This window comes from Neovison vison, chromosome 8 (genome assembly GCF_020171115.1).
Source record: "Neovison vison isolate M4711 chromosome 8, ASM_NN_V1, whole genome shotgun sequence".
In the NCBI taxonomy this organism is placed as follows: domain Eukaryota; kingdom Metazoa; phylum Chordata; class Mammalia; order Carnivora; family Mustelidae; genus Neogale; species Neogale vison.
The window spans coordinates 91,963,711-92,025,207 of record NC_058098.1 but is presented as its reverse complement, the minus strand read 5'-3'; the positions used below and the strand labels follow the sequence as shown (position 1 = coordinate 92,025,207).

The following is a 61,497-nucleotide window of genomic DNA, read 5'->3' as shown; positions in this document are numbered from 1 at the left end:
GATGATATGAGAATAACTGTGAGTATAAAGAACAAGTCTGGTACCAGGAGGGTCAGGGGTCACCATAAAGTTACACTTGAACAAGCACGGTAGACTCTGTAAGAGCCCACCGGGTGGAACTTTCTTGTGCAGAAGGGCCCAGGAGGACAGATGGGGGTGGGGCAGTTCTGATGTGTGCATTTGTGTCTGCTTTGTTCCAGGCCTCACCTGGCTCTTTCCTGAGCTTCCTGTCACACATCTTGGGCAGGTGGCTGGAGATTAGATCCTTCAAGACCATGGGGCAACAGTTCTTAACTGTGTTTGCTAACTTAACAAGAGGACAACTGCTGTCTTTAGCCGAACAGGTAAAATATGACAACAAAAATACCGAAAATGTTGGGGAAGTTGGGTCCTCCGAAAGATCAGGAGGACAGGATTTTTCTAGCCTGCTCTTCTGTCCTGTGAGAAGGCCTTCCCTGACTGAGTACTGTTCTCCAGGAAAACAATCACAGAAGAGAGTCAGAGGCTGTTGCTGTCATCTCTAAATCTGGTCACTTTGGACTGTTGGTTTCTGTGGCTCCATTTTGTCGTGTATGTAAAGTTGAAGGAAATGGTCTATGGCCATTAATTCATTGACCTGTCATCACGTGAGATCCTGGTGCTCCTCAGGTCACTGCCCTGGATGTGGTGGACCCGTGTTCAGGACAGTGGCTGGGGGCCATTCAGAAGGGCAAATATGTGGCTTCTGTGCATGAGAATCATCTAAAGTGAGCCTGGAGGATGCCACTGGGAATTTGTGGTGTTTTGAATAGTGGGCCTGTTTCAGCAAAGTAGCATTCCTTGAGGCCAAATGAATGAGCAGAGGAGATGTGATAGATATACAAATAATGAAATTGTGTGATAGAAAGCCATCAGGACCTATAAAGGCTGTTGCCAATGTGGGCTGAGTTCAGAGAGGAGAGGACCTTCTTGCCGTGGTGCTCAGAAAAGGCTTAATGAAGGAAGTGTCATTTTTTGGTGGGTTGTAAAAATGGGGAGGATTTCAATATGGACAGTGTTGTAGCCACCTAGACATTAGGGTCACAGGCTGGGAGAGGACCCTGGAATCTGATGATAAGACATTGTGTGTGTATGTGTGTCTGTGTGTATTTGAGATAGTTATTAACTTAAAAAGCCGCAAAGAGATGAAAGTGTCTGTTTAATTTGGGGCAGAATATTATTTTAATTTTGATTTGGCCTGTCCCTACTCTATTGTTTTTGGGAAAACATCATGTCCTCCCTCACTCTGTGAAAATGACCCATTGAGCTTGGTTAGGTGTCGTTAGGGTACTATTTGGACGGAGAACAGGTCTTGTTGGGGTAACTGGGAAAGTCACTGGGAACTGACTGGCCTCCTGCATTTATTCTCTACTTTTCCTCTTCTACACTCCCAGGGCTGGGGGGTCACCCAAGAGACCACCCATTCCATGGGATCCGAAGTAGAAAAGTGGGGTAAGAGCACACAGGTGTGATTACCTGTGGTTCTGGTGCTCATCTTAGGCTCATCTTCTCCCTTCCATTTATGCTCACATGACTGACAAGGACCAGAGTTTGAACTTCGGTTCTTTCCCTGAACTCACTTTCAGACAGAGTGGTTGGAATTTTGTGGGGAATATGACCTCACAAGCCAAAAAAGCTAGACACCTGAGGAAAACAAGTTTCTCAAAAGAAAGTAACAAAGGAGGTAACATGTATCTTTTGAAGTATTAGAACAGATGGACCAATAATTAAAAATAACCTTAATAAATACACTTAAGGAAGCAGGGAAGATATTAATAATATAAGAATAAGGAATCATAAAGGGGCGCCTGGGTGGCTCAGTGGGTTGAGCCTCTGCCTTCGGCTCGGGTCATGATCTCAGAGTCCTGGGATCGAGCCCCGCGTTGGGCTCTCTGCTCAGCAGGGAGCCTGCTTCCTCCCCTCTCTCTGCCTGCCTCTCTGCCTGCTTGTAATCTCTGTCTGTCACATAAATAAATAAAATCTTAAAAAAAAAGAATAAGGAATCATAAAAAGAAGTGAGAGGAAATATTAAATGAGAGCTATACAATAGTTGAAATAACACAACAGATGGGATAAATAATAGAATGGGCACAATTAATATTGCAAGATCAGATGTCTTACAGAAGGAAGCAGTGAAGAATAAATAATTAGGAAATTTTGAATTAAAGTTAAGAGGTATGGCAGTAGAAGTACAAATGCCAGAGTCCAGATAACAGAAGTCATAGAAAGAGAGAAAATTAAATATGCAGAAGAGGTATTCTGAACAAAAGATTCACAACAGCTGTGTTTTGGTTTCGACAAGGAAAGAAAACTTCATTATTATTATAGAAACCTAATAGGAACGGAAGAGAAAAGGAAGCTACACTTAGATGAAGGTAATAGCAGGCAATGAATGAGAATAAGGCAAAGTTACATCAAATCGGGTACTTATTGAGAGGCTAAGGGATGTTATTTGTGAGTCTCATGCTGTATGAATAACCTTGAAAGCCCAGTTTTTAAAATATATTATGTGGCCTCCAGGTCAAAATTGGCCCTTCTGTTCTGGATGCCAAGAGCTACCATCATGCCTCATGTCCCCTCCTGCTCCAGGCTGGGCTGCCCCCACCCCCACTCCTTGTGGAATCTGGAAGAGGAGGCAAACACACATGGCCCAGGCTCCTTAAAAATATAAAAACATGAAAACATGGAAATGCAGCTTGCTCCAAACTGCACACAGGCAAACAAACGTTTGACTTCAAACCCTGTTGTATGCCCGATAAATCTGGTCCTTATGTGTATGGTCATTTGGAAGTCTCCAGCTCCTCCCAGACCTCTATCCATTTCATTGCCTTGGAAATATGCCTCCTGGACTGGTCAGATGCCCCAGAGAAGTTCCTCCCAGTTCCATGCTAGGAGGGAAAGGCGAAGTTGCCAGCAGGTTGGGAGCCAGTGGGAGAAGAGGGCTGGGTATGAGAGTGCAGGTCTTAGCATTTAGTAAGCGAACCCAACTTTCCCTGGTCCCTCTGATTACCTCTGAAGGGAGTCGGAATTTTCATAAAAGAATTTTACCAAAGATTGAGGGAGAAAAGTAGTAACAATGAAAAGACACAGACACACGCATGCACAAAGAAGGAAAGCAAGTAAGCAAGCATTCTGTAAAAATAGCCAGGTTCTAAGGATCAGATTTCTGACCCTATCTGAACAGACTCACCTTTAAGACCACTGGGTTCTTTCCTGGTTCACAGCCTCTTTGCCAGGATTACCATGCCCCAGCCCAGAGCTGAGCAGCTGCTCCATCATCTCGGCTCTGATTGGTTGACTGTGGCTGCCTGGGGCACTTTGCTAAGAAATTCTCTCTCTCTTTAGCCTTCTATTATGTATTTATTATTTATTATGTATTTTATTATGTATTAAGCAAATACATAAGCAGAGAGACTGGTATAATGACTGCCATATACCAATTACCCAGCTTCAACAACTGACTGATCTTATTTGATCTCCACTCCTATTGTTCTCCCTCAAATTGTCTTAAAGCAAATCCCACATATGATATCATTTTGCTACAAAAACTCCAGCATGTCTTTCTAAGAAGTAAGAACTCTCAAAAAAAAAGGAAGTAAGAACTCTTTAGAATAACCACAATAATGCAATAATGATAGCTATAGATTAGTACTAATTCTTACATTGCCAAATATCTAGTCATTGTCTATATTTTCTATATTATCTCCTGTGTCTTTTTACAAGTAGCTTATTTCAGTCAGTATCCCCCCAAAAAAGAAAAACCCATATATATTGTATATGTCTGAAACACTCTTTTGGGCATTTATTTATTTATTTATTTGACAGAGAGAGAGAGAGAGACAGTGAGAGAGGGAAAACAAACAGGGACAGAGGGAGAGGGAGAAGCAGGCTTCCTGCTGATCAGGGAGCCCAAGGCGAGGCGCTCCATCCCAGGATCCTGGGATCACGACCTGAGCTGAAGGCAGATGCTTAATGACTGAGCCACCCAGAAGCCCCTCTTTTAGGCTTTTAAAATCTATAACTGTTCAACTTTATGTGTGCATGCACACACATGTAAAAACTAGACAATAAATCCTTCAAATTTTTGATGCTGGCTTTTGCCGGCCCTTCTGGTGTCTTTAACCATGTTGCTCTGTTCTCTGGCAGTTTGATTTGGAGGATTTATCAGATTCAGGTTTGATTTTTCTTTCTTTTTTTTTTTTTTTCCAGTTTTGGATAATAGAACCTCATGAGTAGTACTTGGATCATATCAGGAGGCACTTGCTGTCCAGATGTCTTTCTTTTTTGGTGGAGGTCTTCTTGCCCTTGGCAAGAACAGCTTTGGTGGAGCAGGCAAACATGGAGTCCCCCTGCTGCCTGTCTCCCTGTTTGCAGGGGCTCTTCTCGCAACAGGGACCTGGCATTTCTAAATGTTCTAGACTGTTGGGACTGATCCCATCAGGGCTTACTGTATTGAACAATCACAGCTGGTGGGAGAGAGTCCACCTCCACTCTGGCTGGTTTCTGAAGGCCAAGACTGATTGTTCATGTCTGCTCTTTGGGGATAAGACCATTCCATAAAGCCATCACCTGTCATCCCCCTACTTTATGCATTTACAGAAGCCTCATGGGTCCTGGCCTGGGAATGAGGGATAGGGACGGGATTACTAGTATTGCTTGCTACATTTATTAAGGGGGTCTGGAATTCCTGGAAGACCAGGATTCCATTATAACTATCATGCCGTCCTACAAAATTTTAAGGAGGACCAGATTCACACACATTGTAAAAACAGTATTCTAAGTGGTAGCCTTGAGGAATTCTGTGTCCTGGCAAAGGTAATGGCGCCATCTATGGGCCACTGATGGAGAAAGCATGGTGTAATTGTGATCAGGAGAGGCAGAGGCAGGACAGTAGGGAATGGGATTCCACACTCTTCCTACTGATTTTATTTTAGTATTATGTTCAGTTATCACTAGTACTTGATGTAGTGTTCAACATATTGATTAAGGAAGTGTGAGCTCTACAGATCTTTGTTTAATGACCAGACGCGTGGCCAGTACTCTCCCAGACACTCAAGGACAACCTCAGCAGCTCTCTGGCGTTGAGCATCTGTGCAGCTCTCTCCTCTTGGGAGCTCTGTGCTGTGCTCTGGAGTGGCCTCCGTCTTCTTGGACTCTCAGTTCTGTCCCGTCAACTGAGGGAGTATGCTAAGCTCTGCCTGTTCTTTCCTTGTACACTGTGGAAGCTCTCAAGATACAGCAGGGGCAACTGTAGGGCTCCCCTCACTTGTTTCCTACATCTCAGGGTTCCCGTCTTTCATTGCCTATTGTCTATGTCTTTTTTTCTTTTTTTGGATTTTATTTATCTATCGGTGAGGGAGAGAAAGAGTGTGTGCAAGCGCATAAGCAGCGAGAGAAAGAAGCAGGCTCCCCACAGAGCAGGAAGCTCAATGCAGAGCTTGATCCCAGGACCCCGGGATCATGACCTGACTGAGCTACCCAGGCATCCTGATGATGTCCAGTGTCTTAAAGATCATGGTTTCTTGAATGTTGTTTCTTCTTCCACTGTTATTCTTTCTTGGCCAGAAGTAGAAGTCTTCATTCAATCACTTTAGTTTTGAACTAGCTTAACCCAATTTCCTGGATGGCTTTTAAGACACCACTAGCGGAGTCTCAGGGCATCTCCGGAGATTGGGGCCCAACCTCTGCTCTCAGGGTTCACATAGTAAAGGTATCATCCCTCCCCACACTAGGTAGGTGTGGTTGGTGTCCCAGATGTGTGACATGTCTGGTTCTGTGGTACCAGGTTACACACTGAGTGCCAGTCCTGGCAGGAAACAGTCTTTCTGCTTTGTGGGGCATCTTAGTCTTGGTCAGCAGTCCCTGTGACACAGCGTTCTGGATACAGTTGCTTCCTGGTTTGTTTGTTTCTTCTTCTTCTTCTTCTTCTTCTTCTTCTTCTTCTTCTTCTTCTTCTTAAGTAAGCTCTATGCCCATGTGGGGCTCGAATCTATGATCCCAAGATCAAGAGTTATACCCTCTCCCAACCAAGCCAGCCAGGTGTCCCACTTCTTGGTTTCTTTGTCTTCCATTAAGACATGTTTGCCCCAGGGGTTCAGATATTGCTGTCAGAAAACAACAAGTCCTTGGCTCCATGGCCCTTAGCTAAAAAATTCCTCACTATTGTTCCAGCTGAGAAGGACTCAAGACCTGAGCAGCATCAGGACGGTGGATCCCAGGGCACACCTGGAGGCCAGGCTCAGCCACAGTTGGTGCACACCTGCTGGGTCCCCAGCTCAGTCACCACTCAGCACCCTACCTGTGAGGAGCTGTCGAGCTGCACAGTGTTTTAAAAAGAAAATCGTAAGTTGAGTGTAATCATGAAGAAGCAATTAGGCAAAAGCAGAACTGGGGACATTCTACAAGCAACTGGCCTGGACTCTCCAAAATGTCAGTGTCATGAATGATAAAAAGAGGTGTGTGTGTGTGTGTGTGTATGCACACGTGAGAGGATGAGCCTGGTCCAGGTTATAGGAAACTCCAGGACCATGACAATCAAATGCAATGCACAAACTTTAGTTGGATCCTAGAGTCAGGACCTTCTCCCCACCCCCAGGTATAAGGGACTTATTTTTTAGACATTTATATATAGTTTAGATATTGCAGCCACATTAAATTCCTTGAGTGTGGTAATGGTATTATGATTATGGAGGAGAATGTCCTTGTTTTTAGAATAAATGCAGAAATATCAAATAATGCTACCGTGCTGCAATTCACTTTCAAATGATTCAGCAAGAGTAAGTTTGTATATGTACATACATATATATACATACATACATTTGCAAGTGCAAAGGACCTGGGGAAGAAACAAGCTTGGAATATTTCCAAATGTGAAGAAAGTCAGTGAGAAGGAGTGGTGGGAGATAGGAACATGGAGGTAGACAGATACCAGATCCTGAAGTGTTTTGTTGAAGATGATAGATATTTAATTTTCTTTCCAGGGTAATGAGAATCCTTTGAAGCAAGGGACTGCCTAATCCCATTATGCATCTCATTTCTTCCCATACCTGGGAAATGTCCCAAGGTACCTGGAGCTACTATATCCATGGGAAGAGTTTTTGTTCTTTGTAGACAGATAGCTACCCCCCACCCCCACCCCATTTCTGCAGTGGCTAAACACTGGGCATGGTTCTAACTTCAGGGAGAGTACTCAGAAACCAGGGGATTCCCTTGTCAAGTCACACACTCCCAAGAAGGTAATTGGAAGCCACAGCCAGGAAAGGGAGCTGTGCCCTCATCAGGGAGTTGTGGTCATGGGGGACAGCCCAGCCTCCTGTGGCCAGGGAAGAGGAATAGTTCCTTCTGGAATTTACAGACAGAACTTAAAGCAAACAATAGCGCACTTTTGGTGGAAATGGACAAATAAATGCTCAGAATGGAGGACCCCCAAGAGGGCTGGGCACTCATTCCTTCTATTTTATGCTGGGTCTTTGAATCTTTTCCCCTCTCTGGGTCTCCCTGATAGCATTTAACAGTACCCCTGTCCTTCTGTCACTAACCTACAGCTGCATCTCCTCCTCTCCTTCCTGGAGTGCAAGGTGAGAAAAACCACATAACTGGATAGATTGGGGCACAGGAAGAAAACATTACTTATCTCTTAGTGGTATGCTAGAATTAGCCCTTACAGGCTGTGAAGAGCCTATCATATGTATCTTTTCTCAACTCTGCTTTCAGTGACATCGTGTTGGTTACTTAATGGCCGAGGTGGAAATATTTACACAATGACAATTGGCAAATATTACAAATCGGGTTTCTCCTCTAGATCTAGAGAGCCAGTTGTTAAACATCTTTGAGCATACTACTGCATATTTCATTTGTTTAAAATTTTCTTCTACCTCCTCCCACCCCCCATATTAAAGTTTCCCAGGACTTTCCTCCTTGACTAAAGGACTTAATCTTGAGAGTAGGTTTAACCTTAAGCGTGCTTGCTGGTGAAAAAGATCTTAGAAACTATAGCAGAAAGCATTCCCTCCCACGTAACTATAGGGAAACAGACCTATTTATGTATTTATTTATTTACTTATTTATTTATTAGAGATTTTTATTTATTTATTTGACAGACAGAAAGGCAGGAAGAGAGAGAGGAAGGGAAGCAGGCTCCCTGCTGAGCAGAGAGCCTGATGTGGGGCTCAATCCCAGGATAGGACTCGATCCCAGAACCCTGGGATCATAACCTGAGCCGAAGGCAGAGGCTTTAACCCATGAGCCACCCAGATGCCCCGAAACAGACCTATTTAAAGTGAGTTCTGATGAACAGGTGTATTGAGAAAATCTACAAAGAACACCAAATTTACTTTCCTTGCCAGTGAGAAGACTTGTTGAATAGGTATAATCCTGTTCTGTTTTCATATAACAAAGGAATCTTTTAGGATGTCTGGAGTTGGGAGGTTGTTAAGTGCTGTGAATGTAACCTTTAATTCTTGAAAGCCTGTAATTCCGATTGCTTATCACTCAACAAGTCAGTGTCCTGATAACAATATTTACATTGATATATTTTTTCCTGAAGGTATAACTTGCGAGATTTTGAATTAGTCCAGAAAAGGAACGCTGTCATTTCCCTTGCCAACCTCCATGCATGGTAGATTCCTTTTTCAAAGGATCTGAGAGCCTTTGAAATGTACAAGGCCACTGTATGAATACGTCCTCTCAGGGCTGTCTGTCCATTTCCTTACCCCTGGGGAGCTTCCTCTTCCATTCTCCTTTACTGCTATTCTAAATCTGCACTCTTCTTTTCAGTTTCCCAAGTGCAACTCTAGCGGATCATCCCCTCCTGCTTCATCAGACAATCAGGCAAGAGCGAGAGGGAAATAGTCACAGAGAGGCTTACAGGCAGATTTCTGAGAAAAATGGTGGGGTGGGAGCTGACCAGTTAACCAAACCACTTCTGCCTGAATGGAATGAAAAGAACGAGATGAGGAAATGTACCAAAGACCTCACTAGCGGGGCTGAAGCTAGGAAGGCCAAAAATTTTGAAAAGTGTCCTTTAGACATAAAATTTGGACTCTAAAATTGAAATGATATTGTATAATCCAATATGGTTCTTTCTGGAGAGTGATTGTGGGGCAGAAGGGGGCCCACAAATGACACCAATCCCATTACCAGGTCCTGTTAATTCTGCTCCTAAATATATCTGGGATCTCCCCTATATCTCTATATAATTGTAGTTTTAATGGGTTGTTTTGTGTACCCAGGAAAGTTATTCATGTGAGTTGTTTTGTCTGTATGATTATTGAATTCTCTTATCAATTCAAATTACTATTCCAGATGGTTCTTTCAGATTCTTAGAGAAAACATCATTTCACCTACAAATAATAATAGCCTTGTCTTCTTCCCTTGAAAAGAAAAATCCTGGGAACTGCCTGAAGGAAACTCAAAAATGTAGACTGACAGATATAACAGAAGAAGATACCATATGGCTCTAGATGTGAAGCCTATTTTAAGGATGTCAGGTCTTCCTAAATTATTTTACAGCTTTACTAAAATTACTAAATTTACTAAAATTAACCTTTGCATAAAATTGCATTGGACTTTGTTTTTGTAACTCACCAAAAGGTAATTTGAAAGAACAAGAATGGCTAAGAAAATTTTATTTCAAAAATGGTTAACAAGGGGGATCTGCTGTATTTTCAGATTTGGTAAAGCAATTATTAGTCATTCTAAGGTTAATAAAGCTACATAGAGATGCCTTTAACAGACCTGAGAAGAAAATAATTAATGTCAGAGAAAACTATGTGAAATTAAGGGGGAAGGTACATATTATTCAACAGACTGGGGCTGATATTCTATGGGTAGCCTCTTTGGAAGGGGGTGATGACTCTTTGTGTGATTCAGCTGGGGAAGTGGCAAGACCTCATAGAGCAAACAAACTGGAACTTAGAAATTGGAAGGAACTGCAGTCTCTCTCTGAATCTTCCTTTTTTTTGGCTCCAGGACAGTGTTTCTCAGAGTGAGAAGTGTCATCAATTAAATGTAAAAGAAAAATGGCAATGGAAACCCTGTTATAAACAACGTTAAACAGATTTTCTTAACACAGAACTTCTCAGAACCTTTAATATGCTCGCAGCTACCATGACTCTTCAAGAAAGGCATACAGCATGGACTGTTTACCAAACTTATTTAACCTCTGAATCCATTTTGAGCATACTTCTGGACTAGTGTTCCATTTAACACACTGCAGGGAAAACTGGATCAATCTTAATAGGAAGGAGACCTCTCTGTGGGTGTATCAGTTAGGGTTCTTGATCGAAACAACAAGCCCGCGTCTGCATAGTTTAAGCATATAAGAAATTTATTGAGAAGGTAACCACTTGTTCTCAGACTCAGTGTGAAGGCTTGGAAAATGGGGCAGGACCAAGGAAAGGAGGACATTATAGAAGACTCCCTTCAAGAATTCCCTTGAATTCCCTTGAAGGCTCGGGTATCTCTGAGGTAGTGCATTATTGTCTTGGTCATGCAGATGGTGACATCTGATTGCTTGTGCCTGAGTAGTATTCGAGGGAGCTTGAAAGAAGTAATGTCTGATCCTTTTTGTCTTCTGACTCAGAGTTGTGGTGCTATTTACCACTGATTTTGAGATTTTTCATTATTAAGAAGTGTACTGCCATCCTGGACAAAGAGTCAAGTATCTCTACAGCCCAGTACCCGTATACACACTCTCCCTCATCCTGGCACTTCCCCAAGCTGCTCTTGCCTGACCTAGTGCAGTTGTAAGCTGTCCAGACACATCTTCTTTCCAAGAGCAGACAGCCCACTGTCTTCTGAGTTACTGCAGCCAGCTCCAAGTCCAGCATCACTGAGTGATGTGTCGTCCTCTTCAGTTCTGTCATAACCCTATCTGGGTATCCAATGATAAGTGAGAGGAAAAAGAAAGAAAAATGAAATTAAATAAAAAAGATACATGACACAGCAAGAAGGAAATACAGGTATAGAGGCTTTAGACCTTGTTTCTGCTAAGTTCACAAGGCCATGTGACCACCCTCCATAACCATTTATTCTGTCTTCCTTTGCTTTTCAGTCAGGAGGTCGACTACCTGTGTTCTTGACTTGGAGGGATGAGTCTGACCTTTGTTTCTGAGCTGTCTTATTCCTCTGTTGGTCAGCCCATTTGTTAGGGATGCCAAACTTGACAGGTTGACCTAGAAGATGCCCCAGGGTATCTACTGCTTGAGTTCCAGTCAAAATCCTCCCTGCCCCCTATATTAGACATCTATGGCTGACTAACAAATTACCCCCAAACTCAGTGGTTTTAACAATAGACAGTCTTTACCTCAGTGTGTGTGGGTTAGGAATCTAGGTGTGGCTTAGCTGGGCACCTCTGCCTCAGTGTCTCTCATGAGATTACGTTCAGGCTGTTGGGCAACAGCGACTGTGGTCTCATCTGAAGACATGACGAGTGGGGGAGGGTCATTCTTTCAAGATCCCCAGGGCATGACTACCAGGAGGCAGAGATCATTGGGGACCATCTTAGAGGATGCCACCACATCCCATTTGTGTGTCAGCGAACCTTCTTCCCTTAATTGTCAGACCAACCATTCTACGTGGTAGACATGGAGATATATTTCCCAGATCCCCCTTCAAAGAAGAGCTTGTTGCCTGAACTGGTTGTTGGGGCTGTGAGCAGATGGTCTCCAGCTGTCAGCTGATTGATGCTCTGGAGCTCCTCATGGAGCTGACTCGGGTTTGTTGGTCCTGTACTGAAGTTCCACAGTTTTGCTTCTCTCTCTGCCTAATTTTGCCTTTGCCCACTCCCTTCTGCAGATGTTGCTCCTTCATAGAAAATCCTATACACCAAATGCCATCTCAGTGTCTGCTTTTGGGAAATCAAGTCTGAGACATTGCCAAACCTATGATTTTTTTTCTTAAACCTGTTTTTCCAGTGGCATGAGGTGTTTGAAATAGCCTGATAGCAGTCCCAGCTCCTAAGTCAGGGGAACCATTGTTGTGTTCTCTGGTAGAAATATCTCTCCTCTGGGTACCCCCAGTCAGCAGATCTAGACTTTCAGAAAGGAAGTAAGACAATTGATGATGGGTCATTTTATGTCAATGTGAGAGATACTACCTAATTATACTCCCTAGTTTAAATACTCTAGATCCATGTACTTTGGGGGAAGAAACAGCCCTATTTTATTATTATTTTTTAAAGATTTTATTTATTTATTTGACACAGAGGGAGAGAGAGAGAGACTGTGAGAGAGGGAACACAAGCAGGGAGAGTGGGAGAGGGGAAAACAGGCTTCCCGCCGAGCAGAGAGCCCGATGTGGGGCTCAATCTCAGGACCCTGGGATCATGACCTGAGCCAAAGGCAGACATCTAATAACTGAGCTATCCAGGCACCCTGAAATAGCCCTATTTTATTTTTATTTTGAAGATTTTATTTATTTATTTGATGTAGAGCAAGATTGAGAGAGACAGAGGGAGCACAAGCAGGGGGAGTAGCATGCAGGAGAAGCAGGTTATCCACTGAGCAGGGAGCCCAACACGGGGCTCAAGCCCAAGACTCTGGGATCATGACCTGAGCCGAAGGCAGATGTTCAACCAACTGAGCCACCCAGGCACCCCCAAACAGCCCTATTTTAAAGCAGATCCTAGATGCTGTTGAGCACCTCCCAGTGTTTCAAGGCATTGTCTCCTAGCTGGGACTGCAACAGACTCTTCAGGGCCCAGCTATTTCGCTATTGCTCAGACTTTCAACGACATAAAAACATTCACACCAAGGAGAAAGCCTATCAGTGCGATGAATGTCAGAAGGTTTTTAACAATAATTCAAATCTTAATAAACACAAGAAAATCCATACCGGAGAGAAACCTTTTGTATGTGATCAATGTGGAAAGGCTTTTAGCTTAAACTCAAAACTTACTCGACATCAGAAAACTCATGATAAAAAGAAACCTTAAAAATCCAGAAGATGGGGGCGCCTGGGTGGCTCGGTGGGTTAAGCCGCTGCCTTCGGCTCAGGTCATGATCTCAGGGTCCTGGGATCGAGCCCCGCATCGGACTCTCTGCTCAGCGGGGAGCCTGCTTCCTCCTCTCTCGCTGCCTGCCTCTCTGCCTGCTTGTGATCTCTCTCTGTCAAATAAATAAATAAAATCTTTAAAAAAAAATCCAGAAGATGCAGAAAGGTGTTCAGAAAGCACTTACCTTGGGTTCAATTTCTAATTCTAACCAAAGAGATTAATGTGGAAAGGTTTTTAGTCAAAGCCCAATTCTGTGTAAAATATTTGCGAAACAGAGATACCTATATGGCAAGGAAACAAGGAGATGTGATTAGAAATGTCTTTCATATGTTGCATTGACTGGATTCTTTGAGCAAAAATGACTAAATGCGTTCAACTGGAACTTGAAATTGGATAAGGCTGTTCCTATCGTGAGAAGTAGGCTAAGAGATGGACGGAAAGGAACAATTGTGTTGTCGACTACAACACCAGCTCTGACAAGGTCTTCTGTTCACATGCTCTGAGTGCTCCTTGTCCTTTTCTTGCATGTCACTTAACACAGCACGTGATATACTTATTTGGGCTATATTTATTGTATGCTCCTGTGTTTATTGCTGACCACCCCGTGCAGTCTGGCACCCAGAAGGTGACTTTGCTGAATGCCTTTGGTGAGAGGTTTGGGGCATGTTCTTGATTCTCTGTGAATATGTTTGTGTTTTATGTGAGTGATTGCCAGGGCTGTGGATTACTGTTTTCAAGGCCCAGAGCATTGAAGCTGTAGAGTCTTGAGGTTTGGGTTTCTTGGCCACAACATGGCTTTCTCCTTTTTCCCTTGCCGGTTCAAGATCATTAACTCTGGACAAGTGCTGCCAGACATTTTCATTCACCAGTCATCTAGACAGAGCAAATCTTGTTATGCAGCACTAAGGTGTTTCCATAGAAAGTTGTCTCACTGCTCTTGAACTTACACAGGTGACATATGCTCCCCTAAATAACTCATCCACGTAGCACTGTATGGAAGAGCCAAGATCCCATGCCAGAACTCAGGTTTTCCCACTAAACTGATGGTTTTCAACCTTGACTGCATGTAGGACTCACTCAAGGGTTATTAAAGATGTTGATGCCTGAGCCCCAACCCACACCAAGTAAGTCAGAATTTGGGGGGCGTGGCCTTGGCTTTTTTTTTTTTTTTTTTAAACAAACGTATTCCAGGAGTTGAGGACCCCTGTGCTGGGTCCTAGACACGTAACTCTCATGCTCTACCACCCCACCCAGGGAAGGGAGCTCTGTGAGCATATAGTTTTCATGTGGTTGAAAGTCAAATATATTAGGAGAAAAGTTTACTTGCGGGAAATGAAAGCATGGACCTGTATTTCTTTCTTCTTTCTTTCTTTTAAAGATTTTTTATTTATTTAATTGACAGAGATCAGAAGTAGGCAGAGAGGCAGGCAGAGAAGAGAGAGGAAGAGAAGCAAGCTCCCTGCTGAGCAGAGAGCCCGATTTGGGGCTCGATCTCAGGAGCCTGGGATCATGACCTGAGCCGAAGGCAGACACTTTAACCCACTGAGCCACCCAGGTGCACCTGGACCTATATTTCTGTACTGTGTTTGATTTGATTTTATTTTTTAAAAAGATTGTTTATTTGAGAGAGAGAGAGAGAGAGTGGGAGTGGAGGGGCGGAGGGAGAGAATCTTCAAACAGACTCCCCACTCAGCACAGAGCCTGACATGGGGCTCGATCCCAGGACCCATGAGATCATGACCTGAGCAAGAGTCAGATGCTCAACCGACTGAGACACTCAGGTCCCACTCCCTGTATACTGTGTTTTAAATAGGAGCCGTCTGGGAGAATGTCATATTTTACACCATTTAAAACTGCAGGCTTTTTGGTTGTTGCTTTAGGCTTAATCATGGATACACTTTCTTTTCCTTGCAAGAACACAGGTGGAATGCCAAGAATTATTCAGAGAGAACTGCATTCTGCTGCAGGACAGGAACCATGACTGTTTTGTTCAAGGTGGAGTTCCCAACAGCTAGGCGTCGAGACCGGCACCCAGCAAGTACTTGATAAATTTCACTGGGTGGGTAAACAGATGCTGGGGTGACTGGATGCAAGGCAATACCATGAATTCCTGTGGGGATGTTCCCTGTAGAGGAACATCCTGGAGACAGGATGGGAGACACTCATCCTAAGGGTCCTGGATGAAAGCCGCAGCCGGTAGGAAACAGGAACGAAACAGGAACGGGAACATCTCTAGGGAGCAGCAGGAGGCAAAGGAAGTTTAAGGTTCCAGGTAGGAAGACTGAACCAGTTAAAGGGCCAGCTGGAGATCTTAAGTTGGGGAAAGAAGTTCGTACATGGTAAGCTGGGAGAATAACCTAAAAGCATAAAATGGTGGCTGAGAGCAGTTATCTCCTCACTTGTTACAAAGGAGCAAAATTGAAATACTTGGAAAGAGAAACCTATTGCTAAAGTTGAAGAAGAAAGTTGGAGGGAACCATACACAGCATCAGGGCATGAAGTGAACGGTGTTACGATTTGTTAGAGCATAGGTATATATTGGGATTTTAAAACTTATTGGCTTAGTGGCTTTCGTTTGCAGAGGTCAGAAAGCCCTGTTGTGACACTGGAGATGTTGTTGTGGGATTTGGGGTTTCCGGAGGTCCTGTTCTTTTTTGTGGGTTTAGGTACAGATTTGCGTAGCACGTGCGTCACGGAAGTCGCATCAAGACAGAACTGGACAGTGGCTGGGTTTCACTCACTCTGGGCATTGGGAACCTGACTCCAGTTGCCAAGCAGGATCCCTGTGCTCAAGGACGAAGTGATGATTATACAAGAACTCTTTGGCTTGGATGGTTCAGAGCAGCTTCCTCTGCCTGAAACACAACGATCCTTCCACAGAGCCAGGCTACTCGCTCATATCCACACCACCCTGCACATGGTGTCGCCAGACGTAATGGTATATTCACTGACGTCTGGCCTGTGGTCATTGTTTCAGAGAAACCTGCCCCTACCTAATGTTCCAAAAAAGGGAACCTCTTCCAAAAAAGGGGAACCTCTTCCCAAGGTCAAGGAAGGCCTGGAGAGGCCCCCTGCAGGGTCCTTGGTCCTTTTCAATCTTGGGAGAGTCTTGGGAGATGTACATGTTTTCAACAAGAAGAACACTATTTCTGTGGGCAGGGTCTCTGGCTGTCTTTCTCCTCACACCTGGTGCACAGTGGGAGTCCCAGAGGAATGTAAGGATGAGTGGTCCCACCTAGCACCGCTTTCCTATTGGTTTCTCTGCCCTTGCCCCTGTTGCCAGAGCACATACCCAAAGGGTAGCCTAGGAGCCTTTGATTATCTGGGGTCTGCTGGTCAAACCTGGCATCCCCTGATACACAAGGGTCCCCTCTGATGCTGAAACAAGACTGACTAGCTGTCACAGTGTCTTCTTTCTCACATCATAGCCATTTCCCCCTCTCTGTGCTCCTCTTCTTTTCCCCACCCCTCTCTAATGTATTGTCCGCTCTAGTTTCTTCCATGCCTTGACTGGAGGGAACTGGATTCCTCTCCTTGGAGATGACTCTTGGTCCTGCTGGGGCATTTCAAGCAACCCATGTCTCTTCTCCACTCCTACTGATTGTGTCCATGGTCCACCCCAAGCAGAAAGAGAGTTCTGACCAGAGAAGGGGAAAAGTGGACAAACAGTTTCCTTCCACCACCGTTCTACAAAGAAGGTCTTAGAGCCTCAGGGGCACGGCAAGTGGGAAAACAGAGAGATGACCATGAACTTCCCTTCCTGTCGTCATAGCAGTGATCTCTGGTCACTCTAAGTCTGGCCTAAAGTTCCTCCTCTGTTTGGAAGAGCTGGGCTTGCCTGAGTGTCCAGGAGAATCTCCCATTTTCCTGGCAGGAAAGTATGGTTGAGGCACCTGCCTCCTTCTCTTTTTCCTTCCCAGGCTCTCAGCTTAGGGGCCAGAAAGGCCCCCAGAGGGATGCACGGGAGATGACCTCAGTCAGCGCCTGCGGACAGATGAGCATGGCCATAGGAAAAGAGCTCGTGACTCACTCCTTCCCTGCCAAGTGGGAAATGAAACTCCTCATGGCTGGGGCTTTTACATCCACCATCTCTAAAACCCCAGTGGACCCACAGCCCGGGATTTCGGTTGCTTCTTGCTTAGCTTCCTCATGCTTTATCAGCTGAATATCTATGTGAGGCACCTGTCTCCATTACTCAGAGGAGGTGCCGCCCAAGCCCAGGACTTCTTATGCAGTAGGCTCCATACTGGTGAGGCTTCTGGATCCTCTTCTGGGACCAGTGAGAGGGCATAGAGGCATTTCATCAGTACCTCATGCTACAAACCAGCAGAGGTCTGGGAAAAGTCAGTTCTTTGACAGGGAAGAGGCCACACACTCCAGGTAATATTGTGTGGTGGCTTTTGTCCTTTTGTCCCTCCCATGCCTTAGAAGGGGACCAGGACCCCCAATGCCCCTTCTATCAGAGTCTTGAGTAACTTGGCTTCTTCTCTACCCCAGGCCCTAGACTATGACAGGTTGTGAATGTCAGGCCAGGAGCCAGGAGCAGAAGGTCTGAGATGAATCTGGAGTTTGACTAGGTACCAACCACGAAAGCCCAGAATCAGAACATTCTAATCCTTTCTGAACACTGGTAGAACCAAAGTTCTGCAACCAAATGAGCAGCCTGAAGAGAGTGGGTATAGTCATAAGCGTTAAGAGACAAGCAGTCAGTTAGGGTGAGGCCTTCAGTTTGGGGGATGAACCAACGTCAGAGTTTAGAAGAGGTAGCAGTCCTGGAAGCTACAGACAGAAAGTGGGTAGGGAAGAGATGAGATAGGGCAAAAGGGACACCACCCCTATGGCCCAGTTTCTTTCCCACCATGTGGGAAAAGGATTGTAGCTGGGCGTCCGTCCTCATCCCGTGAGAGGAACAGCTCCAGTGTGAGGCCCATTCTGCCTGGAGAGAGCAGCAAGGGGCCCATAAGTATAGCGGGCTGAGTAGGGAGGTAGGATCCTCTCAGATATCAAAGCAGCAGAAGCCTCTGCAGAGGTGGGTGGCTGTTTCCTTGACCTTCCTCATTTATTTCCAGCCCTTGTCCCTGACACCACCCTGTCATCCAGATCCTTTGGCTCAGATTCATTAAGGCTGGGCCAGCTTTCTTGTCCCGTGGCCAGAAGTGTCATACATTTTGGAGTAAGGTATAAATCACAGTGGTCTCGTGTCTTTGCTGTGGAAACGAATGGGAACTGTTAGAAAGAAGTGGTAGCTTCTAGAAGACAGATCCCAACCCACAGACGAGAGGTTTCAGGGTTGCGAAATGATCAGCTACCAATTCTTCCATCCACTGATCTCCCATTTGTTCAGCCAGCCAGCCAGCCAGCCACCCATCTAATCTGGACCTCGTCCCTTCCTTTTCTCCTTCTCTCCCTCTCTCCCTCTTTCCTCTTCACTCTTTTGTCTTCTCTTTCCTCTCTTTTACGTAATATTGGCTTAGAGTCTGTTATGTGCCAGGCTTCTCAGCTGTGGCAGACTTCTTCAAAGATGAGAAGCTTCCCAGGAGAGATCTTAGTCCCTCCCTGAGCCCCACATCAGCTCCTCTACCCTGAGCTTCTCCCACATATGAAGGAGCAGTTCCTGGCCTGATGGGGCTAAGCCTCCCCACTTTGAGAAGCTCACAAGTGCAGGAAGGCAGGGAGGAGAACCCCCATCTTACACTTACATGTTGCATCTCCAGGCCCCACTTTATAAAGCGATGCTCTGTCATCTGGGTTGCCTTAGTAACAGCAAGTATATGATTCCAGTGGTCTCCCTGTCGGTCTCCTTGCTTCCGGGCTTCCCACATCCTGTTCGATGTTCCGCACCACTATCAGAGTGAACCTTCTTCAGTTGCCCTGTCCTTGTCTCTCTCCTGCCTGAAAGCCTTCACTGGCTCCATGTCATCCATAAGTCAAAATTCAAGCTGCTTATTATGACCCCAGTTGTTTCTCTCGCCCCATGCCCTTCCCACGCCTGTCACACACTTTACATTCCAGCACCAAATGGCCCTCTGTGCTGTCTTATGCCCCCTTACTTTTGAATATGCTAATCCTTCTCCCTGGAACTTTTTACCATTATTCCATCTCTGCACTTGCTTGAATGGTGCATGTGCCCCTCACACTCCATTGTAATTGATTTGCTCTGGTCTGTCTTTCCGACCAGATTGTGAGCTGCTGGAGTACGGACTATGAGTTAGTCATCTTTGTGGCCCAGTCCTTGTACGGTGTCTGGTACCTAGGAGGCACTCGATTTGCATTTATGGTATGAATGCCTGTGTGGATCGATAAGAGTTGAAAGGAGTCTTACAAGAGATCTGGAGTAGTGCTGGGACAGCAGAGTTAAAATGTCTGTGTAACAGGCCCGTGGAGAAGACAAATGGCCTCTTCCTGAGAGCTCGGAACTTTGCAGAGAGGCTGAGGCCAGACAAGGTGTCTAAACCCGGAATGAGGAACTTTGGGATGATAAGACCACCTCCTCTGGTACTCACTTCCCGTTTTTTTCTGGATAAAAGGTTCTCAGGGAGCCAGCCGGCTGGAAGCACCTGTGCTGCAGGGCTGAGCGTGCGGGATGAAGGCTGCTGAGAGTGAGGTCCCGGATGCGCACTTCACCGTGGATAAGCAGAACATCTCCCTCTGGCCCCGAGGCAAGCACCAGCCTCTGCTCAGAATCTGCTTGCTGTGGTGTGTTCTGCTGTTGGCAGGTCCTTCAACAAATGTCCTCTTCTTCTGACAGATCCTCCTCCCAAGACGGACCCGTGCCTGGTTTTGAGGAAGCCTCTCATGGTCCGGGCTGCAGTCATCACCCTGATACTGGGCTTTGTGGCCTCCATCCTGCTGCAGGCCACTCTCTGTAAGTCCTGCATTTTATCATCCCAGCTTGGTTCTTCTCCACCATTAGCTCCCTAAACATCCAGACCCTGTCGTTCCTGCTGTCCAATTGTGTCTCTCACCTCTGGCTTTTCCAGTTGTCTCATTTCTCCTCTTTCTAGGTACAGCCACGGGGTTCCCTGACCCCAGGAAGATGAGATGCTGCTCTCTCCTTCCCGATTCTGGGGAGATTTTCCTGATTGGGATCAGCCCTTGCATGCTTGGGCTCAAGGATGTGCTCTTTTGTTCCCAGGAAACATTCACCCATTTCTTCATCCCCTGTCATCCCCACCCCTGGAGCTGTGTCCCTTTTATTTGGAGCCTTGTGGGCAGCTGTTAGCAGTGAGCAGAATGTTTCCTGACTCCACAAAAGAAGGAATTCCGGCTGTATCCTCAGTCCCAACTGACTAGTTGGAGAAGTTGCCAAAGAGCGGACAGATCTCGTGGTTCACCATCCTGACCAGGATCCCTTCATGCTCTCTTTGTTCTTCTTCCCATCTCTGCCAAGGGCCCATCAAAGGAGACTTCCTCCTTGTTCACCAGATGTGTGACTTATCTCTCCTCGTCTTCTGCTTTGTCCAGCCTCTCCTGTTCTCCGCTAGCAGAGCCTTCTCCCTCCCACCAGGTGTCCAGAAAGCAGGGGGAGGGAACATCCATCTTCTCCCTTCAAGGCTTTGGGACATATTTGGTCTCAGACGTGGAGCTTCTGAGCAGAGTTTCCTCTTGGCTTGTCATCAGTCTCCTACCTGGCACCCAAGCCTGTGATCTGAGCAGAGTGTGACAGTGGATGGGGCGAGGGAAGGGGAGAAATGGTTTCACAATTCCTTCTTGCCATATTCTCTGGAGAAGTCACTTTCAGGTCAGAAGTCTGTATTGTTGGCTCCCATCTTGGCCACAAGGGGCCTGTGGGCAGATGTGGGATGGGTGCTGCCCTAGCTGATGCCACTGCAGGGGCCTCCAAAAGGAGAGAGCTGGGAAGCGAGTGATGGAGCACCTGGGGATGCAGCAAGGGGGTAACTAGGGCATCGTTTGTGCCCTGAACACACAGAGAAAATTTAGGACTGGGTGCTAATCCCTACTTCAGCTTGCCTGTGAGGTCCTCCAGTGGTCTGTATTTTACTAATCTTTGCATTATCTGCATCTGCAAGAGTTCCTGGCCAGCGCTAGTTTCCCATCGCATGTGTGTTGAATGAATATGTCACAAATGAATGGAGGGGTGAGCAACAGGTCTTCGGGAGCTTGAGCCTCTCTCCTCTTTTCCCCTGACAACACTCCCAGGCCCTGGGAATGCCCTCAGCTGACCTCTTGACTTTCTCAAATCCAGATCCCTGGTTTATACGCACGATATCAGATGTAAAGACCAATGCCCAGTTACTGAAAGGCAGTGTGGACAACATCAGCACTCTGGGTTCTGAGATTAAGAGGAACAGAGGCGGTGTGGAGGCAACCAGCCTTCAGGTCCGGATGGTAAATGCCAGCCTGGCTCATGTGCGTTCTCAGATGGGGAAGTTGGAAGCTGGTGTGAGGGATGCCGCTGCCCAGATCCAGATGTTAACAAGAAGATGGGAGGAGGTCAATGACTTAAATGCCCAGATTCCAGCACTAAAAAGAGATCTGGGTAAAGCCAGCTCTTTAAATGCAAAGATCCAGGGACTCCAGAGCCATTTGGAGGACATCAGCAAGTTGCTCAGGCGGCAAAGTAAGTGACTCAGAAAAGGACAATTGCAAGCTGACCAGTGGCCCGTGGGGCCTTGCCAGCCACAGGGAGGAGGCCGTCAGGCTGGTGTGTGCGGAAGGAAGGGGAAGAGGAGCCGGGCAGGCATGGTTGGACAGTTAAGAAGCAAGGGCTCAGCTGTGGGCTTGGAGGACTTAGGGGCTAGAGAGAAGGGACCAGGCACCAGCATGGGCTCTCACACCAAGGCACAGAATATGAAGGCATTAGGGAGTCTCTGTTTTGGCCCAAACCCATCTATTTATCTGTTGAGTTCCTCCCCCAAAGCTGGGGAGCTCAGCCCCTTGTGATGGTCAACAGAGAATTGCTTCCCTCTTCTGGGAGAGACAGATTCTTCATCAATGTCTCTAACTCTCCCCTCTCTGAGCCCGGACACTCTACCACTCTCAGCCAGACCTTCAGCAGGTGGGACAGTGTCCCTGAGCCCTTACACAAGAATCCCCAGACTCCAGAGCCCAGCCTTACCCACTGCTGTCTCTGAGATCCCACTCAGGAGCTACCTACAGGCAGCACCCAAAGGAAACAGGAGCCCCAGTGTTCATCTTTCACCCTTGTTCTCCAGATGACATTCTGCAGATGGTTTCTCAAGGCTGGAAGTACTTCAAGGAGAACTTTTATTACTTTTCTCAAGTCCCAAAGACCTGGTACAGTGCCCAGCAGTTCTGTATGTCCAGAGATTCACAGCTGACCTCAGTGGCCTCAGAGAGTGAACAGGTGAGCGAGTGTTGTTCTTTTGTTCTGATGGGCTTTTGGAAGGGGGTGTATTAACAGCTGTATCAGGCAGGATGGGCAAGAGTATGCTGCAGTGACAAAAGTCCCCGAATATTGGTGACCTAACAGTGGAGGATGACTTCTCTTTTACACTGCCTGTCCAGCAATGGCCTGCAAGGGGTTCTGTCCACTGTGGTTACTAAAGGACCGATGCCAAAAGAGACTTCATTTCAGCACGTGTTTCCACAATTGCTGAAGCAGGGAGAGAGAACGTGGCAAATTTTATGTTGGCCCTTAAGCTTTTGCCTGGAAATAACAGATATCACTTCTGCTCATATTTCATTGGCCAAAGCAAATGAAGATATAGTCCCAGCTTCAGAGAGGGCTGGGAGGTACGATCTTTCCATGGGCCCAGAAAACAAAGGCATTAATAACATTAACGTAACCCAGGAAGTCTCCTACCTGGTCAGCAGAATACTGAATGAGTTCCTTTCATTTGGGAGGTGGGCTGCTAGAGCAGGTAACAGTGTGTGCTCTGGAGTCTGGTCAAGAGCCCCAACCCTGTCCCTAACTAGTTCTAGAGCCCTGGGTAGGTTACTTAACTTCATCAACTCAGCCTGCTTATCCATGAAACGTACATGAGAATAGTCCCTGCTTCAGAGAAGAGCTGAGCAGATGCATGTTAAATCCTTACTACATTTAGTTGTCATGATCTGGGCCCTTCTCCTGGGGGCCCTGCTCTGGGGTTCAGCTGAGTTTTTCTTGTGCTCCAGCATCTGCTTCCTGAGGGGCCAAAAGGCCTAAGTCCTGAGTCTGTAAGTTGTGGGGCAAAGGTAAATCAGAATTTGGAAGATGGACTCTGGATGGGGAAGGGGCTTGAGAGAGGTCAGTGTGTGCTTTCATGGAGGACAGGTGAAGGACACCCAGAGGGACAGATGTTCCAGCTGTGAGTCGTGGTAGTGTCTCACTCCTTTTCCTTCCCTACAGGAGTTTCTATACAAGATGGCAGGTGGACTTTTCTACTGGATTGGCCTGACCAAAACTGGGAGTGAAGGGGACTGGTACTGGGTGGATAATACTCCATTTGACAAGGTCCAGAGTGCACGGTAAGTCCCAGAGCCTCCTTCCTGGCCTGACTTTCCCGGGTCAGGGCCAGGGCACAAAGGATGAGGTGACTACAGGGTTTGTGGTTCTTCCTTGTTCTCCTCCACTCATTGCCTGTGGGCTTGGGGACAAATCCGTGGCCTCTCCATGGCTTCTGGGGTTTGGCAGCATGGCCTTCCACCAGCCTCAGCAGGGCCCCTGTTCTAAGTCTCAGGCTTTGCCATGCAGGTTTGTGTAGGCCCTTGAGGGCTGTGGGCTGGCTTGGCTTTATCCCCTTCCTCTTAGGCACAGGTGCAAAAACGTGATGATCACCCAGGGTCATAGCTGGGGTTGAAGCCACTCATTTCTTCATTGGAAACAAAGTTTTCCTTTTTTCCTTTGGTAGGTTCTGGATTCCAGGTGAGCCCAACAATTATGGGAACAATGAACACTGTGCCAATATAAAGATGTCCTCACTTCAGTCATGGAACGATGCCTCCTGTGACAATAAGCTCCTTTTCATCTGTAAACGGCCCTACATCACATCAGAACCATGACAGGATTGGTCCTAAGCTCACACACTGAGCTCCAATGCTTGTCGAACTCGAGAACATGCCCCTCTTTCTTCCAATTCCAGTGTGACTTTGCACCTTCATTTTTCTGGCTTCAAAATTGTCTCAGAGGCATCCTGGAGTTCATCTGCTTTGGCTGGGAATTCTCTGACCCCATAGAGGCAGCTGGCATGGAAAGGAGACCTTGGATAGGGAGAGGAGAGCAGAGAGGATTTAGAAGTTCCACCTGTCTCAGTAAGGTGATCAGGACCTTGGGGTTCCCTGTCCCTTCAGAGAAGCCTCAATTTTATCACACGGAGGTCGCATTAGACCGCACAAACAACCCTGATACCAATATTTAGGGCTTTTCCAGTTCATCCCACAGAATTCCCAGTTGCCTGCCTAGCGGACTGTGTTCTTCTCAGTGGGAAGAGCTCTGCACTTGGTGACCCTGTCCAGGCCATGACCCCACTGCCCTCTGCCATCCATACTTCCTGTCACTTGAGCCCCTTCTTCTCAGAGATGGGGGCATCTGGTTCCAGTCAGGGGCTGATGTGGAAACAAGTTTCCTTTAGAGCTGGATCAGTATCCATGCTCCTTATCGCTCCACCTCAATCTGCAAACTCTGTGCTCCAGCTCTGTCTCTGCAGTCCTCCGCCCAGCCCCTCTGCTTGTCTCCTGCACATCTCTCTGGGCTGCATTTCCTCCCTGCCCTTTAGATATAGAGGAGGTGGTCCTCTGTCCCTAGAGAGTTCACCTGCAAACTGTATTGGAACGCACTACTGCCGGGTAAAGCGTGTTTTACCTATGCGGGCACATTTTATTCCTGGATGTGCAGGTGAAAGTGCCAGCAAGGCCATATGCTCCACTGGACATGAAGTTCTGGGGTAGCCTCACGAAGCAGCTGGGGGCTCAAAAATAACAAGGGGATAGAGAAGACCTGGCCCTGGAAATGCCACAAAATATAAGCAGTACTTACCCCTGGTTTTTATTGAAATAAAGGAGAGTGAGCTCTGCAGTGTCACAACCCTCTCGGTGGCCTTTCTTCACTGATGTTCACTGGACAATCTTCTGTTGCCTGGCTTTATTCCCGAGGGGGAGACTTGGCCATGTTTCCCACTCTTCACTCAGACCCCATTCATGGATATCAAGTCCAAACCCTGATCTGGTGGCCAAGGCGGGCATCCAGGCAGAGCTGAACCCGCTGGGAGGAGAGTAGAGGGGGAGCAGGGAGGATGTGGTGTGAGCACAGAGGTGGGCTCAGCAGAGCGCCCTCCTCTCCTTAGATCCTCCTCTGGGCTCTCAGTAGGGTCCTGGGGACAGGACATCTTCCTTTAATGACTGTGACCAGCAGGTGGTGTTCTGGGTGCAAAGGGTTCAGGCTTAGGGCAGGGGCATGAGGAGGAAGCTCGAAGAAATATGGGACAAAGGGGATTTTTAAAAAAACAACTATTTATTTATTTATTTAACAGACAGAAAGATCACAAGTAGGCAGAGAGGCAGGCAGAGAGAGAGAGGAGGAAGCAGGCTCCCTGCTGAGCAGAGAGCCGGATGTGGGCCTCGACCCCAGGACACTGAGACCATGACCTGAGCTGACGGCAGAGGCTTAACCCACTGAGCCACCCAGGCGCCCCAAATGGGATTTTCAAACTATGGCAATGGGTAAGGGATGGTCAGGCAGCGGTCGTGTCCATGAAGGAGCATTTGTGGGCCAGTTCCAGAGACTGCTGAGGTCTGAGGGCGCGGGCTTGTCAGGGCAGAGAAGATGGGCGAGCCAGTGTGGCTGCTGTAGGCAAGAAAGAATTCTACATCGTCATTAAAAAATATTTTGTTGGACACTTGGGTGGCTTAGTCAGTTAAGCATCTGCCTTTGGCTTGGGTCATGATCCCAAAATCTTGGGATGGAGTCCCATATCAAGCTCCTTGCTCAGCCGGGAGCCTGCTTCTCCCTCTGCCTCTGCCTGCCACTCCCCCTGCTTGTGCTGGCTCTCTGTCAAATAAATAAATAAAAAAGAGAGAGAGAGATTTTATTGTTCCTACTCTTTGAATTCCAAGCAGAAAATTCGGGAAGAATTTTATTTTTTCCCAGTGTTGGCTCTCCGGTCCTAGCACGAGCTGGTACAGAAATTAAATACAAGCTGCTTCTAGGAAGCTCTCCCACTGGGTTTCCAAGTATTGTGTTGCTCTCCATTTCACTCTCCCACTTGTCAAGTTAGTCCTGACATCTGGGCTGCCACATTGAGTAGCGTGTGGCCCTGCACCCTATTCCGCCTGCCTCCCGAGGTGGCACTTGTCACTGGGACAGCTGATTCAGAAGCTTGTACTGTAAGGTCTACAGTTTCATGGCTGCTGTGACATCTTTGAGCCAGTTCTCATCAGAGAGTCACCCTACCTCGCTAATCCCTCTATCCACCGCACCAGCTGCATTCCACCCAACTTGAAACCTGCTGGGTTCCACGAACCCACCTGCCCGCCAACTCAGGAATCTATTCCAACACGCCAATCACGTCCTCTTGCAGAATCAGGGCCACTGTATCTTCTGGTTACTATAGTGCTTGCCTACCACAGTCCTTGCCGGTTCCCTCTGCTCACGGGTATAACCGCCATGGGGGTCGAGGACACCTGCATCATATGTGGTGTCTTCTCCTCCAGACTGTGATATGTGACTAAGAAACGACTGTCAGTCTCATCCGTTCAGTGTTAGATGCTGTTTGGTCAGCTTGTACTATTTAGGGCACAAGATCCTTCCCTCACTGCTATGGACTGAAGGGTTGTGTCCCCTCAAAACCTGGACATTGAAATTCAAACCTGCAGCATGATGGTGTTAGGAGGTGGGGACTTTAGGAAGGAATTAGGTCCCAAGGGTAGAGCCCTCATGTTGAGATTCATGCTCTTATGAAAACAGACAGGAGATCTTTCCTCTCTCTCTCTGCCAGGCCAGTTTACAATGTGAAGACGTCAGTCTGCAAACCAGAAGGCTCTCAGCAGGAACTGGACCTGCCAGCACCTTGACCTTGGACTGCTCAGCCTCCAGAACGGTGAGAAGCAAGTGTTCCTTGTGTAAGCCTCTTCGTCTATAGTATTCTTGATACCGTAGCTTGAATTGACTGCGTCACCCACCACTGGGGTGAACAGGTGGCGTTCAGAACGAGGTTGGTCCTGGTGTGAAGACGTGAGCAAGACCTTCTGACCAGTTCTCTGGGAAAGAATTTGGGGTAGAAACACCCTGGGGATGAGGCCCCTAACAGGGAAGTCTAGCTGGAAGGCCCTGACTTAAAGAAGGGCTGCTAGGGCCATCATGGAGCACCTGCAGAAACGAGGGACAGGCAGAAACTATGGGGTAGAAAGGCAGAGCACCTGGCATATCTGGCAGGGAAAAGAGAACGGTGCAGGGGAGAGAGTAGCTGAGCTGCAGAGGGGAGGGCAGCAGAATGAAGGCCCAAGGATTCTGGCTGCGGGGCTTCCTGGTGCCACCTTAGATCCAGACCAGCCCTCCAGACCCTCCTGGATCCTGTGCATGTGGATGTAATGAGAAGACTAGCCCCGCCCTTCCACCCCATTGTTGTTTTTCCAAACAGAAAGAGCCCAAGTCAGTGAGGGTATACTTTTACTGTCTGTGCAGTCTGTGCCTGGGGTCAGGGTCCTGTGGTCTTGGCTCACTTAATCCCCACATCCAGGGCCCACTTCTCCAGTGAGGTCCCTTCCTGGGTACCTGCCCTTCTGCATGCTGGAGTGAGGGCCTTCCCCCCCACCCCAGTCCCAGACTCCTTGTGTTTTGTTATGTCCTTCCATATGGGAGAAGGGGCGAGCAAGTTCCCTGGGGCCTCTATTCTAATAAAGTGCGAATCACATTTATGAGGACTCCACTCTAATCCCTAATCCTTCATGACCTAATCCCTCCAAAAGACCCTACTTCCTAGTACCATCCAATTGGGGGGTTAGTGTTTCAACATACAAATGTGGAGGGGGACACGAACATTCGGACAATAGCAATCACTGTGTGTAGCCCATACTTCAGAATTGGGGAGTTACACCCTACTTTCTTGAAGATGGAATAGCCACACAAATTATTTGCAATTTTTCTGTGTGGGAGATTTATCTATTTATTTATTCAGACGTTTATTTTATCAGGATGGATTCATGGGTTTTATACTTTGGGTTATAGTCCAGTACAACTTTATTTTCTTACTTAAATGGTTCCAGTTTGGGCCAGTAGGCACTCTTTTATGTAGCTCCTGTGTCTTTTTTGGCAAAAATAAACACTATTTTTTTCCAATTTATTTATTTTCAGAAAAACAATAAACACTATTTTTTTTAAAGATTTTATTTATTTATTTGACAGAGAGAGATCACAAGTAGGCAGAGAGGCAGGCAGAGAGAGAGAGAGAGAGGAGGAAGCAGGCTCCCTGCCGAGCAGAGAGCCCGATGCGGGACTCAATCCCAGGAGCCTGAGATCATGACCTGAGCCGAAGGCAGAGGCCCAACCCACTGAGCCACCCAGGCGCCCCAACAATAAACACTATTTTTATTGTTATATTTTTTAAAGCATCTCTTTACTTCCAGACACAAGATACTCTGGGTGCCTTTTTTATATGTCCTGTCCTGGTCCTAGAATCAGCCATTTCTCCAAAGAGCCCTGGTTTCCTTTTTTTGGATAATGATATTGGAAACCAAGATCTAGGTGCTGTGTGTGTGGCCGCTGCAGCTGGGGTATTTGCTTCTCCTTGGCTGAGGGAGCAAGGGAACGTGTATGTGGATACCTGATTTTTTTTTTTTTTTAAAGATCATTATACATGCAATATGGTGACAAGACTTGCGGGGGGCAAGACTAGAGGCAGGGAGAACAGTTAGAAGGTTAACTGAATTGAAGCTGGGTGAGCAGGAGCCCTGGGGCCTGTGAAGGGAGGGATCACTGTTACTGTTGTTGGATTTGCTATGGGATGCCACGTTGGGACACTTCGTGCAGCTGGATGTCCACATCTTGCCCCAAAGCTGCCTCTCTCCAGCCCTACCCTCTGACTGCATTGGCTTAGTGCCAAGGGCCAGGCAGACCTTCCCGAGGAGCGACCTGGGTAGCTCCTTGCCTACAACCTCCTGGTTTTGCAGCTTCCGAGGGATGTGGTCCCTTTCGCAATAGTTCCAACAAAAATCTAGCATTGACTGACATGCTCATCCCTAAAGCTATAATGGAAATCAGGGAGATGGGTTATGTTGACCAAGCCACACACTCATTCCTGGGCCTGGGAATTGGGTATGGGCTTAGCCTCCCCGTTACCAGATAGACTGAGCAGGAGGGAAGGGTTATTCTCAAGATAAAGACCTGCAGAGATGCCAGAAGACAGCAGACTGTCAGCTCTCAGCGGCTGAGGGTGCCAGCTTGCAGGCTTCAGGTCTCCCCTTTTCCTCAAAACTGCTGGATCTGGCTACTCCCTGGAAGGCAGCTGACTACACTGTGTTGTTAAGGATCAAAATGGGTGACTGAAAGGCTTCTGTAGGCGCCTGGCTGGCTTAGTCGGTAAAGCCTCTGCCTTCAGCTCATGTCATGATCCCAGGGTCCTGGGATCAAGTCCCACATCAGGCTCTCTGCTCAGTGGGGAGTCCTTCTCCCTCTCCCTCTGCCCCTCCCCTGGTTTATGCTCTCTCTTGCTCACTCTCTCTCAAATAGTTAATAAAAAGAAAGAGAAAAGCTTCTGCAGCTAGGTGTCTGCACCTATAGAAGTGTGACCCTGTGCTCTTTAGTAGGTCAGGAAAAATCAATGTGTAAGAGGTCCCAGTGGATGAGCAGTTCTGATATTAATGTATAAAATATCCATAGGATTTATTCTGGCCAGAGAACAGAGAAACCTCCCAGCAAGGATGTAGCAGCAGCCTCCTGGTGTTTCCTGCTGGAGGATGGTGTTCTTATAGGAGAAATTAGAGCTGGGAGCCTGGGGTGGGACAGGAATGGGGACAGGGAAGAGGGGGAAGGGACTGGGCTGGTCACGCCTAAGGCCACCACATCTGCAGGACTATACCGTCTCTTGGCCCAGACTCTACCCTTCCAGTTCTGCTTTTGAGGCTCCCTCAGCTGTCAGGCTCCAGGAAGAATCAGCTCCTGAGTGGGCCTGGCCTGGGCCCTTCCTGACTGTGGGGAAATGGAAACGAAAGCGGTCTCTTGCTTTACTTCTGCCACCCCTGGGTCTCTTCTGGGCCTCTGGGGAAGGACCTCAAGCAACTCTCCTTTCACACAGAGGTGAAGGGGTTTGCTAGACACTCCTGGGGTCTTAGGCAGTGCTGTTGACTGGTCCAGAAATGGGTGCCTCCAGATTCCTCCTATGTCCTTTCCTTCCAGGTCAGATTGCATTGGAGAGGAGGTAATAGGCCTCCATGGATGCTCTACCGACACATACACACATGCACACACGCACGCACACACACACACATGCACGCACACACACATGCACGCACGCATGCACACACGTGCACACACACGGCCTCATGAACTGTGTGTAGGCAACCACCCCCTTCCTCACCCTGCACACCCGCTGTGCGCTCCGCTAACCGCTGGCCAAGTTGACAGTGGCCTCCATGACACAAGCTCTTCTTGGGCAGAAGCTGCTCTCCCTTGGGACAAGGCACTCGCAGGACAGTGTCTCCGTCACTTCAGTGGTGCTGCAGGCTTCTTAGCAGCCAGAGGACCTGTGGGAGGCTGACTCTGGGATTTGGGAAAAAGCTGTCAGAACAGGAGAAGAGGGAAACTAGAAGCTAAGATTGAAACTAGGAAGAAACCATGCAAGAAGGATGGCACAAGCCATTTGCAAGGCAGTAACTGACATCTTGCCAGTGAGTCGCTGGTGAGATAGGGGACAAATATATAATTAGATTTTTATGAGTTAAAGAAAATATGATCCGTTTTGATAAGATTATAACCATCTGAAGTACCAGAGAACCAAGGAACCATTAACTTTGAACTGACTTAGGGAGAATGGATTCTGGTCATGAACTGGCCAGCCAGTGGGAGTATTGATTCTGCTCAGCTGTTTACCCCCTTTAGGGCTGGGGACTTTGGGCTCACGTGGCTCCACCAGGATGCCTCAGTTCCCTGTCTTCTAAGTCCGGGCTCACAAACAGCAGGAACCCCCTGAAGCAGGGATGTCACAGGCTCTCACTGCAAAGCAGCACATCGGCGTATCCATCAGTTTCTGTTCAGTTAGTCTCAAACCTGATCAACTCAAGGGAGCGTGGATGAAATCAGCTAGAGGTGCGAAATTGGATCAACTTGGGTCCTGCTTGCTGTTTTCTGACACCAACCAATTCTCTGACATCAACTGGGTATCCTACACTTGAAGTTAGTCCTAACAATGACTTTGGAGTTAGCACAGACCGCACAGGTTAAGGGCTCCAATCCCACAAGATGGCGCCTGCAAGTGGGGTCTCCAGGCAACTTCTGCACAGCCCACTGCAAATCGGGGGGCTCCCATGACCCCCTTCTGCTTTGAAAATTCACTAGAATGACTCACAGAACCCAGGAACACACCATGCGTTCTATTATAGTTTACGGTAAAGGATACAAATGAACAGCCAGAGGAAGAAATACCTAGGATGAGGTCAGGAGTCCAGAAGAGTTCAGAGCAATGGAAACTCTGTTCCTGTGCAGTTGGGATGCGACACTCTCCAGGCAGGTGGATATATTCAGCAACCAGGAAACTCCTTGAAAACTGCTTGAATCTTTCTCATAATCCCATCTCCAGGCCCCCTCTCCTACCTGGAAGTCCTGGGTGGGGGGTTGGTTTTTCTGGGATCTGCTCCCATCCTGAAACGATCTAGAGGCCTACCCTGAGTCACCTCATTATCATAAACTCAGGTATGCTCAAAAGGGCCTTTTTGTGAATAATAAAAGGTAGTCCTGTCACTTAGGAAATTCCAAGGAACTGTGACAAAGACCAAATACACTTTTTAGTCTAGCACAGACCCTTTCCTTTCCCTGCCAGTTGTGTGGTCCTAAGTGGTCAAGAGTCACCTGAGCCCTTCCAGATACCTCCTACACTGACCCAGCTCCCTCCTTACCTGACCTCCTGTTACTTGAGGGGCTCTGGGGCTAGGTTTAAGGGTCAGCCACAGGTCACAAGGATGTTTTTCTATAAAGCTGAGAAGGATCACCGGGACCCCCTCCAGAGTGGCTCTGGAGGCTAGCTTTGGGGACTCTTCTGGAGAGTGGAGGTTGGGGTTAGGGGCTTGAGGGGAGGGCCAGTGCTGATGCCAGGGAAGAGAGGGAGAGGGTAGGGCAGACTGGCGCCTGGGAGCCTGGAAGGACAGGACCCTGCTGAGGTGCTTCTGCAGAGTCAGCAGGAGAGGGAGTTCCTACTCAGGGCCATATAAGTCCCAAGGAACTCAGCTTTACTTCCCAGTGCGCAGCCTGCAAGGGGCCTGTGGCAGGGAGCAGTGGTGGAGGGTAAAGGAAGAGATGAATGGTGATGGGGTCCACTTCTTTACGGACAACCAGAAGGTCTTCCTGCGCCTCCGAGGTGAGAAAACTGAGGCATCACCCCATCTTCCTCAGGGACTGGCTCGCTGGTCTCGCAGCCCTTGCCATTCTTGTCAGTCCTGCCTGGCAGGCCAGAGCTCAGCTCCAACCTGTCTCAGCCTCCAGAATAAATAGGCAAGAGCTGAAGGTGAGTCAGGTGAGGATAGAGAGACTGGGGCACACCCCAGTCTCTGCAGGAGACCTCCCCAGACCCCTTCCCTTGGAGATGGCAACTGACAAGGGAAAGGTGAACTTTGAATTCGGAGGGACCTGGTTCCTGGTCCCCTCTCTGCACGTTGGGTTGCTTCCCCCCCCCCTCCCAGGCCTCAGGGGTTCTAGGCTGATGTTTCTCTGCCTTAGAACGGATTCTGCTGTACACTGTTCATCCTTAATCACACCCCCAGACTCAATAGATGTAGCTCTTCTTAGGACACCCATGCAGGGCTTTCTGACCCCAGCAGAGGAGAACTCCAGCACTGACAGTCAATCTGTGGGAGAGGCAGTGGTCCAAAAGGGCTGTGAGTCCTGCTCTGGTCAGGGTTCAAGAGCAAGTCTGGCCCTGGAACCCAGAGGTCAAGTTCCTGCCTTGTCCCTTCCCATCTCCCTCCTTTCTTCTTTCATGCAAACTACATGTTTGCTGCCCTCCTCCATGCTGGGGTCCATGCCCTGCACCCCTCCTTCAGGTTCTGTGGTCTTCTCTGCCTTTGAGTTGCTACCACACCACCAGTTAGTGCAGGTGAACACTTCCAAGTGCTTTATTTCCCATCTCCAAGCTAAGCATGGCCAGTGTTCTCATACCCCTCAGATAGTCCAGGAGACTGAGCCCAGGGCCGGCCCCACACCTGTATAGCACACACCTCCTGTACACTGGCTTCTCCCTTGCAGGGGTGGACTCTGCGGCAGCGGCTCCTGAAGCACCCAGGAGGCCAAGGCTTTTTCAGACCATCCTGGCAGTTATGGCCGTGATTCTTGTCTCCTCTCTGGTGGCTCTCTTTATTGTGGGTAAGCTCCTAGGTGACCTGAACGCCACTGACTCTCTCTGTCTTCCTGTATAAAGGTCCCACAGAGGCTAGCTGCCTACCCTCTGCTTCCAGAAGAGTCATTCTACCTCTTGCCCCAGGCTTGAACCCGATCTTATCTGAGACTCAACCAAGGCCCCCGTCCAAGGGGAGACTCCCAAGAGCTGAGGCCCATGAAGGGAAGTCTGAAGTGGGGGGCATCTCCCTCCTTCTAGAACCCTGACCGAGTGTGGGGCAGCCTGTTCTCCCAGCCTTAGTGCAGAGAGTATGCTGACCCAGGAATGGGTGTCTCAGTTCTACAGAAGCCAAGACCTCCACTGGAGCCCTATGCCTCCTTCCAGCAGTTTCCAACCATGATTCCTGGAGATGACAACACAACTGGACAGTTACCTGTGGAACCCCACAGTGAGTAGCCACAGGGAGGTAGGGGTGGAGTGGGGGAGCTGGGGCATTCAGATGCCCAGACCCTAGGAGGAGCCTCTATTTTGATGCCTCCTATGCCTCTGAACGGGTTCCAGTTTTCTCACAAGAAGATACGATACGATCTTTTTATTAAAAAAAAACAAACAAACAGCTTTATTAAGGTGCAGTTGACATATAATAAGGTACAATCTTTAAAGCGTACACTCTGATAAATTTTGACTTATGTGTATACCCGTGAAACCATCACTACAGTCAAGAAAATGAGCATATTCATCCTCCTCCTCCACAGTTTTTTTGTGCCCTTTGACATCCTTCCCTTGCCCCTCCTCTCTTTATCCCCAGGCATCCACCTATCTACTTGCAGTAATACAGACTGGTTGTTTTTTTCTAGAGTTTTATGTGAAAAGGATCCTACGGTATGTACTCTTTTTGCTCCTTTATCAGCATGTAATTTGCAAAAATTTCCTCTCAGCTAACGGCTTGTCTTTTCATTCTCCTAACAAGATTTAAATCTTAATAAAGTCTAATTTATCCTTTTTTTTCCTTTTATGGATTGTACTATTGGTTTCATATTGGAAACTTATCCCAAGGTCACAAAGACATTTACCTATGTTTCCTCCTGGAAATTTTGCACTTTTTGGTTGACATTTCAGTCTATGATTAATTTTGAGTTAAGCTTTATATTAACAGTGTGAAGCATGAAGTTAATTTTTATTTTGTGTGTGGATTTTGCTGCAGCATCATCTGTTGAAAGATTATCATGAGTTACTTCTGTGTCTTCGTAGAAAATCAATCATCACTATATATATAGGTCTATTTCTGGATTCTCTATTCTGTTCCATTGATGTATTTGTCTACCTTGACAAGGCAGAATATTTGACTGGACTTCTCATATCTTCAAAGGCCACCTAGTCCCACCTGGCCTTTCCTCAGCATAGTGCCTGAGACCTCCTACATTGACCTGGGTAGGGCATGAGGAATAGGGCAGGATTCTCCCAAAAAGGGTCCCGGCCTACTTGGATTCTTCTCCCTATTCCTGAGAGAAGGCTGGCCTCGAGAGTCTTAGACCATGAATGTCTGAGGTAAGGACTTAGCTTGTGAAATGAGCAAAAGGTGCTGTAGGACCAGCTGCAGGAGGGGTTAGTGGGAACGATCATGCAGATTGAAAGGGGCTGCGAGTTCTCTGATAGACTGCGATGACCCGGGGCTTTCACTCAGCTCTTCCATATCCTCACACTGTTCTGTGGGAAACATTCTGCTCTGCGTAACACTGGGTGTGCCAGCCCTTCAAAAGGCCCTTTCCACTCCAGGATCTAGTATCACCTGGAGGGCCTCCACCATAGTCCCATGTGTGGACTGAACAGAGGGCCTCCTCTACAGGAACCTATTTTGTTTAGTTTCTGGAATTTGTGATCCGAGAACTATGTTTGCCATCTATTCCGTTTTTAAGAGGTGAATCAAGAGGCTTTGTGCTTGGTGTACAAATACAGTGAGTGGAAGACTAAACGCCGGCTTTATGCATACCTAGTGTCTTTTTCAATTTCACCATTTAATGGTGAAATGTCAGTGGAGTTAAACTTCAGCAGCTCTCAATGATATCATCAGTTACCTTCAAGTTCAATTACAAGGGCAAAATAATCCAAGTCTGACCAGCATGACTCTTAGTGGTAGCTAGTTTATAGTAGGCAAATATTTCAGTCCTTTCCTTGCTCAGTTCATGGGGGACAGCTAAGTACACCTTTATCTTATTTTTTGGCCCATAGTCTGAGGTGGCCCATTCCCAGGGCTCTGGTGAGCAGGAGGAGTGCTCCTCCTTGAGGAGCACCCAGGGCTGCGCTTTAGACATATCCCTTAGAAGACATGAGAACACTATGGTTGGCCCATATTATGAATGCTTGCCTATGTAATGGGCCTCTGTGGCTGCCTTGTCGATTTCCTCCCTCCAGATCCCCACCACTCTGACTGGGTGGCACGGTTGCAAGAGACGATCCAGATGTTTAAAAGCCATGAAGAGAATTCCAGCACCTGGGGCACAGAGATCCAGATGTTGTCTTGCAGAGTGGACAGTGTCAGTTCTCAGATCCAGGTGCTCCGTGGTCACCTGGAAAACGCCAGTGCTGACATCCAGAGGGTAAAGGACGTTCTAGAGGACGCCAGTACCTTGAGTTTCCAAACCCAGATGTTGAGGAGCTCCGTGGAGGGGGGGCCGGTGCGGATCTCCGGAAGCTGAAAGGAGATCTGGAAAAGGCAAACGCTTCGAATTCCCAGACTCACAGTTTCTTAAAAAGCAGTTTAGAAAATGCCAGCCTCGGGCTCCACATGCTGAGCAGAGGCTTAGGAAATGCCAATGCTGAAATTGCAATATTGAAAGCAGGGCTGAAAATGGCAAATGCCCAGGCCCAGTGGGCGAACAGCAGTCTAAAGAATGCTAATGCTCAGATCCAAGTTCTGAGCGGCAAACTGGCTGGTGTCCAGGAGTTAAGGGCCCAGAGTCAGGTTTTAAGAAGCAGTTTGGAAGGAGCCAGTGCTGAGCTCCAGAGGGTCAAGGGAAGCCTACAAAATGCCAGTGCTTTAAACTCCCAGATGCAGACTTTTCTAAGAGGCAGTTTAGACAACACCAGCGCTGAGATCCAGTTACTAAAAGGTCATTCCAATTGGGCTGGTGATGAGATTCACTTGTTAAAAAGAGATTTGGAAACTGTTACTGCCCAGACCCAAGTAACCAGCAACAGTCTAAAGCAGACAGATGCTCAGATCCAGTTATTAAAAACAGAGCTTGAAAATGCCAGTGCCCTAGATCCCAAGATTGAGGTACTAGGTGTGTATGTGAAAAATGCTAGCAGAGAGATACAGACCCTAAAACAAGGGATGAAGACTGCTGCAGACTTAGGTTCCAAGATCCAGAGGCTGGAGAGCAGTCTGCAGAAGGCCAGCGCTGATATCTGGCAGTTAAAAGTGGATTTAGAGAACACCAAAACACTAACTATGAAAATCCAGGAGGAGCAGAGTCGTCTGGAGGCAGTCCGTGTGGCCCTTGGCTCCCAGGAGCAGCTACAGAGGACCCAAAGTAAGTGGGATGGGAGAGCTTGGCCTGGGAGGTACAGTCTTCTGGACGGGCAGAGTCTTCTGTCCCTTCAGCCTTTTGCTTACTTTAAAACATTTTTTAAAAATATTTTATTTATTTATTTGACAGGGAGAGAGAGAGAGGGATTGAGAGGGACCACAAGCAGGAGGAGTGGCAAGCAGAGGGATAAGCAGGCTCCCCGTTGAGCATGGAGCCTGATATGGAGCTTGATCCCAGGGCCCCAGGATCATGACCTGAGCCGAAGGCAGACGCTTAACTGAGACACCCAGGCGCCCCTGCCTTTTGCTTACTTCAACATGCATCCCCCTGGGAAGGAGGGTGAGAGCTGGAGAAGGGCTGAAGCCCCCCATATAGGCTTGATGTGCCTAGGCAGTGGTGGAGGTGACATAAGGCAGCTGTCCTGCTCTTAAGTGGCTTGCCATCTGGTCAGAGTGACAAAACAGCACATGAGAAACGAACGATGTGTGGAAGGCAGGTGGGGAGGCATAAGAGGTGCTATGTGAGAGGGAGATCTAGGAACTGGGGTGGAGAGGAACAAAAAGAAGGGAGAGAAGGACTTGCTGAGGTCAGTGTCCTCTGGTATATAAAAGGGATCTTCTGAGTGGGGGAGGAACCTTCTGGAGGAGAAAGGATCAAAAGATGCTCTGTAGAGAAGAGGGCCCTTGAACTGAGTCCTAAAGGACTAGTAGGTGTTTACCAAACAAGTAGGGTACGAGGATGGCAGGTTCATAGGCATGAAGATGTGAAGTCATGAGGTTCAGGAAACTTCAGGCACTTCTGTCTGACTGGACTATGGCCAAGAGGGCAGGTGATGAGGTACAGGCTGAGAGGCTAATGGGCAGGGACCACTATGGTAGCTTTCAAACTGTTTTGAATGTAAACCTGAAATTTGTTTTATATTGTGGCCTGGTATAATTATGTCTCTCTCTCTCTCTCTCTCTCTCTCTCACACACACACACACAGACACACACACACTTCAAAAGCCAAAAGTTTTACCACACAAATGTACTCTGATATTTTATAATCTGTTCTTTAAAAAAAAAACACCTTGATACTTCCCACGAATGGGTTAATGATTGCACTTTGAAAGTCACTGTGCTAGGAAGCTAGGCAGAACTGGAGAGACACCACATGGATGTGGAAGGCCTCTGAGTTTGGGTTTTATCCTTCAGGAGATGAGGGTGTATTGGAGGGCTTCAAGAAGGCTGATCAGATGGGTCTCCATACTGAGAGGGAATAAAAGAAGGGAGAAGAGCAGTGAGATTTGGGCAGGCTGAGCCTGAGATGCCTTGGGGGGGCTGTCATCTGCAGGCCATCTGGAGTGTAGGGGATAGGCCCTGGCTCCAGACACAGCTGTGGGAGCCCTGGGTACATTGGGTTCAGGTTGTGGCGGTGGGAGCAGGATGGCGGGAGGTTTGTATGAGATAAAATGCTTCGTGGGAAGGAAGCTGAGGGCAGAAACAGGAAGTCAGCTTTCAGGTGGCAAGAGGGGAAAGAGGTGTTTTTGAAGAAGACTACTAGGGACGGCAGTCTTAGAGGCAGAAGGAGAACTAGGAGATAGGCAGCTGGGGAAGTCAGGAAGAAGGGAATTTCAAGAAGGAAGTGGCTAGTTCTGGTGAGTCCCTAAGAGGTCACATAAAATAACCAATAAGCACCCACTGACTCTGGGCAATTTATAAGTCACTGGGAATGAAGTTCCAGTGGAGAGTAGTGTGTGGCCTGGAGGCCAGACCACCCTTGGTAGGATGTGAAGGAGAGATCAGGTGCACAAGCCATTCAAGGACCTTGGCTGAGGAGTGAAGGAGAACAATGAGGCTGAGGTGGGGGGATGGCATGGTGGAGGGAGGGATTAAAAAACGCGTGTCCCTGGTATTTACATTATAAAACATCCATATTGGGCGCCTGGGTGGCTCAGTGGGTTAAGCCGCTGCCTTTGGCTCAGGTCGTGATCTCAGGGTCCTGGGATCGAGTCCCACATCGGGCTCTCTGCTCAGCAGGGAGCCTGCTTCCTCCTCTCTCTCTCTGCCTGCCTCTCTGCCTACTTGTAATCTCTCTCTGTCAAATAAATAAATAAAATCTTTAAAAAAAAACAAAAAAAACCATCCATATTGATTATAGACAATGTGCAGATATTGAAAAAGAAAATTATGAGAAAATAACCACTTATATTTCCATGAATATTTCTACAGTTTTGAAAAGATGTATTAATTTATCTGAGAGAGAGAGAGAGGGAGGGAGAGAAAAAGCACTAGCAGGGAGAGGGGCAGAGGAACAGGGAGAGAGAATCCCAAGCAGACTGCCCCGAGCACAGAGCCTGACATGGCGCTCCATCCCATGGCCCTGAGATCATGGCCTGAACCTAAGCCAAGAGTTGGGCACTTAACTGGCTTAGCCACCCAGGCACCCCTCTACATTTTCTCTATGAGCCCACTGCTCACATTTTGGTGAACTTCCTCAAGAGGGTTTTTCTAGATTAAGAGAATAGGCTTGATGTGAGGGTGGGAGAAAGGAACCAGCGAAGAGGGAGGTGGTGGGAGGAGAGAGAGACAGAGAAGCAGAATGAAATGAGCTGCTGGGGGACTGACCTTGAAGGGCTGGGAAGATAAGTACTTGAACTTCTGAGGCTGAGAGGGTGCGGTGGGGCAGTAGGTGTTCACCCAGGTTTGCAGATGCGGGAACAGGAAACTGAGGGAGCTGATCTAGGTGTCTCTTTCTAGGTAGAGGAGGTCTCTTGCTAAGGGTGCTAAGGGTGAGAGGGGGGCAGTTTGCTCAGTTGGTTAAGCGTCTGCCCTTGGCTCAGGTCATGGTCTCAGGGTCCTGCATTGGGTTCCCCAGGGAGTTTGCTTCTCCCTCTCCCTCTTTCCCTCCCCCTTGCTCCTGTCTTCTCTCTCTCTCTAAATAAATAAAATCTTAAAAAAAAAAAAAATGAGACTCCTGGTGTGGGTCTGTCAGAAGCCTGGATGTCTGACCTTCTTAATGCCTCTGCAGTGCCCCCTGCTGTCCTCCTAGTGCCTTCCCATGTCCACCTACTGCTTTAGCAGAGACCCGTGTTTCTTTGCTGTCTGTCACATTGGGCTCACCCTAGGAGCTTTACTTATACTGATGACTGGGACCCACCTCTAGAACTATGGCTTTTGTCGGTGGGGGGCGGTGAGGAGGGTCTGGGATGCAGTGTGGACATAGAATTTTTTAAAAAGCTTCCTAGGTGGTTCTAGTGGGCAGTCAGGACTGAGAACCATTAGCTTAACTTTTTCTTAAAGGGCTAAATAGTAGATATTTTGGGCTTCTGGGTAAACAGCCTCTGTTGCAGCATCTCTCCTGCTGTAGCAATAAAGCAGCCAAAGATGGATGTAAACTGAAGGGTGTGACTGTGTTCCAATAAAACTTTATTTATAAAAAGAGATTGCTTGCCGGTTGCAGGTTGCAGTTTGCCAATCCTCAGTTTAGACTACTGGTTCTTCAGCTTTGGAATGCAGCAGGATCGCCTGGAGGGTTTGTTAAAATACCAACCGTTAAGACACAGCTTCAGATTCAGCCAGTCTGGGATGGGTTTGAGATTGTGCATTTCTACTTAATTCCCAGGTGATGCTGATAGTCTGGGACCACATTCTGAAAACCACTGGCTTCCACGCTCCGCATCATTACTGAGATATTTGCAATGATATTCTGATTGGTGTCTCTGGCCTGGTTAGGATCACCTTCTTCTCCCTCAGTCCCCACACCATCACCAGGTTGCTATTAGCACAGTGCAAATCTGGAGCACACTACTATACTTCCTAAAACCTTTCAGGGCTCCCCAGTGCCCAGAGAGGAAAAAACTCCAAGTTCCTGCACATGAGATGGACGATAGAGTGCTGGTGAAGCTGCCCAGGAGCGTCTCCCCTCCCTTATGCGCTGACCATCCCAAGTGCTTGGACAGGTCAGGCCATGCCATGCTGTTTCACACCTTCACCCTTTTGGTGTCTAATTTTTCCTCCTGCCTGAGATGTTCTCCCTGGCACAGACCACCTGGCAAACTCTTTTCAGTGTTTTAAGACTTAGCTCAAGTGACAGCTCACCTGGAGTGTCCTTCCTGAGTGCCACGTGCAGCCCAGGTGACAGAGACCACCCCCTCTTTTTATGGCTCTGTTCTAACATGTGCATGGTCTTCCATGAAAGTTTTTCAATGCCTTTCTTACACCTCTGTCTCATTTGCTAGACTGTAAGCTCCCTGAGGGTATGGATCATGTCTTACTGATCTTTGTCTAATAGTCCCTGGTTCACAGAAGTCAAACACCATTGAGATGTGGATGTTGAACAAAAGAATGAATGAATGAATAAGCAAGTCTACTGTGGCACCATTTCAAACAGCTGTGGCGCAGATGATATTAAAAAGCAGGGTGTGATTGTGGGAAGGAATGGGAGAGCTGAGAGCACCGGAGGCTTGTCCTCACGGAATGAGATTTTAGAGCTTGAAATGGGAAGGTCAGGTAGATTAGGTCCCAAGGATGGTCCTGGGTGTGGACAGCAGCTGACGTCGAAGGAGATGGAGGGGAGGAAGTGAGTGGTACTGTGGGATGGCTGCAAAGTATCTCAGGGAGATGGTGGGAACCAAGGTCAGCAGACTGTCCGGTGGGAGCCGTGAGTGGCAAGAGAGGGTCATGGAGCCAGAAAGCAGGAGTCTGGAAAGAAAGGCTCGTCTGGGTAGCAAAACTCTCTGAGGGTCCCTGGAGGGATACACCCAGGTGTTCTGAGTGGCTTCCTGGTGAACTGAGTTTCGGGCCGGGGGTACAGCCTCCCAGGCCTTGCCCCTGGAGTACTGAGCATTGAGTGTGGCAGGGGCTTGCAACCCTCGGTGGTCTGTCCCAGGAGAGGTCAGGAAGGGCAGTCCTTGGGCATCTGCAACAAGCCCCTGGTTCTCTCTCGTCCCCAACCTTTGCTCCAGATCAACTTCTTCAGCTGATCCTGCAGGGCTGGCATTCCTACGGCGGGAGTGTGTATTACTTTTCTTACGTCAAGAAGTCCTGGCACGAGGCTGAGCAGTTCTGTGTGTCCCAGGGAGCCCACCTGGCTTCGGTGACTTCTGAGGAGGAGCAGGTCAGAGTGCAGCCTTGGGGTGATGTTCATGGGCTTGGCATGGGATATGGACCCAGGACCAGGACCAAGATCTCTGCCCACACCCAGGACCACCCAGACTTTGGCGCCTTGGCCTTCCTCCTCTTGCAGTGGAACAGGGCAGAGGCCTGTGGTCTCTTAGGTCAGTCAGGGAACAGATGTTTGAGTTCCCATAAGCATCTTGCTCTGCAGGTAGAAGCACTGACAGCAAACCTTGATGATGTCCTCCACGAATGAGGGAGACACCCAGAGACCCACAGCTGTCAGCAGTGAGGAAGGGCAAAGGGAGGTTAGCACTGGGTGACTGCCCTTAAAGTGTTGGGAGTATAGCTTCCCTCCCCAACCCCTCACTTTCCCTTTAGCTGCTACTCTAGTTGTCAATCCTCATATTAAGGCCCATAAAGGCTTTCCCTTTCTCGGGAAAGCCAGACGTAGAAATCCGAGGACCGCCAAAGGCACTATAGACCCCAGTGGCCCATCTGCTGAAGGTCCTTACCAGAATTTACCAGGGTTATTGTCAAAGGACCATAATGGGTTTGGTCCATTTCAGCTCATGGAACTGCTCATTCTTTGTGGTTCTCCTGAGACTGGTCTTGTATGTCTGTCAAAAGACATGCTTTTTAAATTTTTTTTAAATAAAATACATCTATTTAATAAACTATGGCCAGGCTGGTCTTCATCTCAGTGAAGCCACATTCATCAAGTCATCATGGGAGAAGCTGGGCTTTCTCTGAGGGGACCGTGGTCCTGCCCTCAATCCTGGATGAACCATGCAAGGCACAGAGGAGTGGGCTTTATGACCTAGGACCAGGGAGAGGACAGCTTAGCCTCCTTTTCCACATGGCTGGGAGAACCAGCTCCTCACACAGGCTCCAACACTTCCTTTTCTCTACAGGCATTTCTGGTAAAGTTCACGAGTACCTCTCACCACTGGATTGGCCTCACTGACAGCGGCAAGGAGGGCTCCTGGCGCTGGGTGGATGGGACACCATTCAATGCTGCCCAGAGCAGAGCGTGAGTTCAGCCAGCACTGTCTGGTGCTATCCCAGGAACACAGGGCAGGCCTGGCTGGAGAGACTCTTTGTCCTTGTCTTGTGTGTGGATTCCTGCCTGGTGAGTGCTAGTGTTGTGTGTGTGATATACATGTATGATGTGGGAGTGGTGTGTGTATAGAGTGGATGTACAATTGTGTATGTGATGTATGTGTGATAGGTGTGTACATATGATGTGTGTGGGTATGTTGTGGTCCTTGCGTAGGCCCCTCTACAGGACCTATCAGAGCAGGATATGTCCTGATGTTGGCAGGGAGACTACGAGTGGGTCTTCCTGTGCTATTGTTCTTTGTTTGTTTTTTTTTTTGCCTATACTTTTTAAGATTTTATTTATTCATTTGAGAGAGAGAGAGAGAGTGAGAGAGAACACATTAGAGTGGAGGGACAGAGGGAGAGGGAGAAGCATGGAGCCCAATGCAGGGCTGGAACCTGGGACCCAGAGATCATGACCTCAGCTAAAGACAGACGCTTAACCATCTGAACCACCCAGGCACCCCTGTTTTTGCCTGTCCTATACCCTTTTTAGGCCCTGCCTTCATTAGAAGGTCTCTGAATGTGAATTATGGGGTGGGGGTTTATAGCATCAGAAACCCTTCCTGTTTCTTGATCCTCAGTAAATAAAGACAGTCAGCAGAACCACACTTAGGACACCCTTGAGCCCAGCTCTCCTCCAGGAGATAAGGGACTCATGGCACTTCAGCTCCTTATGCCATAGTGGAGGGAAGCGACACTTTCTTCATCTGGCAGAATAAAACCCTCTTGTTTCCAGGTTTTGGGGCAGAAACCAGCCAGACAACTGGCAGTCCTGGGATGGGCAGACTGAAGACTGTGTTCATATTGAGGAGAAGTGGAATGACATTCGCTGTGACACCCCCTATAACTGGGTCTGTAAGAAGACCATCAGCCAACATGTGGCCTGAGACATGCCAGATCTGAGGGGTCACCACTGCCAGCTCTGGACCCTCCCCACCTGATGTCTGTGAACCTCTGAACCCAGCTTATTCTCTAGGTCTTTTTATTTGGCCTTTTGTGTTTCCTGCTCGGACCTTCCATTTAACCCCTGAAAAGTGTTTATCTCACATAACCTGGTGGGATCAAGGGTTCCTCAAGGCCAAAGGCTTGCTGTGCTTCTGTATCCCCATCAGCAACCAGCACGGGCCTGTGAGACAGCAGGTCCCCAATAAATACTGACCGAGTGCACGGAAGTTTTCTGCTTGTCTCTGTGATAGCCATCACACTCTTCTCTCCCTGAACTGGTTCTCCTTCCTCAATGTCCCTTCTGTCCTGAAACAAACATATCTTTGTTAAAGGGCTTTATAGCTATGAACATTTAGTCAGTCACTGAGAAACAGCAGGGGTTTAACACAAACTACAGGGATATCATACAGGGGGTACAAATTCCCAAGAAGTGATAGTGATCCTAGATATCCCTTGCAGTTCCTTTGTTGCAGATGGGGCGGGAGCTGGGTTTTGCCAGGCCTTTAAACCACTCCCCAGACTTCTTCCTGTCCTATGGCTAGCCCCATCTCATTTCCCAACTGTTAACTTTTGATGCCATATCCCTGGCTTTAGCCTCTTCTTGTGGTACCATCCCCTCTTCCAGGGACTGGGTTTTCTGCCAGCTCAGTTTAGAATGAGAATTGGCTTCTTAGCTTTTTATCAACCTTAGAAACTCCTCTACTTTAGAACTGAAATCACATTTTACTGTATTTCTTCTAGTACTTTTATAGTTTTTTTTTTTAAGATTTACATATGTTACTAGATTTTATTTCCTTATGGTTTATTCCTTGGTATTTTGCATCTATAGCAATATAGATATATAAGGATGGACTCATTTTCTTTTTATGTATTTCTAGTCTTTGTTTTATGGTTTTAAAGGGTAGGAGCCAATATTAATATGTCCCACTTTTGGGAAATTTACTGAGATTATCTCTCAGTAAAAGTCTGCTCACTTTTTATAAATGTTCCACAGGCATATTTATTAGATTAGGCTTGTGATTTTCATTTTTCAGATGTTCTTTATCCTTATTTATATTTTGTCTACACAACTAGTCAGTTTCGTTAGTTTGTGTTAACTCTCCCATGTAGGACATTTACCTACATTATCATCCTGTCATGTCATATTTCTAATAGTTTTTGATTTATATATTTCAGTGTTACTTTAATGTCTAAAGATTCATAACCATGAAGTCTACTTGAAGACTTCAACTTTTTATCAATATTCATGCAACCCAGAATTATTTGCTGTGCCTCTACCATGTACCAGGCACTCTTCCAAGTTTTCAGGAGGGACGGAAACAGGGGCTCTTGGGTGGCTCAGTCAGTTGGGCATCCATCTCTTGATTTCAGCTCAGGTCATGATCTCAGGGTCATGAGATTGAGCCCTGCATTGGGCTCGTTGCTTATCAATGAGTCTGTCTGAGATTCTCTCCTTCACCCTCTGCCCCTCCCCCTGCTCTCTCATTCTCAAATAAATAAATAATAAAATCTTAAAAAAAAACCACTCCAAAGTGAATGAAACAGATGAAAATCCATCTCTCCCCAACCCCAGCCAGCATTTTGGTAGTGAGGAGTGATAGGATGCCCAACCCCTTCTCATGGCCTCAAGGAGAGTCCGCTGGAGCCTGAAACCTGGGGGTGGTGACATCCTGGAGCGGCAAGCTAGCTGTTCGTTATCTACCTAACCAACCATGGTCCATGGTCTGTGGCCTAAAGCGAATGGAACAGGGACAGATAAACATACTCACACAGCAGGGTCAATTCTCATGCCTAGACTAGATCTTTCTCTCTCCAGAGAAGGTCCTGAAAGCTGCAATTTCCTCAAGAGTCAGAAAGGCAGAAGAATTCAGTTCTCCACAGACTGAGTGGAGCCATCTGGGGAGACAGAGTGGAGCCCTCAGTTGTCCTGGGGGAAGTGGTCAGCGTCTCACCCTGGAGTGCCTGCCCCACCCAGCCTCTGCCATGGGAACCCTGTATGGCTGCCACACTCGGTGACCATGGATTGCACTGGTGACAGACGTAGGCTGTGACAGACTGCTACCACCCCATGGATGTGCTGTTGGCACCCTGATGCCTACAGGCTTTTCTCCCAGAGAAAAGGTTTCCAGGCTCTTGGCGTAGGAGGACCCAACCTGAGAGAGTCTGGAGTCTACACAGCATGATTTAGGGGAAAGTCCAACTCTAGCACAGGGAGGAGAAGGCATATACTTCTTGGCTGTCATGAACTGACCTTCCAGGCTTGGTTTTCTAGGGCCAGAGAACAATATCTCAGTCAGGAGAGTAAGCACATTCTGGAAGTTGATGTCACAGCATTTTGAAGATGACATAAGTCATTAGTTCTGGAAGAAGATGTCGCAGCATTTTGAAGATGACATAAGTCATTAGTTCAGGAAAAAAAAATCTACCTGTGTTTATAATCAGCAACTCTGAGTGTCCTCTACCAGCCAATGCCCCCACCCTCTATATGCTGCAATTCTTAGAATGGTTGCTCTCATATACCCAGATTTGGGCCTGGGCCTTGGTCCGACCCCCTCATATGCCTACACCATGCTTATTGGAAGGAGCCTCTCCCTTTGTTCTGCTCTTTCATTTAAGGGCCAGTTGTAAGTGGCTCTTCCTCTCTCCTGCTAGCAATTCCTACAGCTCAAAGGTAACCAAGTCCAGAGACCCCTACCACCAGTGAGAGTCCCAGGCCCCAGTGAGAGTTACAGAAGAGTGAGGAGGCCTGGGCTTCTCTTGGGAGGGATGACTTATGATCAAAGGGAGTCTGCTAGCTGGGCCTCAAGAAGGCTTCCTTCCACGGGACAAGCCCCATGCAGCTGTGCCTCCAGTACCCCCTCCCCTCCCCAAAATAGCCTGTAGCTAGCTTCCTCTTGAATCTCCTCAAAGCTCTGCTTTTGTTGCAGTCTTATCCTATTCTTAGATCTAACAAGCAGTTCGCACTCTAGCTGGTCCCAGAATTGGGATTCTAGGCCTTCTTCAAGGTAGTGCCACTGAGCCTTTCATGACATCTCTGCTACAGGGTCACCAGACCTGAGCCCTGGACCTCAGTGTCTCTTCAACCCACTCTCGTTGCAGCTTCTCCACTTTTTCTCAGAACACCTCTGCCTTGTCTGTGTATTAGCCAAGTTTCCAGACATTCTGTCTGGTTCATATATCATCATTGCTTTTGTAGTCATTGGTGATTATAGACCCAGGCTCCATGGCCAGACTATCTGGGTCCAATCCTAGCTTTCCCCCTGTCTAGCTGGGAAAGCTAGTTACTTAACTTTCATGTCTCAGTTTCTTCTTCTGTGAAAAAGCCAGAGTACGCCTCTCTTGAGGCTGTTGTGCAGATTAAGAAAGTTAATCCAGGCCCATGGCCAATGGAACCCGTGATGGAGCCGGAGACTCTGGATGTGCGAATCAACAGAGCCATCAACCCCCTGAACAAGGAGCTGAATTGGACCAGCATCAACAGCTTCTGCAAGCAGCTCAACGAGGACTTTGAGGAGCCTCCACTTGCCACCCAGCTGTTGGCTCACAAGATCCAGTCACCACAGGAGTGGGAGGCGATCCAAGCCCTGACGTTTCTGGAAACATGCATGAAGAGCTGTGGCAAAAGGTTCCATGACAAGGTGGGTAAGTTCTGCTTTCTCTACGAGCTCATCAAGGTCGTGTCTCCCAAGTACCTGGGCTTGCAGATGTCGGAGAAGGTGAAGAACAAGATCTTGGAACTCCTCTATAGCTGGATGGTCAGCCTGCCAGAGGAAGTGAAAATCGCAGAGGCCTACCAGATGCTGAAGAAGCAGGGGATTGTGAAGTCTGACCCGAAGCTACCAGATGATGCCACTTTTCCTCTTCCACGACCCAATAATGTGATCTTCAAAGAGGAGGAGAAATCCAAGATGCTGGCCCGCTTGCTGAAGAGCTCCTACCCCTAGGACCTCCGAGCAGCCAACAAACTCATCAAGGACATGGTGCAGGGGGACCAGAAGTGGATGGAGAAGATCTCAAAGCAGGTGAGCGCCAGTGAGGAGGTCAACAACAATGTGAAGCTGCTGACAGAGATGGTGATGAGCCACAGCCAGGGCGGGGCCTCAGCCCGCAGCAGAGGGGACCTCATGAAGGAGCTGTACCAGTGCTGTGAAAGGATGAAGCCAGCACTTTTCCGACTGGCCAGTGACACAGAAGACAATGGCGAGGTCTTAGCTGAGATCCTGCAGGCCAAGGACAACGTCACCCAGTACAACCTGTACAAGCAGCTGCTGAGGGGTGAACGGCGATGCGGCAGCCAGCTCCCTCCCTGGGAGCACCTTGGCCCTGCTGGACCTCTCTGGCCTGGATCTCCCTCCTGCAGGCACCACCTGCCCTGCCGTGCCCACCTGCTTTACTGACCTGGCCAGCCCCAAGCAGCCTAGCACCTCAGTTTCCCTGCTTCATGATGAGCTCACATCTCTGGGACTAAGCGACCCCATACCCCCTCCAGGACCAAGCTTGGATGGTGCTGGATGGAATAGCTTCCAGTCCTCTGATGGCACGGAACCCCCAGCCCCGCCTCGGGTCCCCAACCCGGGGACAGCCAGCCAGCCCTCTGCACAGATGCCCCTGCCAGCGAGCAGTGGTCTGGACGACCTGGGTCTCCTGGGGAAGACCCTCCTGCAGTAGTCACTGCCCCCAGAGCCCCAGCAAGTGTGGTGGGAGAAGTAGCAGCCAGCACCCCTGGCTCACACTTCAGGACCTGCAGAATAAAAGCAACTGCAGCTCGCCCAGCTCCGGCGCCCCCGGCCTCTTCCACGCTGCCTCCCCTGAGCCCCCTGAGCCTCTGCAGCAGCCCACGATGACTGAGCTCTCACTGGCCAGCATCACTGTGCCCCTGGAGTCCATCAAACCCAGAAGCATCTTGCCAGTGACGGTGTATGACCAGCATGGCTTCCAGGTCCTCTTCCACTTTGCCCGAGACTGGCTGCTTGGGCACTCAGATGTGCTGGTGTTGGTGGTTTCCATGCTGAGCACTGCGCCCCAGCCCATCTGCAACATCATTTTCCAGTCAGCTGTCCCCAAGTCATGAAAGTGAAGCTGCAGCCCCCCCTCAGTCACAGAAGTGCTGGCGTTTAACCCCATTGTCCACTCCTCAGCCATCACCAAGGTCCTACTCCAACCTCCAGAAGGAGAAGGTTTTGCTCTGCTACAAGCTTCTCTTCATCACGGGCAACCAGACCTACAACAAGATGTCGGATGTGGACCAGATCCTCCCACCTGAGACCTGGGGGAGCCTCTAGAACAGAGAGGTGGTGGGGAGAGGAAGGGGCAGCAGGACTGGACACTGTCTAGCCTGGGTGGGAGGCTGTGGTGGCCTAGGATACCCTTTGTTCCCATGGCGAGATCCCCTGGGCCTCTCCCCTGGAGAGGATGAGGGCTTCTCCCCTCATCCCTGTGGCCCCCCTTCTTCCTTGTCCCCCTCCCCTGCGGAGCTGAACCCAGAAGGAGGCTGGGCCTGAGTTTGCACTGCTGGGGACCCTCACCACAGTGGGGAGCCTGGAGCAGGGAGCAGCTGCAAGGCCCTAGAAGGACCTGGGGTCATGGCGGGAAGCGTGGCTGTCAGACGGGGGCCAGGACCTCAGGCTCAGCCCTGACCCAGCCCGAGATGGGGTCATCCCCACTTGTCTCATGCCTTATGGGAAGGCCCAGTCATAACTTGGGGGGCCATGCTGGTGTGGGAACCAGCTCAGGCCTTCTCCATAGGAACTGGATGACTGGGGGGCGGGTGAAGCCTGCTCCCCCAGCTCTTTGCACTCTGTGGTGTGTGGTTTGACTCTTTGCTTTTCTCTGTGGTGTGTGGTTTGACTCCTTGCTTTTCTTTCTCAGTGGCCCTGTGGTTACCATCTCAGGAGGCTCATTTGGGGAAGCCCCCCACGGTCCCCACTCCTCATAGGGGTTTCACTCCACCCACCTGCCCCCTTTGCTGTCAGGCCTCCTGAGGGGCTGTGGAGGCTGTGGCTTCTGGCCCAGAGGTTGTGGCAGAGCCGGGCCTCGGGGCTCCCCTCCTGGGGCCTCCAGGGCTCCTGGCCAAGGGAGGCCCTGCCCTGGAGTTCCTCAGTGCATCTCCTTCAGTTGCCAGCCTCTGCTGGGGCCTCCCGTGGACGCCTCCCCTCTGCCCATCCATCTGTCCGCGTCCGAGTGGGGTCGGTGTGTGAGTGAGAGCAGAAGTATTTATGGACATAAAAATGTCCTTTTTTCCTGGAAAAAAAAAAAAGAAAGTTAATCCATGAAATGAGCTTAGAAAAGTGCACAGCACATGGATCCCATCATATACCATTAGCTGTTATCTTTGTGCCAATGGCCTACTTGACTCCTCGCTACAATTCTGAGGAAGCTTCTATCACAATCTCCGCTTTACAGCTGGCAAGATGAGGCCTAGAGAGTTTGAAGGTCTTGCCTGTGGTCCTACAAAGTCCTGTGTTGCAGCAGCTCTTCCCCTCGGACCCACGACTAACCCTCGGGCCCTTTGAGTCTCAGCTCTTCATGAGGCCTCACAGTCTGCAGGGCTCCAAGCCTCCATCCATCTACTCTTTCAGGAGGCTATCAGGCACCTTTCTGCATCTTGTCAAAGCTGGAGGCCATTGGCTGCTCCGGCATGCTGGCACTTGAGCCGGGTCCCTGACCTCTCACCAGCTTCTCAGGGAAGATTCCCTTCTCTGTTCTTGGTGGAGAAACACTTTTGACCCACAGTTAACTCTGCTGTTGATATGGTCAAGACAGTAACCCCAGCTCATGCCTAGTGGGGGTGGAGGGCCAGGAACTTCAAGTGAAGTGAAGTATGAGGCATGGCAATCAGGGAGGCCCTGTCGCCCGGGGACCAGGTCAGACGGAATTGTGGGCCTGGGCCTGGTGACCCTGAGACAGAGGACATTCAGATCTTGAAAAGAAACAGACCAGCAGGGTGGCCTTGGCTAGTCCCTCAACTTCTTTGGACCCGATTTTCTCATCTGTACAATGGGAGGAAAGTCCAATTCCCAGGAATGTGGTGAGATAAAATAACACATAGTATGCAAGAATAATATGCATTTAGATGACTATAAGTAATAACATGGAATTGCCAAATTGATTTAGACAGGAATTCCGGGCAATATAGACTTGTCTCTTTTTAGTTTTTGATCCCTTTAAGAAATGTCATTTTTTTGCCTTCCCTTAGTAAAGCTGTTCTTGTTTTTTGTTTTGTTTTGTTTTAGCAGCTCTTTCATGTTTTGACTGAGCTACAGAGATTAAGGGAACCATATTCGGGCCACAAACTGGTCATTGTGATGAGGGGTTAAGGGAACCATATTCGGGCCACAAACTGGTCATTGTGATGAGGGGCTGCCAAGGACCCAGGCAGATATGGGGAGCATTCTTCTTAGCTGGGCCCTAGAGTAGGAAACAGGAAAGACTGATAAGGTGACTCTGCTGGGGCAAAATATGGAGCAAGGGCCAGTTTGTCTAGTTTCTCTGTGTCTCAGGGTGGAGGACACAGTGAGTCAACTCCCTCATTCCCCACTTCCTCTCCCATCTCTTCCCTCCCCCTCCTCCCCTCCTCCAGAGAGCCTCCCCACATTGTAGAGGCAGGAAGGCTGAAATTCCATTTTCCAGAACCCCTTATTCCCAGGGTTTTGGATGCCAATTAAGATGGCCTCCTTAGAAACAGGTGTGTGAGCTGGTGAGCATGGACATCAGGCAGAACTCATGTCCCTGTCCTTTTGTTTATTTTCTATGGACAAGCCCAGGGATGGGGACTTGGTGTTTCTGTGCAACATTGTCCCTGGGTCCCCTTTCCCAGCAATGGGGGAGTTGAGTGGCAGCCCCAGCAACACTGGTTCCTGCTCCCCAGACTGCAGCTTTGGTGGTATTTTCTCCAAGTGAGCCCCTCCGTTTCACCAGCCCTCCCAGTGATTGCGTTAGGTGCCTAAATCCCTGAATTAAATCATTTGGCATCTGGTTGGAATACCTAGAAGAGTTTTTGCTCCAGCTCTGAATCTTGACTGGGGTGAATGAGCTGAGGCCTTTGATGCTCTGGGCACCAGAGATGACACAGGCCTATAATAGGATGGCTCCATTTTTGAAAATGACACTCAGGAGCAATGCTTAAGGGGCAATGATCTGGAAGGAACTTAAGCCCCAGGTGATCATGAGGAGCAGAGAGGCATCACTGACCTGCACCTTTCACACTGCCAGACGAGAGAAAAATTAACTTTTTTTTTGTTCACTAGGCCATTGCATCTTCGGGTAATGGCAAGGTAGAGGTACCAAGTCACCATCAGGTGTGACATCTCAGTTCAGATTCGTTCATGGGGTTGCTCTCCCTAAGGACAGAGGGCTCCATATAGGAATCTAACAGACAAGATGCCAGAAAGTGAGAGTTGGAGTTAACGGAGGGGAGCAAGGATGAAGGAATAACTTCTGTGGTTCTCACATTGGGTTCCTGCTACACACCAGTGTGCCCACTCAAGGATTTAGAATAAAAAAGAAAATGGCAATCAACAATGTCCTTTTTGATGCTGAAGGAAATTTAAATAAATGGATAAGTGATTTCCATTTTAAGCTTTATTTCCACACATTTGGCTCTTTTGCCTTTTGTTTGCTAGCAGACAACACCAAATAAACTTCAATCAAGCAAAATCATTTTCCTTAAGTACATAAATACATACTTAAGTACATAAATATAAATATAAGTATGTATGTGTGTGTGTGTATGACCCATGCTTATTGTGAAAAATGCAAGACATATGGAAGATATGAGGCACAGATCTTACCTCATTCCAAAGCCCACTGCTTGGGGAACCCCAGTTAAACATTTGGTGTGTCCTCTTCTCTTCCCTTACTCTTCCCTTGTGGGCATTGGCATGGGGGGAGCTGAGGACAAGATGGGTCTGAGGAGGTGGCTGATGTGGCTAGGAAACGGGCTATGGAATTAAGTGAGTAAATAAGTAAATACATTGAGGATAATGGGAGTCAGGTTTCTAGCTGTTAGAGAAGGGAGTTATAAATTAAGGAGAAACGTTGAGAAATCTTAGCAATTGGATTGGAATTGGAGGTATTAGTGTGAACTCACGTTTTTAAAATCTATTTACACAGAAATGTATATATATATATTATATAGTTGTATGTGTGTGTATGCTTGTGTGTGTACATATATATATTTCCTATCTGATTAAAGGGTTTAGAAGGATTGCATCTCAAAAGGAATTAATATCTAAGCATCCAAATCTTTGTTTCTTTTTAAAAAGATGTTATTTATTTATTTGAGACAGATAGAAAGGGAGAGCAACCATGTGTGTAGGGGGGTGCAGAGGAGAGGGAGAAGCCCCAAAATGGGACTTGATCCCAGGGTCCTGAGATCATGACCTGATCGGAAGGCAGATGCTTAACCAAGTGAGCCACACAGGTGCCCCCCAAATCTTTGTTTCTAAATTACATTTTCCACTAAAAGAACTGACTGATTCCATGGCTGAACTGGGATAATCAAAGATGAGCGTTTTGGGGACAAGTAAGAAAGCACGCAAAAAGTGATGGGGCCATGTCAAAAGAACAGAAAAACTATCATGAAGGGGCTCCTACAGGCCAAAGCGGGGCCATCTGAACATTGAAATAGGGATATGAATAAATTACATCTTATTAAACAAAATAAAAAGTCATGAGTTCATGCCGACATAAATACAAAATGAATAAATAAATGGGGGAGAAGGAAAAGCTCTTCCCCACAATAGAATGTCAACAACTCGGCCATGAAATGATGGTTAATTCAGGCAGGAGTCAGCAATGGATGCTGCTAGAGGATATTGGTGATTTCCTCACAAAATATTTATCAATAAAAAGGAAAAAATAGTCCATTTATGGTGAAGGAACCTGGCAGATACCACCTTGACTGGGTGATCAAGGTTAACTTCACCAGTTGTGGGACAGGTCAGCATCATGTATATCCCGAAGGGATGTATGGAGACAGCCCAACATCTTTTCTGTGAAGTCCCAGCCAAGAAGGAATGGCCTAGGTCTGGACAGGAGGGAACCCTGGGCCGACTCCAGTTGAGGGACGGCCTTCAGAATGAAAGACCTCTCCTCTTTGAAACTGTCAAGGTCATGAAGATGGGGCAAGACTTAGGAAATGCTTTAGTAAAAGAATAATGAAATCGGGAATATTCAGAGAGACAAAGGAGGGCAGTGGAGTAAATGTGAAAAAAGTTAACAAGTGGAGAATCTAGGTGAAGGGGCTACAGGACCTCTTACTGTTCTTGCAACTTTTATTTTTTTCACAATGAACTTTTAAAAGTTTTGTGTGTAGCCATCAGTTTTTCCAGTAAATGTATACGTGTACATTTATATATTTGCATATATGTGTATACATGTATCCAGAAGCGCAGTCCCCAACCTGGATTGACCAAAGTAGAATTTTGGGGATGGGTACCCAGGTAGGCGGATTAAGAATAACCCAATTCCCCAGGTGATTCCGGTGTGCAGCCAAATTTGAGGACCAGTTGTTGTCAGGAATCCCGTGTTCACCGAAATCACCCGCGGAGCTGCTGAAACCTGGATCCCCAAGGGCTAGTCTTCCCTACAGCCCCACCTGACTAACACGAGGCAAGCAGGAGAACAGCCACAGGTGGTCCAGGCCCCGCCCGCGTGCCTCGTGAGGCCCCAGGTGCGGGCGATGAAAGGCCGCGCGGCCCCCTGCGCTCCCGCCCTCCGCCATGGACGCAGCGCCCGCGCCTGCTCTCCTGGGCGTCCCGCCGGCTGAGGTGCTGGAGGACCTGCTGCGGGAGCAGTTCGGGCCGCTGCCTCAGCTGGCCGCCGTCTGCCGGCTCAAGCGGCTGCCCTCGGGAGGCTACTCCTCGACCGAGGACCTCCAGTTGGTGCTGGAGCGGCGCCGCGTGGCAAACGCCAAGGAGCGCGAGAGGGTGAGCGCCCTGCCCCGCGCGGATCCCCGAGGCCACCCGGGCTCGGCCACCCCACGACATGCTGCTCCCCGCCGAACATCTGGCCAGTAGCCGGTGCACCCACTCACGACCCCCCTGCGGGCCTCGGAGGCGACTCGAACCTCCTGAGGCCCGGCTCGGGTCTCTAGCTTGAGAGATGGTAGTGGCCTTGTTACCCTCCTCCCTCGTCCGGCCGCTCGTTCTTTGACGGTGGGATGGCCCTCTCCCCTGCTAACCGCCTGCAAGGGGGTCTGGGGGTGCGACGGGGGCACGCGAGGCCCGTGACGGCGTCGAAAATGTCTCCGCTTGGCAGGTGCTTTCGAGAAGGTTAGCGCCTGGGAGTTGCGCCTCCTCCCAGCCGCTCGCGCTGGGTGAGCGCTTGGGGCGCAAATCGCTCCCACCGTCCCTTTCCCTCTCCTCGGCATCTCTGTCTGGAAGCAACTGTGGGACGACGGAGCCCAGTGGAGGTTATTCGTTTCTCTTTCTTGGAGTGAGGAAACACGGTGCCCCGGTGTGTCGCGGCCTCCCACTCCAGCCCGTGCCTCATTTCCCCGTCAGGCGGGGACGCGGCGAATCACAAGGGGTAACGGTCCTGGGACTCGTAGTCCGAGCGACATCTACTGGTGGCTTTTAGTGTTTCTAACTGAACCCGGGCCCCCGTGTGTCCAGTCTGGTCTCTCTTGTGCTCTTTGCAAACCTGGAGTTTGACCGCAGCCCAGGCGTCCTAGAGAGGGAGCGGGGGCGGGGCACGGGAGGACGGAGGGGCGCCTTCAAGCTGGGGACTTGAGGGGGAGGTTCTGCTGGGGACGTTCCTGCATGCCCGGGCCCTTTGGAAGTGTAGCCCTTGGTGAATCCGCTACGAGTGTGGGAAAGGGCAGAAGGAGAGAGGACCAAGTGAGAGTAGAAGACCAAGGGAAGCTGGAGAAACTCCAAGAGTGGGAAAGCATGGTTTCACCTGGCTTTAGACCCCCTTGCGAAAATAACCCTGCGACCTGATGTGACAATGTGGCCTCAAACAAGATTCTGATCCAATAGTTTGCATTTTATATGGGCCTTCCCATCAGGAAGCAAGTGCTTTCTGCAGAGAATTCGTCCTGGTTTTATTCTCTATTTTAAAGCTAATGACCTTCATTCTTCTTTACAAGGACGAAATTAATGCACCTGAAGATTGGAAAAATGACTGGGGAACAGAAACACCCATAACACAGATATAACTGCTATGAACTAACGTTCTTGTATATATACCCTGCCAGTCTTTTTTTTTTCTAGCTATGTGTGCACATATATAAATTATAAATTTGTGAGATGGTACATAGTTTTCCATTTTTTTCAATCAACGTTATCAAAAGCATTTCCTGATTATTTTTTAAAAATTCAGCTAATTAACATATAGTGTATTGTTAGTTTCAGAGGTAGACTTTAGTGATTTTTCAGTCTTATAGAACACCCAGTGCTCATTATATCTCATGCACTCCTTAATGTCCATCACGCAATTACCCCATCTGCCCCCCCCACCCCCCGCCGGTTCCCCAGCAACCCCGTTTGTTTCCTATGATTAAGAGTCTCTTATGATTTGTCTCCTCTCTGCCCTCTGATTTCGTCTTGTTTCACTTTCCCTTCCCTTCCCCTATTCTCCTGTTGTGTCTCTTTCTCTCTCTCTTTTAAAGATTTAAGTTATTTGAGAGAGAGTGAGACAGAAGAGAGCCAGAGAGCATGAGTGGAGAGAGAAAAACAGACTCCTGGCCAAGCAGAGAGCCTGACATGGGACTTGATTCCAGGACCCTGGGATCATTACCTGAGCTGAAGGCAGAACTTAACCAGCTGAGCCACTCAGGCACCCCCTCCGTTTTGTTTCTTAAATTCCACATATGAGTGAAATCATGTGATAATCGTCTTTCTCTGACTGAGTTATTTCACTTAGTATAATACTCTCTGGTTCCACCTACATCATTGCAAATGGCAATATTTCATTTATTTGATCACTGAGTAATATTCCATTGTGTATATATACCGTATCTTCTTTATCCATTCATCTCTGATGGACTTCTGAGGTCTTTCCATAGTAGGGCTATTGTGGCCATTGCTGTTATAAACCCTGGGGTGCAGGTGCCCCTTCAGACCACTACATTGGTATCTTTGGGGTAAATCCCTAGTAGTGCAATTGTTGGGTCATAGGGTAGCTCTATTTTCACCTTTTTGAGGAATCTCCAAACTGTTTTCCAGAGTGACTGCCCCAGTTTGCATTCCCATCAGCCGTGTAAGAGGGTTCCCCTTTTTCCTTGTCCTCTGTCATTTCCTGACCTGTTAATTTTACCCATTCTGACCCTGTGAGGCAGTATCTCATTGCGATTTGGATTTGGCATTTCCTCATTCTTAAGAATTCTTTGAAAGAACAGCTTTTTACTGCATACTCTGTCATAAAATGGACCATACATCTCCAATCTTTATGCTTTTTGCAGATTTTCCTAGTCTTTATGTGCATGTGTGATAATTGTTCTCAAATAAAATTCTAGAAATGAAATTACTGGGACAGAGAATGTATACAATCTCACAACTTTTGATACCAGATGCCCAACTGCTTCTTCCTAGAGAATTTTACTAATTTTAATCCCTTCTTACGGGATAGAAAACTCTTCCCTTTTCTCATCTCTATTGCTGGATATGACTAACAATATTATCAGCTTGGCACATGAAAAATGATACCTAATTTCTATTTTGTTTTGTAGTTATTTTAACAAAGCTCCACATTTTCATTTTTTTTCATTTTCATAATTTAAAAAAAGATTTTATTTATTTATTTGACAGAGATCACAAGTTTGTAGAGAGGCAGGCGGGGGGGCGGGGAAGCAGGCTCCCCGCAGAGCAGAAAGCCCGATGTGGGGCTTGATCCCAGGATTCTAGGATCATGACCCGACCTGAAGGCAGAGGCTTTAACCCACTGAGCCACCCAGGTACCCCTCATTTTCATACTTTTGTTGGTCTTTATATTCTGCTGAAATGGGATGACTGTGTCCATTATTCACTTTGATCTGGAGTGGGAGAGGGCTCTCAATATGAGTATATTGGCTTTATGGTGTAGTGGAAGCCAGTTTTTCTTTTTCTTTTTTTTTTTTTAAGATTTTATTCATTTATTTGACAGAGATCACAAGTAGGCAGAGAGAGAGAGAGAGGAGGAAGCAGGCTCCCCGCCAAGCAGGGAGCCCGATGCGGGACTCCATCCCAGGACCCCGAGATCATGACCTGAGCCGAAGGCAGCAGCTTAACCCACTGAGCCACCCAGGCGCCCCCCCCAAGGCCAGTTCCCTTTGGGGGATGGTCATCAGTGTTCCAAGCCTTTAGAACTGAAGGATTAGATCCTAGAGACTTATAAACATAAAGATAAATAACCTTATTCTGCCTTTCAAATCTTGCCAACATGCAGATTCTCTAGATTCTAACACTTTACTCTGTTAGGCTGGGAAAGAGGTTAAAGAGTTGATGGCATGGTGCTTGAGTAGACAAATATTTGCACATTTTATTCATTATCAGTACCACTTAGGACTTTCTTTGGGTCAGGTCAGGAAGAAGTGTCTTATGCGTGATTATATTAATCACCACAAAAAAGCTTACAACGTGGGTATTTTCCACTTTGCAGTAAACCATAGCTTGGTGATATGAAGTATCCTGCATTCTTATAAGGTAGTACACGGAGGAGCTGGGTTTCAAATCCTGATGTTTTGACTTCGAGTTCTAGCCATTTCCCCACTGCCTGAACATTGCAGTGGGCATGCTATAGGAGGAAGAGGAGGGGTTCAGCAGGAATACCGACCCCCTTCCCTTCCATCCCATTCACCCAGAGTGCTGAGTTTACACCAGCCTTTCCTCGATTGCCAGCAATGGCACTGCTGGTGGAGTGGTGATTCTGGCATGTGCCTGCTTTGGTTCACCACCCAGACAAGAGCTGTGCAAACAAGCCCTCACAACCCTCTTCTTGGTTTTGGGGTGGGGGATAGCTGTACAAGTTAGCTTCTCTGTATGTCACTTTGCTTTTGTTTGTTTGTTTGTTTGTTTTCCAGATAAAAAATCTCAACCGTGGTTTTGCCAAACTGAAGGCACTTGTGCCATTTCTTCCCCAAAGCAGGAAGCCTAGCAAAGTTGATATCCTTAAAGGTGCAACCGAGTACATACAAGTTCTCAGTGATGTTTTGGAAGCAGCCAAAGACTCTGAGGTAAAACCTTGAGAATTAAGAGCAGTATCTACCATTTATTGAGCCCTTTCCATTGCCAGGCAGTTTATATGTTTCAGTTGTTTATAAAAATTTTGGGAATTAATTATGATCCATGTTTTATAGAGGAGGAAACCAAAATACAGGGAAAGGCCACATAGCTAAGAAATGTCAGGCTTGCGGTTTGAATTCAGATCTGTGTGAGCTTTGGAGCCAAGTTCCTGGTTGAGGTCCATACTTACCTCCTGGCACTGTTCAGGGCATCTGGATCCTGACTGTTAAATCTTTAATAGAACATTGATAGCTAGGGATGGAGAGGAGGCTTCCATAAACCCACTCTGTAGTGGTGGTTTTCCACTGAACTGGACTCAGAAAGGAAGAGGCATTTCTCTTGGAGAGGCCCTCCCTGAGAGAGAACTCTGGTGGAATGCTCAGCAGTGGTTGTTATGCCAGTCTCATGGGATTTGCAACCATTTGGTAGAATGAAATAATTGAACCTGCTTTGAAAACCGTGAAGTACATAGTTGTCACCACCATTATCGGGGTGCAGAGCTCAGAAATGTCCATTAGGTGATGGAAGCTGTGGGCTAGTTATACAGGCTGAATGTATGGTCAGGCAAGCCTTGAAGACCTGTAAGTGTATCAGTCATCAAAGGAGGGAAGACACAAAGAGTGAAAGGCCTTAGAAATGAGCCCTCAGGGACACCACTGACAAGATGGAGGAGGAGAATCAGAGAGGAAAAGGTAGCAGGAAGGTGGAGAGGAAAGATAGAACCTAAGGTCAAGCAGGGGAGAATCTTGGGAATCTGAGTGTAGGAAGTAGTGCAGGAAGCTACAGAGAGGCCCAGCACGTGAGACGTGGAATAGTATGGGGTGGAATTCTGCTTATAGGAGGTTGAGTGTAGGTTAGTGAAGTCCAGGCAAAGCACAATGGCAAATTTCAAGTCCATTAAACCTGGAGTTCTGAGACAGAAAAGAATGATCAAAAGGAGGGAAGAAATGGTTAGATTAGTGGAAGTCTCTTCTATGTAGTGATGTGATTGTGTTTAGGGACAGTAGAGAAGGACAGATACTAGAGAGTAGAGAAACATAATTATTCTAGAAACTTAAGACAGGAGTGGACAGGTATAGAATGGTACTTTCAACTTTTTTTCCTTGTCCACTTATCCTGCAAGGGTGACTTCTGAGGGGATACATTCTGCAATGGTGGGAATGGATTATCCTGTTAGCCAATTGGATGTTTGTGCTGACCACAGTGTTTGCACATGGGCAGGTGGCTGCCTTAGTTTTTCCTTGTATGGGTGACAGAAGTGCTTTGTGCTGCATTTATTATAAACTACAGGATCTGTTCAATGGGATAATCTTTTTAATGTAGTTGCCAATTGCACAACATTTTAAGGTTGTAGAAAAAAACACAGTCTACTGAGTTTTCTTTTCATCCATAATAACTTAAGATTGCCCTTATCACTTAAATGAAAATACATTGATTAAAAATTTAAAATATATTGACTTAGATCTTCAAAATATGACTGTACTATTATACTGTTTGACAAATAAATATGATTTCTAGAGACAAAATCCGGGTCGCCAGAACTATAGGAGCAATCCTTCTGAGGCACCTATATCCTTGGCTGGAGACCTATCCAGAAACATCACCCAGCATGCCAACTGTACTGTGGGCTTGAAGAATGAGGAGAAAAGGCCCTGGGCAGATGGTGGCAGTGGTGAGTCAGCATATACTTCTTGCCAGAGTGTGATGTCTACGGCTGGAGTTATCTCCCCAACCAGGAGTCTGGTAAAGTGTTTCTTCTTAAATAGCCACATTGATGTCAAAAAACCCAAAATATTTTCCTTGAGGTGTATGGAATTTTCCAGGCTAAAAGATGCTTGAAATAAGATCATTTTGTGGAAGTACCTAGGTGGGAAAAGTGGAGTTTGCTAGTTTGGAAAATCTATTATTATGTTTTCAGTTAATTGGTAAGCAACTCAAGGAGAAGGCAGCCCCTGAAGAGTTATCCAGTACAGACATAAATTTACTTTTTTATGACCCTAATTAATTCATCAAAAGTTTTCTAGGGACATCTGGGTGGCTCAGTCGGTTAAGCCACTGCCTTCGGCTCAGGTCATAATCCCAGGGTCCTGGGTTCGAGTCCCATGTTGGGCTTCTTTCTCAGTGGGGAGCCTGCTTCTCTTTCTCTGCCTCTGCCTGCCTCTCTGCCT

General features: G+C 47.9%; 3 protein-coding genes and 1 pseudogene across 4 annotated transcripts in view; all 4 read left to right on the top strand.

Moving 5' to 3' along the window:
- Positions 1-24,995, top strand: part of CD207 (CD207 molecule) — a 25,379-nt gene extending 384 nt beyond the window's left edge. Inside the window, exons 1-8 of one of the 2 annotated variants that reach the window (XM_044262466.1) lie at positions 1-18; positions 201-344; positions 19,540-19,671; positions 19,761-19,877; positions 21,219-21,593; positions 22,189-22,340; positions 23,325-23,443; positions 23,827-24,995. The exon at positions 1-18 is cut by the window's left edge and continues 29 nt beyond it. In XM_044262466.1, coding sequence (XP_044118401.1) covers positions 19,596-19,671; positions 19,761-19,877; positions 21,219-21,593; positions 22,189-22,340; positions 23,325-23,443; positions 23,827-23,977 — 990 coding nt within the window. In that variant the 5' untranslated portion in view covers positions 1-18; positions 201-344; positions 19,540-19,595 and the 3' untranslated portion in view covers positions 23,978-24,995. The remainder of the gene's footprint in view (positions 19-200; positions 345-19,539; positions 19,672-19,760; positions 19,878-21,218; positions 21,594-22,188; positions 22,341-23,324; positions 23,444-23,826) is intronic. The other variant, XM_044262465.1, reaches the window with a different exon arrangement.
- A 7,419-nt stretch (positions 24,996-32,414) lies between these two features.
- Positions 32,415-44,104, top strand: CLEC4F (C-type lectin domain family 4 member F). Its single transcript, XM_044262463.1, is given in 8 exon segments — positions 32,415-32,475; positions 33,360-33,476; positions 33,788-33,898; positions 35,863-36,116; positions 36,119-36,983; positions 41,927-42,078; positions 42,992-43,110; positions 43,918-44,104. Coding segments are annotated over 8 exon segments (1,830 nt in total). The 3' UTR covers positions 44,069-44,104.
- Positions 44,105-47,512: 3,408 nt separating this feature from the next.
- On the top strand, positions 47,513-49,408 carry LOC122915726 (annotated as a pseudogene).
- A 5,439-nt stretch (positions 49,409-54,847) lies between these two features.
- FIGLA (folliculogenesis specific bHLH transcription factor) lies at positions 54,848-61,168 on the top strand. The gene is made up of 3 exons (XM_044262231.1): positions 54,848-55,054; positions 59,128-59,280; positions 60,848-61,168. The coding sequence occupies exons 1-3, from the start codon at positions 54,848-54,850 to the stop codon at positions 61,166-61,168; spliced, it is 681 nt and encodes a 226-aa protein (XP_044118166.1).
- The last annotated feature ends 329 nt before the right edge of the window (positions 61,169-61,497 follow it).

Bases quoted from the DNA above. Each gene is read 5' to 3' on its own strand.
- FIGLA (XM_044262231.1), top strand. From the start codon at position 54,848: ATGGACGCAGCGCCCGCGCCTGCTCTCCTGGGCGTCCCGCCGGCTGAG. The intron at 55,055-59,127 runs GTGAGCGCCCTG...TTTGTTTTCCAG, and splicing joins ACGCCAAGGAGCGCGAGAGG to ATAAAAAATCTCAACCGTGG. The intron at 59,281-60,847 runs GTAAAACCTTGA...TATGATTTCTAG, and splicing joins AAGCAGCCAAAGACTCTGAG to AGACAAAATCCGGGTCGCCA.